At 36.2% G+C, this 72,089-nt stretch overlaps 1 non-coding gene and 1 pseudogene across 1 annotated transcript; both read right to left on the reverse strand.

Moving 5' to 3' along the window:
* Window positions 1-34,158: 34,158 nt before the first annotated feature.
* Window positions 34,159-42,403, reverse strand: LOC140176890 (peptidyl-prolyl cis-trans isomerase CYP57-like; annotated as a pseudogene).
* A 13,149-nt stretch (window positions 42,404-55,552) lies between these two features.
* Window positions 55,553-55,656, reverse strand: LOC112767718 (small nucleolar RNA R71). The gene has a single exon (XR_003185165.1). It is a non-coding gene; the product is annotated as a small nucleolar RNA R71 (small nucleolar RNA).
* Between the last annotated feature and the right edge of the window lie 16,433 nt (window positions 55,657-72,089).

Here is a 72,089-nt window from a genome sequence, read left to right on the forward strand (position 1 = left end):
TAATAAATGACGTGCAGAAGCTTGTTATGCCTCTGTCCCAACACTGCACCAATGGCATGGTCACTGGCATCACACATTAGTTCGAATGGCAATGTCCAGTCTGGTGCAGAGATGACTGGTGCTGTGACCAGCTTGGCTTTCAGGGTCTCAAATGCCTGCAGACACTGTGTGTCAAACACAAATAGTGTGTCAGCAGCTAGCAGGTTGCTCAGAGGTTTTGCAATTTTCGAAAAATCCTTTATAAACCTCCTGTAGAATCCTGCATGCCCCAGAAAGCTTCTGATTGCCTTAACATTGGCAGGTGGTGGTAATTTTTCAATTACCTCTACCTTTGCCTTATCCACCTCTATTCCCCTGCTTGAAATTTTGTGTCCAAGGACAATTCCTTCAGTCACCATAAAGTGACATTTCTCCCAGTTTAAAACCAGGTTAGTCTCTTGGCACCTTTTCAAGACAAGTGCTAGGTGGTCAAGACAGGAGCTGAATGAGTCTCCATATACTGAGAAGTCATCCATGAAGACTTCCAGGAATTTCTCCACCATATCAGAGACGATGGATAGCATGCATCTCTGAAAGGTTGCAGGAGCATTACACAGACCAAAAGGCATCCTCCTGTAGGCAAACACGCCAGAAGGGCAAGTAAATGCTGTTTTCTCTTGGTCTTGAGGATCTACTGCAATTTGGTTGTAACCTGAATAGCCATCCAAAAAGCAGTAATAATCATGACCAGCTAGTCTTTCTAGCATTTGGTCTACGAATGGTAAAGGAAAATGATCCTTTCTGGTGGCTGTGTTGAGCCTTCTGTAGTCAATACACATACACCACCCTGTGACTGTTCTTATAGGAACCAGTTCATTTTTTTCATTATGAACTACTGTCATGCCTCCCTTTTTGGGGACAACTTGGACAGGGCTCACCCAGGGGCTATCAGAAATAGGATAAATAATCCCAGCCTCTAGTAATTTAGTGACCTCTTTCTGCACCACCTCCTTCATGGCTGGATTTAGCCTCCTTTGTGGTTGGACCACTGGTTTGGCATTATCCTCCAACAGGATCTTGTGCATGCATCTAGCTGGGCTAATGCCCTTAAGATCACTTATGGACCACCCAAGAGTTGTCTTGTGTGTCCTTAGCACTTGAATCAGTGCTTCCTCTTCCTGTGGATTTAAAGCAGAGCTTATAATCACTTGAAAAGTGTCACCTTCTCCCAGAAATGCATACTTCAGGGATGGTGGTAGTGGTTTAAGTTCAGGTTTGGGAGGCTTATCCTCCTCCTGAGGAATTTTCAAAAATTCCTTTGTTTCCTCTGGTTCTCCCTGATCAGGCTGAACATCCTTGAAGATGTCCTCTAGCTCTGATTCTAGACTTTCAGTCATATTGACCTCTTCCACCAAAGAGTCAATAATGTCAGCGCCCATGCAGTCATTTGGTGTGTCTGGATGCTGCATAGCTTTTACAGCATTCAACTTGAACTCATCCTCATTGACTCTCAGGGTTACTTCTCCTTTTTGTACATCAATGAGAGTTCGTCCAGTTGCTAGGAAAGGTCTTCCTAGAATGAGAGTTGCATTCTTGTGCTCCTCCATTTCCAGCACCACAAAGTCAGTTGGGAAGGCGAATGGCCCAACCTTGACAATCATGTCCTCTATTATGCCTGATGGATATTTAATGGAGCCATCAGCAAGTTGGAGGCATATCCGGATTGGTTTGACTTCTTCAGTCAACCCAAGCTTTCTGATAGTGGATGCAGGTATTAGATTGATGCTTGCTCCAAGGTCACACAGGGCTGTCTTAGTGCAAGCACCTTCTAATGTGCATGGTATCATAAAGCTTCCTGGATCTTGAAACTTTTCTGGTAAGCTTTTTAGAATGACTGCACTGCATTCTTCAGTGAGAAATACTTTTTCAGTTTCTCTCCAATCCTTCTTATGGCTTAAGATCTCTTTCATGAACTTAGCATAAGAAGGTATTTTCTCAAGTGCCTCTACAAACGGAATCTTTATTTCAAGAGTCCTTAGATAGTCTGCAAAGCGGGCAAATTGCTTATCCTGTTCCGCTTGGCGGAGTTTCTGAGGATAAGGCATCTTGGCTTTATATTCTTCAACCTTAGTTGCTGCAGATTTATTCCTTACAGAAGTGGTTGAAGAAGCCTTTTTAGAGGGATTACTGTCAGCACTCTCAGGTGTCTGATCCTCCCTTGGCGTCTGAACGCCAGGATTGGGTGAAGATTGGGCGTTTAACGCCAACTTCTCTCCCTTTTCTGGCGTTTGAACGCCAGAACTGGGCAGGGAATGGGCGTTTAACGCCAGCTTTCCCCCCTTTTCTGGCGTTTGAACGCCAAAAGTACTCCTCTCTGGGCTCTTACTGTCCTCAGAGGGATTTTGGACAGTGGTTTGGTTATCCTTTGTCAATTGTTCCTTATTTGGCTTTTTGCTACTTTGAGCAGTGTTATTCAATGTCTTCCCACTCCTCAGTTGAACCGCTTGACATTCTTCTGTTATCTGTTTAGATATCTGCTATTTTGCCTGATTCAATTGCAGTTCTATGTTCTTGTTAGCAATTTTAGTTTCTTGGAGCATCTCTTTAAATTCTGCTAACTATTTTGTCATCAGTTGTAATTGCTGATTAAGCTCAACCATCTGTTCTTGAGGATTAGGATCAGTGGCTACTGCCATAACTTTTTCTTTTGTAGAGAACTCATTGCTAGAGTACAAATATTGATTTCTAGCAACAGTATCTATAAGCTCTTGAGCCTCTTCAATCGTCTTCCTCATATGTATAGATCCACCAGCTGAGTGGTCTAAAGACATCTAAGCTTTTTCTGTAAGCCCATAGAAGAAGATGTCTAAATGTACCCACTCTGAAAATATTTCAGAGGGGCATTTTCTTAGCATACCTCTATACCTCTCCCAGACATCATAAAGGGATTCATTATCCTCTTGTTTAAAGCCTTGGATGTCCAGCCTTAGCTGTGTCATCCTCTTTGGAGGGTAAAATTGATTCAGGAATTTGTCTGATAACTGTTTCCATGTCTTTATGCTTGCTGTAGGTTGGTTATTCAACCACCTCTTAGCTTGATCTTTTACAGCAAATGGAAACAGTAATAGTCTGTAGACATCCTGATCCACCTCTTTATCACGTACTGTGTCAGCAATTTGTAAGAATTGTACCAGAAACTCAGTAGGTTCTTCCTGTGGAAGACCGGAATACTGGCAATTTTGCTGCACCATGATAATGAGTTGAGGATTTAGCTCAAAGCTGCTTGCTTTAATAGGAGGTATACAGATGCTACTCCCATATGCAGCTGTAATGGGGTTAGCATATGACCCCAGAGTCCTTTTGGACTGCTCAATTCCACTTAGGTCCATGATGGAGAAAGGGAATATGATATGAATTTACAAGTAAAGTAAAATAAATTTTTTTTGACCGAAAAAATTAAAATAAAACAAAAGGAAAACAAAATAAATTTTTGAAAACTAGAATACGATCAAGGCAAATTGAAAACTAAATCAATTAGTCAATTAAGAAGATTTTGGAATTAGCAATTGAAAAGATATGATTGAAAATTATTTTGAAGAAGATTTGATTTTTTTGAAATGAGGAAAGAGAAAAACAACAAAATGACACCAAACTTAAAATTTTTAGAAAATCAGACACAAATTTTCAAAAACTTAAAGGAAAACAAAAAGAAGACACCAAACTTAGAATTTTTAAAGATCAAAAAGGGACTAGGGACATGCAAATTCGAAAAATCAAAAGAAAACAAAAACATGCAATTAACACCAAACTTAAAATATGAAACTAAACTCAAATAAAAGACTCTAAACCAACTAAAATAAAACAGTCCTAATCTAAGCAACAAGATAAGCCGTCAGTTGTCCAAACTCGAACAATCCCCGGCAACGGCGCCAAAAACTTGGTGCACGAAATTGCAATCACACTTTTGCAATCCCGCACAACTAACCAGCAAGTGCACTGGGTCGTCCAAGTAATACCTTACGTGAGTAAGGGTCGATCCCACGGAGATTGTCGGCTTGAAGCAAGCTATGGTTATTTTGTAACTCTTAGTCAGGATATCAATAATTGTCAGGGTTGATTGTAAAAAGCTAAAGAACATGAAATAAATACTTGTTTTGCAATAATGGGAAACAGGTTGAGGTTTTGGAGATGCTCTATCTTCTGAACCTCTGCTTTCCTACTGTCTTCTTCTTCAAGCACGCGAGGCTCCTTCCATGGCAAGCTGTATGTAGGGTTTCACTGTTGTCAATGGCTACCTCCCATCCTCTCAGTGAAAATGTTCAACGCGCTCTGTCACACCAGGCTAATCATCTGTCGGTTCTCAATCGAGTTGGAATAGAATCCGGTGATTCTTTTGCGTCTATCACTAACGCCCAGCCTTCAGGAGTTTGAAGCTCGTCACAGTCATTCAATCATTGAATCCTACTCAGAATACCACAGACAAGGTTTAGACCTTCCGGATTCTCTTGAATGCCGCCATCCATTCTAGCTTATACCACGAAGATTCTGATTAAGGAATCCAAGAGATATCTACTCAATCTAAGGTAGAACGGAGGTGGTTGTCAGGCACACGTTCATAGTTGAGAATGATGATGAGTGTCACGGATCATCACATTCATCAGGTTTAGGAACAAGTGATATCTTAGAATGGAAGCAAGCATGATTGAATGAAAAACAGTAGTAATTGCATTAATCCATCAAGACACAGCAGAGCTCCTCACACCCAACCATGGGGTTTACAGACTCATGCCGTAGAAGGTACACAAAGAAACGTGTAAAGTGTCATGAGGTACAGATACAATGTCAAAAGATCCTATTAATAGTGAACTAGTAACCTAGGGTATACAGAAATGAGTAAATGACGTAAAAATCCACTTTTGGGTCCACTTAGTGTGTGCTTGGGCTGAGCATTGAAGCTTTCATGTGTAGAGACTTTTTCTGGAGTTAAACGCTAGTTTTTATGCCAGTTTGGGTGTTTAACTCCAACTTTTATGCCAGTTCCAGCGTTAAACGCTGGGAATTCTGAAGCTGATTTGCAACGCCGGTTTGGGCCATCAAATCTCGGGCAAAGTATGGACTATTATACATTGCTGGAAAGCCCAGGATCTCTACTTTCCAACGCCATTGAGAGCGCGCCAATTGGGCTTCTGTAGCTCCAGAAAATCCACTTCGAGTGCAGGGAGGTCAGAATCCAACAGCATCTGCAGTCCTTTTCAGCCTCTGAATCAGATTTTTGCTCAGGACCCTCAATTTCAGCCAGAAAATACCTGAAATCACAGAAAAACAAACAAACTCATAGTAAAGTCCAGAAAAGTAAATTTTAACTAAAAACTAATAAAAATATAATAAAAACTAATTAAAACACACTAAAAACATACTGAAAACAATGCCAAAAAGCGTATAAATTATCCGTTCATCACTCACCACCTCAGTTTTATGACTTAAGAATAAGACTCTGTGTCCTAAGGTGTTACAACTAAGGTGATACGGTTGACGATAGGGCGGTTCTATAGATAATTGCTGACGTGATGAGACAACAAGCTTGAAACAGTGATAGAGGCAGTGGTGAACCTGGTGATGAAAGAAACCAAAGGATTAGAACTCGTGCAGCTGGAGTAAAGGTCAATAATGCTTAGAGAGATAAAGAGATTCAAAGAGTGTTCTGGCAGAATAGACGAGTGATTAAGTCTTTAATGGTTTAGAATCAGAGTGGCGTTGCGAAAGCGGAGTGAATTTGGTGACTCTAGAATTGTAGACACGATAGAAACAAGACTGAGGATATGGAATGATTTTGAGGGCTGTCATAAGGTCAGAGATGGAAAGTGTGAGTGTGTGGTTTAGGTTATTATAGGATTGACTCCGATTAAGGGATTGAAGAATTGATTATTATTTGAGATAGTTGAGAAGGATTGGAGATTAACTTGAATTAGATAGAACTCTTGAAGGGTAAGGAAGTTTGCAATCATCGAGAAAGAGTTAGACGAAACTAAGAATGAAACAAACAGGTTTAGCTTAGGCTTGAATTGGGAATAGGGTATTAAATTAATGTTGGTGAAGGGCAAAATGAATGGTAAGGAGTCGGTTGAATCTGAGGGAGAATTGAGAGCAAATTTTCGAAGACGAAAATTTCTGTTAGGGAGATAGAATGTAAACCCCGAGTAATTAGTGAATAATTAGTTAAAAATTAATTATTAATCAAATAAATTAGAAAATAGAATTTTATGATTTAGTGAGGTAGAACTAATTAAAATAAGAATTTTGACACTAATTTTAAAAAATTTGGTCCAAGATTAGGCCGAACGGGCCAAACTGGGTAAACCGGGCCTGTATTGGGCTCAAGGCCCAACCCAACAGCCTTTTAATGAAGTGGCTTCAGCCACTTCTCCATAAAGAGAAAGGGGATCAACGTTGAGAGAAGAGAGGGAGCAAGGCTTTGGGAAACAGTATTCACTTCAACGTTCTTTCGTCCATAACTTTCAATTCGGAGCTCCGATTGACAAGCCATCAGCGGCCACGCGTTCATCTTAGAATCCTCTACAAAACCTACCCAAAAATTTTCTAAGGAACTCAATTTCCAGTTTTAGATTCTCTCCTTCCCAATTTCAAAATTCAATGTGTATCCATGTTGAATCTTGCTTAATTTCGGTGTTTAGGTTCGAATTAGCATGTGGGTTTTGTTGGGTTTGACTCACTTGAGCTATGGGCAAGGTAAGAACCTTAACCCTCTTGTGAAATTGTGAAATTTTAAGTTTAGGGATTAATTATAGTGATATATGTGGTTTAGATTGAATGTTGTTGGTGAAAAATCAAGTTAGAAGTCAAACTTGTGAAATTGAAGCCTTAGATCAATTTTGGAAGCTAGGATTCATTTGGTGAGGAGTGGTGGTTTACAGTTTGTGGTGCGAGAATGCTTGAGGTGTTCCGGGTTTATCAGGAAATTGGCCAAGGTATGGTTTAGGTTTCTCATATTTAATATATAATGTTCTGTGAAAACTTAGGCTAGACGACCTTAGGATAGGAATGAATGCTTGAGTATGTAAATTAATTAGTGCTTTAATGATATATCTTGCACAAGGTTGAGTTTGGTATGTTGTTGATACTGGTGTTGGAGTTTCAAATGATGAACTAATGATGCTAGATAAAGTAGGAGAATGAATGTGAGCTTGTGGTGGTTTGATTGATGAATCTTGTTGATTAAGTAATGAATGTTTCGTATGAGATTATGTATATGTAGAGGTATAATTAATTGAGGTAGGATGTAGAGGTTTTGGCATTCTAAATGGCATGTTGCCGTGTTGAATATGTGTAAAGGTATAGTTTCCAATGAAAATTGAGGTTTGAAGTCTTTTGTGTAATATCAATTTTCGGGTCAAAATTCGGAGAGCTATAACTTGGCTTCAAGACCCCTAAATGGTTTCAAAATTATTTCATATGAAAATTGGGTCCGTGAAGTTTACGACGTTCAAAGAATAGATAAAAAATGTTTTAATATGAAAAAGTTATGCGCATCAGAAGTTTGGAGTGCAAAGTTGAGAATTGTGCAACATTTAGCATTGTTGCTGTTCTGCATAACATGCGTACGCGACCACTGCACGCGACGCAAGAAACCTATTCGGGTTGGGTATCTCGCGTATGTGAGCAGGGTGCTTGCGTACGCAAGCATATGAAAATGTACGCCCACGCATACGCGTGGCCTACGCATACGCGTGACATCTCAATAATACACACTCACGCGTACGCGTGGCCGACGCATACGCGTGGTCCCAATTTTAGCAAACATAAATTTTGTGTTTTAAAGCAAAATTTTGAACCTCTATTTTTCCTCTTTTAGCCTTTAAACCTCAGTTGTATGTTAAATGGCGAGTAAAAGGTAGGAAGAAGTAGTAACTTGGAGATGAAGAAAGTTCGAGAGGTGGTGAATTATGAATAAGAAGTGTGTAAATGTGATGGTGGCCCCAGGTAGTAGGCAGTGGTGATGTCTACTTGCTCTAGGTATGAGCTAGGAAAGAAGAGTATGAAGAAATGAATTTAATTATGGAGTAATAAATGAATGAATGTTTGTGACACTCGGGGTAGTAGCACGAATGGTGGTCTGACCCGCTTGCTCCAAGTTAATGTTTGAGATTTGATAAGAATGATGAAAGTGGTGTATGAGACAATTAAGAGAGTAATGTAAAATTGAGAACGATGTATGAGAGAATTAATGAAGTTAATTAATTGAGAATAATAAAACATATGATTAATGAGTAAGTGACTATGATTTATTGAGGAAGTGTGGTAATTTTGCGAGTATGTCGGAGATGTATATGTAAGTTAGAGATTGAGTATTATTGAGCTTGGGATGTTGTCTCTCTCCTGTCAGCTTAGGATTCGTCCCCTGGATAATATTGAGCTTGGGGCGTTGTCTTCTCCATGTTAGCTTGGGATCCTGCCCATGGTTATTATTGAGCTTGGCGTGTTGTCTCCCCCATGTCAGCTTGGAATTCTTTCCATGGTTAATTTCCACGGTTAGCTACTAGAACTTGTCGGGCTGGCTACGTAACTAACAGTTGATATCAACAGCCATAGGACATGCATACATCATGTGTATATTGTATGATTTGCTTGCTTGTGAACTATATGGGATTGCCTACGTGATTATAATCTGCTATTTGTTATAATTGCTATCTGTATTACTTATGAACTACTTGTGTTTGCCTTGTTTCGCTTGTTTGTCTGTGCAACTCATAGGAGACGGAAGAACGGAGGAAAGGTGGGAAAGATTAGTGTGCAGATTAAGTTTGGTTAGGTTGAGAACCTTTAGACGACCACCTATTTATGGCTTCTGTTTTTCATTTCTTAAGCTTTATATCTAAGCGTCGGCATTCTAAGATTTCCTCTGGCATTCCCAGGACCTTATATCTTATATGCGTGTCATCTTTACCATGCTGAGAACCTCCGATTCTCATCCCATACTGTGTTGTTGTTTTCAGATGCAAGTCGAGAGGCACCTTGCTAGGCGTTTGGATGTCTGCGGCGAAGTGGAATAATTTGGAGCCCTGCTTTCGATATTTTGATATATATGTATTAGGCTCTCCTCATGTGTATATTACTACTTTGCTACTGTACCCCCTAGAGGTTTTTTGGAGAACTAGGGCTTTTAAACATGTTATTTTGGGCTTAAGGTTGTTATTATGTATGTAAATATTCTTCGGCCAGCCTTAGCTTCACCGGCTGAGTTAGGAGCTTGTTATTATGTGCCTTTTGGTTCTCTATTCCTAGTTTCTGTTATCCTATGCTTGTTAACTTTGGATTTCTTCACACGCAAGTAACCACGTTTTCTGAGCGTTGCGTTTTTTCTATTTTGCGGTTTTGCTTTATCCATTTCTTCAAGGCTCCTAGTATACTACATTCCTTCAACTATTATACATATTTATATTTTATTTTAGAGGTCGTAGTGTCTCGCCACCTCTATTTTATATTCTAGGTATAAAACTCTGTGTGGTAAGGTGTTACATGAGAGGTCTCATGTTTGTTAATTCCAGCTCTGAGTGTTCACAAGTGTATTATAACGGGGTAAGAAGAAAGGAACATCCTTTTTTTCTTCACCAAAAATTTTCATGAGAAGTTGACCAATAAAGAGATTCTTTCACATTAGGAGAATATCAGAGAAAAGACAAATATGCATCCTACTTTGTAATAACTTTAGGCAAATGCTATGATAAAGAAGTTTTTGCATGCATAAAATAAAGAGAAGTATTTATTCTTATTTTAAAAATAAATAAAAATAAAATAATATATTTCATTTGATAGCTAGCCGTCCAATAATCTATCATAACAAATCTTCATCTCTTCAACATTTTTCTCCTCCACGGTAACATTCATTATAACATTATTTATTTAAATAGAAAAATTCACTACAAGAAAAACATCTATTCAGCCACATTTTTTAGGCTACATTTGAAAAGCGTAACCTATTCATAGAATAGGCTATGAATAGGCTACGCTTTTCTCTGTGTTACCTTTTTATAAGAAAATAAAAAACACGGTTGTGGCATCTATATGGTCTTCTTGTGTCTGTGAAAGCTGAGATTTACATCGTAACTATTGAAAGTGAACCTGTTATTAGTTATGGAGGTGTAATTGATGGTTTTGAAGCTACTGTTGTTGAATCTGCTGAGAAGATTAATACCAATAGGTAGGTACTTGCAATTACATTTATCTATGAATTTTTCATCTTTTCTTTTTTTTTTTTTAAATAACATGTAAATATGTTTTGAGGAGGCTAATTAATATGATGAATTTTTCTTTGGTGAAATTAACCTTTCAAATCTAAATTATATGGAGAGTTTAGATAATTATTTTTTATATGTAACTTGTGAACAATTTATTTGCTGCTGATGATCTCTCTTATCTTTAAGAAAAGTAATACAATAATCAACTTGCACTCTGTTATGAAGCAAGATCAATTATGTTTTTAATGAATTTGTTTTCAATGCTATTTTCTCCTTTAGTATGTGATGAACCAACTATATTATAAACTTTTTCCAGTGAATTGGTTACTTCATATGCTCGCCATCTTGAGAAAAAACATAATATGCTTCTAGGGATGTGATGAGTAGATATTTTATATGCTTTTTGACATCATTTTCATATAGTTTTTAGCATGTTTTATTTAAGTTTTATTATGTTTTCATAGGTTTTAGTGTAACATTCACAATTTTGGATTCTACTATGAGTTTGTGCATTTTTATGCAATTTCAGGTATTTTCTGGCTAAAATTACCTAAAATTGAGGAGCTGGAGCAAAAGTCTGATTCAGAGACAGAGAAAGCACAGTAGATGCTGTCAGAATCTAACCTCCTTGCACTCGAAGGAGATTTTCTGGAGCTACACAAGTCCAAATGGAGCATTCTCAATGGAAATCTAACATCTAGAGCTTTCCAGAAATATATAATAGTTCATACTTTGCTTCAGAATTGAAGGCCCAAAATTGGTGTTTAATGCCATCCATCTACCCTAGTCCAAGCGTCCAATGCCCAAAGAGGAGTGGCCAGCGTCCAACGCTTATAAAGGTGTCACATTCTAGCACGTGGGAGACACTAAAGCTCAGCCCAAACACTCACCAAGTGGGCCCCAGAAGTGGATTTTCGCACTACAAGCCTAAGCCTACATTATCTTTATTTACTTTAATGTATTCTAAATAAACAACCAATTTTTCTATCCACCTGACTAAGATCTACAAGATAATCATAGCTTGCTTCTAATCACAATCCTCGTGGAATCGACCCTGACTCACTCAGGTATTACTTGAACGACCTAGTGTACTTGCTAGTTCAGTTGTGCAAAGTGTAATTCCACACACCAGGATGTTGTTTGAACCTGGGACGTACAAAAAACTCTATAGCTATCGACATCTGATAAATGGGTTTGCTATTCATATTTTCCCAGAACAGGTGAAGTCTTGTCTTATCTTTTTACTCATGTAAGTCAAAAGTAAGATATTTTAAATTTGCTTCCTCACTCTAATTTCCTTGTGTTATCCCTGGATAATGTAGGCAGAAACTCTAAGACATGCACTTGGAGTGAAATTTGTTAAGAGGGATTGGAAAATGAAGAATCCCACAACACATACGCCGCAGTGTCTTAGGCTTCCAAATGGAGTATGGCTAACAGGAGGTGGCTTTGACTAGGCCAGAGAAGGCATTGTGATTAGATTTGTGGATTTAGGAATCTATCTTCACCATCCAAGCTTTGCAACTACATGAGCCAGTTCCAAAGTACAGAGGAAAATGTGAAATTGATCCAAATGCTAAAAGAAACTTTTATTAGAAGATATTTATGTAGGATATAATATTTTAGTTTTTTGGAGAGTATTAGTAGAAAATTTTAAGTGATCTCATGCTTATTTTGATATGGCTATGCTTAATTTAGTGTGAGATGTATGAATATTCAAAATTAACTTCATTCTGATACTTTTGGTTCTTTGTAAATATATTTTACAGACAATTTTATTATTTAAAAAAAATTTTAGTATAATTATGTATTTATTTTTATTATATAATATTTAAATTATTTAATTAAAAATACAGAATTATATATGTAATCATTTTACTAAATATTATGTTGTATAAAAAATTATTAGAATATTATATATATAAACAAAAATTTAAAAAATAAGGGACAAAAGGCTACACTTATATAGAGTAGCTATAGGTATACTATTTGTTACGTTTATAAAGTAATGCAGTAGCCTTGAAAAGTGTAGCCTATTCTTTTGAATTCTGGTAACTATTAATGCTGAAAAACGTAGATTTTTTGTCATGGACAGCATCACTTAAAAAACGCACTCTATTTTCAAAGGTCAAAAGCGTAGTCTTTGATACAGAAAAGCGTAGCCTTTGAGAATAGACAATACTAATACAGGCATCCCATAGAAAAGCATCTCCAAAATCTAAAAAGCGTAGCCTTTATCTAAGGCATCATTTTTTTTTCATTTTTGGCTACACTTTTTAAGTATAGCTGAATGGGTATTTTTCCTGTAGTGATCTAATCTTCCATCCGATCTTCAATAAATTTAAAATATTTAAATAAAAATTATTAAATTCAAATATGTTCAAATATATATATATATATTTTATTAATTCTAGCCTTAGTTGGTTTGTAAATGTCACCTTAGTCAAATCATATGAGAGTAGTTAACATAGATTCATACATGCTTTTCCACGAATAAATTGTGACTCAAGTCGCCTATTGCTATTGATGATCATCATCAGAAGTTAGTTCATCTATCCATGTTGGTTGTCTTAATATCCACTAGTTCATAAATTGAAGATAGTATAATCATTAGAAAAAGAAAACATGAAGGGATATAACTATTTTATTTATTTATTTTGTAATTTGTTAATAATACATCTAGAGACGAATCTAAAAATTTAAATATAGAGGGGTCGAATTTTAAATAATTTTTTAATTATTTTTTTATATTTTCATTACATACAAATAATTTAGACATAATATATAATTATTGAATTAATTTTATTTATTATAAAAATAATCTTATAGTTTGTAATTTTATTTTTGACATGACAATTAGATAGAAGAGACAATGATATTAATTAATACATTATAAAATTATAAAATATCAATCATTTATAGTGTGTTGAGTATATAATATTAAATACCAATCATTTATAGTATGTTTAGTTAAAAAGTGATTATGTATCTTGTTAATTAATTCTTTAAAAAATTTTAAAAAATTTAAAAATAAATTATAAATTATTAGTTATTTGAAAGGTACAATACCTTTATAAAATATAAGATATAAATATCAAAATAAAATGATAGTTGAAACGAAATGAGTTAAGATAAAAAAAAGTAAATTTTTTTTTTAGAAAGATAAATTTATAAAGAAAATGAGTATTAAAAAAAACATATAAAATACACCATATAATTACCAAATCATAACTATATGAGTCATTATTAATATTAAAAGAACAAACAAATTTTTTTGAATATAGATATAAAGATGAGTATATAAAAATTAATTAAAAAAATATAAAGATTTAAGTGTATAATATTAATTTAATTAAATAAAAATATTAATAGACTAAATAATTGAAACATAAATCTATCACATAATAAAAAATAATTAATCAATTATATATTCTAATTTTACAATCAAAATGTACCACATGTCACTTTTTCATTGCAATTGGAATTAAATTTTTCCCTCAGAAATTAAGAAATTATTCTCTCCTCTTTATTAAGTTTACAATCAAAATGTGCCATATGTCACTCTCTCATTGTAATTGAAACTAAATCTTTTCCTCCAAAAATAAAGAATTCTTCCCTCCTTCCTATTAATTTTACAACCAAAATGTGCCACATGTTACTCCTCATTAAAATTGAAATCAAATCTTTCCCTCCAAAATGAAAGAGTTCTCCCCTTCTCCCTCTTCCTTTCTCTATCTCTTTCATTCCTTCAACCACTCTATCTATTTTATATATTATTATCAATATCAATGACTAATTACTAATTTAACAATCAAAATGTACAATAGAACATTCTTTAATTGCATTAAAATTAAAGTTGAAATTGAAATATACCTATATTATGTATCATATATTACTATCTAATTTAATAATCAAATGTGTCACATGACACTCTCTTATTAAAATTGAAGGAAAATATTTTTCTCCAAAATTAATAAACTCCCTTCCTAAATTCTCTCATCAACCTCTCTCTAATTTTCTATTTCTTTCTACCAATTTCACTCTATATATAATTTATATTTTATATTAGTAATTTGACAACTCAAAATATGTCATCCAATATTTTTTTATTACAATTAAAATAAATTTTTCTTCCAAAATTAACAAACTCTCAATCTCACTCTCATTCTTCATCTTTATCTTTCGCTCTCTTTTCTCCCATTCTCTATTTTTTCTATCTTTTTGTTCTACAGAAAATAAAATTAGCAAAATAATATAATTCAAATAAAAAATATTATTATTATTATATACATAATTTTTTTTAGTTTTTATTTAATTTTAAATTTTTACCGCTTATCTTTCTAGTCTATATTTTCATTTTTCTTCTTTCAAATATTTATTACATATAATTTGGAGAGAATATTAACGTTATAATTAAAAGTTAGCATCAAGATTCAATTGTTTAAAAAAATTAATTTTGAGTTAATTTTATAACTATCAGTATAACTTTTTTATGTTAATATCTAATTATATTTAATTTTTTTTATAACTATCAGTATAACGTTATAATTCAGCCTTTATTCAATTTTTTTAAAAATTTATTATTATTTAATTAATTTAATTTTTTTTACGTATTAGTTATTTAAAAAATCAAAAAAATTATTTATTATTTATTTTCTTTCTTTTTAAAAATTGAATAAAAAACTATATTTAAAAAATATGTAGTTGCACTCATAGAAATTAGAATAAATACGGAATGAGGATATCCAACTAATTCTATAGTAGTTAGTTAAAGCAATGAAAATAAGAGAGAAATGAGAGGACGAAAGGAGAAACCTCACCGTTCGGGACGAACACAGGATTCAATAGCTAGGCATGCCCAACAAGGGAAGAAGCGGTCCAGGGCCTACATATACACGGGTCGAAATTGTTGTTCGGACAAAACTAATCTAATGGCAGCTCATAAGGTGACAAATTATAGTGTTTTTTAACACGCTCCATCCAAGTTCGAAATTAAATACGATATAGAATAAATTATGGTGTACGCCAGTGTAGGTGAATTTGTAATGTTATAAAGTCTAAAGTTAAAGACTCCTTAATCCATTAGATCAAAAAACTAATTATTTTTTTATTTAATACAAAGGAATTAAATATCTAAAAAAGTAATGAATTTTTCATATTAAATAAAATAAAAAATTTCAATTGATGATTTTCTAAAACCACAAAAATAAATTATCAATCTCGAGTCGTTAAGATTATGTTTAGAATGGAGATTGAGACTAAGATTGTGTTTGTTCATAGGCACATGATATTGAAATAGGGATATAGAGACAGAAAATTATATTTAACAAATGAGACATGAACAAAGACACTGTGTTAAGAGACACTAAATTAGTATATTTTATGTTAATCCTGACAAAAAAAAAACACAGAGGCACTAATGAAAGATATACAACTTATTTTTTACCTTTTTCTTTTATTATTATCAATTTTTTATAATTATATTTTTTATGATTATATTTTTCTTCCCAAATTTTTGAATGAAAAAATGAGAATAATTGACTTTCATACTTTATTCTAATTTATAACCAAACAAAATATAAGAATACTAATTTTTGTATCTCTATTCTTTGTATTTTGTTCACAGTGTTTTGTCTTAGAGTTCTCAAAACTAAACGCATCATAAGAGAAAGAGATCGGAAGACAAAAATTGAGAGAGTGGGACTAAATTAAGTCTTTGTATTATGTTTGGTGCAAATTGTACATTACTGAGCTATGTCTTAATATTTTGTTTATTTCAAAATAAATATGGAGATAAAATAAAAATATTTACTAAAATATCCTTATTTATTAAAAAAATGTTGCTAAAGTTTCAGTCTCTGTCTCTAAAAATTTTAGTCTTTTGTATCCTAATTTTTTAGAGGTACTGAAAAGACTGAATTTTGTCACGAGACTAAAATTTTAGTTCCAATCTCTGGCCACCAAACACAATATTGAATTTCAATCCTCCATTATCAGTAACAGTTTCTGAAAACAAACACCACCTAATAGAGAGGAGAAGGATTTTAAACACCCCAAAAAAGTAATTACAATCTTCCATACACTTTTATGTTTTACTTCAAAATTCAAATATTTACAAACTTGAGCGTAAAGTCTCTTTATAAAGATCCCACGTCATATCTATAATTTAATTTTGATACATCCATAATATTAAATTTTTGAATGACCATTCATGTGATCAACATAAAAAATAACTATTTTTATTGATGTGACATTTTGTAAAAAAATGTATTCCTCTCCTCTCCCTTCCTTTTCTTTTTCTTCTTTTCCTTTTGATTTCTTCTCCTCCTCCTCCTTATTATCATCATCATTATCTTTTTTAAAGAACTTATGTCACGATTAGAAATTTCTGTATAAAAATTAAGAAACTTCTCGTGTCACGGTTAAAATTTTTTGATATTATTTTTCTGATAAATTATGTACAATTCAAAACTTTCTATCCTCCTCCCCCTCTTCATCATCGTCGTCGTCGCCGTCATCATCGCCTTCTTCTTCTTCTTCTTCTTCTTCTTCTTACCAAGAACCTATATTATAGCTAAAAGATTTTTTTGTCAAAATTAAAACACTTTTTACTGTGTCACGGTTAAAAGTTTTGATGTTATTTTTTTGATAATTATGTATAATTCAAAAATAAAAACAAAAACTAATGCACAATACAAACAAAAAAAAGAAAACAAAAACTATTGTAAAAGGAAGACGACAAAAAAATCAAACAAAAAAATAAAAACTACTGCAAGAAGAAAGAGGAGGAAAATAAATATTAAAAAATAATATAGTACAATAATAATAATAAAAAAAGCATAACGATGAAAAAAGACAAATCACATAAACAAATTATTAGGGTTTTAATTTTATATGAATATCCTAAATGCAAAAATTAAAGCTGGCGTGAAAGTCCTAAAACTATGTAAATCAAATTAATACAATTTAATTTACTTTCATTTCATATAAATTGAAGCAATATAATCGATTTACCTTGATTTCATGTAGATCGAAGCAATACAATTTGATTTTCCTTTAATTTGTATAAGTCGAATCTATATGATTCGATTTAGTAAGGATGTCCGTTACATGAGGAACTGGTAGCTCATGGTTCAATTTACTACCAAAGGCATGCATTTGATTAAATCGAATTAATTTAATTCGATTTACTAAGAAGCGTGTGCTATATAAATAGGATTAGAACGTGGAGTGTTCAATAGAGGTAAATTCACAATGATTAGTGAAAATAGTTTTTTAGTTCTAGTGCACTACAAATGCACGGTTAAGAAAAAAATGCGAGCGCGAATAAAATTTACCGATAAGGATCCATTAAGTGTCTTAATCAGACTTTTTACGAGCCTTGTTGATTTTTAGAATATCGTACTACAGACATTGGGACTGCACGGTATGAAACGAGTAGAGAAGTTATATTATATAATTTCAATTTCTGTTGTTCGTGATGGGGTGACGTATGACTTGATTGTGATAGACAGTGATGAGGATTTGCAAGTTTTATTTTACTGTCGTCACCAATTTTCCAAGGTGAGAATCTATAAACTATTGGCCAAGTTTGTGGATGTGGTCTCTAGTTCAGGAGGATCGAACCAGAATCATCAATCAATACTAATGACAGCAGCCTCTAGTTCGAACCCCTATTGTTGCGTCTTCATCTCTGCCTGTAGTAGCATCTGCGGGAGATTTGGTGGTATCTTCGTCTTTTGCAACTGATCTACATCGTGATGAGATTGCAGAAATAGACGCTAACAGGAATACTCCTGTTATGATCCTAATTTCTGGGGAGGTTATAGAACCAAATATGGTGAAAGATGTACTAGCGGATAATGATGACGTGGATCCCGCCATGATTGTTAATGATAGTGATGAATATATAGGAAGGAGTATTCCTGTTGGGATGGTGGAGCATCGAGCTCACAAACTCAACAGTACCCGCCGCACTTTTCAACTCTAGACCTAGATGCCATGAGACAGCAGGGTTCTCAGATGTAGAATCCGGTTTTGGGCTAGAGATTCACAAGACAACGCAAGTCTAGCTGAGTTCCAAGTTGGTCAGCAATTTCAGAATAAAGAGGAACTTGTTTTATGTGTAAAGATGATGAGCGGATAATTTATACGCTTTTTGGCATTGTTTTTAGGTAGTTTTTAATAAGTTCAAGCTACTTTTAGGGATGTTTTCATTAGTTTTTATGTTAAAATTCACATTTCTGGACTTTACTATGAGTTTGTGTGTTTTTCTGTGATTTCAGGTAATTTCTGGTTGAAATTGAGGGATTTGAGCAAAACTCAGAAAAAGGCTGACAAAAGGACTGCTGATGATGTTGGAATCTGACCTCCCTGCACTCGAAATGGATTTTCTGGAGCTACAGAACTCCAATTGGCACGCTCTCAACGGCGTTTGAAAGTAGACATCCAGAGCTTTCCAGAAATATATAATAGTCCATACTTTATTCGGAAATTGATGATGTAACTTGGCGTTGAACGCCAAGTACATGCTGCTGTCTGGAGTTAAACGCCAGAAACACGTCATGATCCGGAGTTGAACGCCCAAAACACGTTATAACTTGGAGTTCAACTCCAAGAAAAGCCTCAGCTCGTGGATAGATCAAGCTCAGCCCAAGCATACACCAAGTGGGCCCCGGAAGTGGATTTATGCATCAATTACTTACTCATGTAAACCCTAGTAGCTAGTTTAGTATAAATAAGACTTTTTACTAGTGTATTAGTCATCTTTTGATAGTTTAGTCTTTTGACCATTCGGTCTTCTGATCACGTTTTAGGGGGCTGGCTATTCGGCCATGCCTGAACCTTTTACTTATGTATTTTCAACGGTGGAGTTTCTGCACACCATAGATTAAGGGTGTTGAGCTCTGCTGTACCTCAAGTTTCAATACAATTATTATTACTTTTATTCAATTCTCTTCTATTCTTATTCCAAGATATACGTTACACTTAACTTTGATGAATGTGATGATCCATGACACTCATCATCATTCTCACCTATGAACGCGCGTGACTGACAACCACTTCCGTTCTACTCTAGGCCGGGCGCATATCTCTTAGATTCTCCAACAGAATCTTCGTGGTATAAGCTAGATAGATGGCGGCATTCATGAGGATCCGGAAAGTCTAAACCTTGTCTATGCTATTCCGAGTAGGATTCTGGGATTGAATGACTGTGACGAGCTTCAAACTCCTGAAGGCTGGCGTGATGACAAACGCAAAAGAATCAAGGGATTCTATTCCAACCTGATTGAGAACCGACAGATGATTAGCCGTGCTGTGACAGAGCATAGGAACGTTTTCACTGAGAGGATGGGATGTAGCCATTGACAACGGTGATGCCCTACATACAGCTTGCCATGGAAAGGAGTAGGAAGGAGTGGATGAATGTAATAAGAAAATAGAGATACGAGAGGAGCACAGCATCTTCACACACTTATCTGAAATTCCCACTATTGCTTTACATAAGTATTTCTATCCCTTTTTATTTTCTATTTATTAATTAATTTTCGAATTCACCATAAACCATTTTAATCTGCCTAACTGAGATTTACAAGGTGACCATAGCTTGCTTCATACCAACAATCTCTGTGGGATCGACCCTTACTCACGTAAGGTATTACTTGGATGACCCAGTACACTTGCTGGTAAAGTTGAACGGAGTTATGATCACACCAGGGATTATTAAGATCCCAATTTATCACACCATGATCTCTTTGGGGTATTTTTGATTTCACACGAATACAAAGAGACCAACTTTGAGGATCACAATTTCGTCCACCAAGTTTTTGGCACCGTTGCCGGGGATTGTTCGAGTATGGACAACTGACGGTTCATCTTGTTGCTCAGATTAGGTAATTTTCTTTTCAAAAATCTTTTTCAAAATTTTTCTTTTCTTTTTCATTTTTCTAACCATGTTTTTCAAAAAAATTAAAATAAAAATACAAAAAAATTAGAAAATCATAAAAATAAAAAATATTTCATGTTTCTTGTTTGAGTCTTGTGTTAATTTTTAAGTTTGGTGTCAATTGCATGCTTTTAAAATTTTTCTTACATTTTTCGAAATTCCATGCATTCATAGTGTTCTTCATGATCTTCAAGTTGTTCTTGGTAAGTCTTCTTGTTTGATCTTGATGTTTTCTTGTTTTGTGTTGTTTGTTGTTTTTCATATGCATTTTTCGTTTGTTAGAGTCCATGCATTAAAGATTTCTAAGTTTGGTGTCTTGCATGTTTTCTTTGCATAAAATTTTTTTCAAAATTATGTTCTTGATGTTCATCATGATCTTCAAAGTGTTCTTGGTGTTCATCTTGACATTCGTAGCATTCTTGCATGCATTCATTGTTTTAATCTAAAAATTTCATGCATTGAGTATTTTTGTTGTTTCTCTCTCATAATTAAAAATTCAAAAATCAAAAAAATATCTTTTCCTTATTTCCCTCCAAATTTTCGAAATTTTGGGTTGACTTGGTCAAAAATTTTTAAAAAAAATTAGTTGTTTCTTACAAGTCAAGTCAAAATTTCAATTTTAAAAATCTTATCTTTTCAAATTTTTTTTCAAAAATCATATCTTTTTTCATTTTTTTTCTATTTTTCGAAAATTTCAAAAATCTTTTTCAAAATATTTTCAAAATCTTTTTCTTATCTTTACATCTAATTTTCGAAAATTAGCTAACAATTAATGTGATTGGTTCAAAAATTTGAAGTTTGTTATCTTCTTGTTAAGAAAGGTTCAATCTTTAAGTTCTAGAATCTTATCCTGTAGTTTCTTGTTAGTTAAGTCATTTTAAAAATTAAATCTTTTTCAACAAATCTTTTATCTTTTATCTTATCTTTTTCAAAAATTTTATCTTTTTCAAAATTTGATTTCAAAATATCTTATCTAACTTCTTATCTTCCTATCTTTTCAAATTTGATTTTAATATATTTTTCAATCAACTAACTAACTTTTTGTTTGTTTCCTATCTTTTTCAAAACCAACTAACTACTCTTCCCTCTCTAATTTTCAAAAATACTTCTCTCTTTTTCAAAAATTCTTTTTGTTTTAAATTTTAATTTTAATCTTATCTTATCTCTACTTTTCAAAAATTACTAACACCTTTTTAAAATTATTTTCGAAATTCTTCCTCTCTTTTCTTACTCTATTTAATTATTTATTTACTAACACCTCTCTTCACCTCTCTTCATCTAAAGATCCGAACCCAATCTATCCCTTGAGTTTGGATTCTTCTTCACTCTTCTCCCCTTTCTTCTTCTACTAACATAAAGGAATCTCTATACTGTGACATAGAGGATTCCTTTTTCTTTTCTTGTTTTCTTCTCTTTCATATGAGCAGGAGCAAGGATAAAGGCACTCTTGTTGAAATTGATCCAGAACCTAAAAGGACTCTGAAGAGAAAATTAAGATAAGCTAAGTTACAACAATCTAAAGGTAACCTTTCAGAAATATTAGAACAAAAGAAGGAGATGGCAGCTGAAAATAATAATAATGCAAGGAGAATGCTTGGTGACTTCACAAAGCCAACGTCCAAGTTTGATGGAAGAAGCATCTCCATTCCTGCCATTGGAGCCAATAATTTTGAGCTGAAACCTCAGCTAGTTGCCTTAATGCAACAAAACTGCAAGTTTTATGGACTTCCATCTGAAGATCCTTATCAGTTTTTAACTGAGTTCTTGCAGATCTGTGAGACTGTAAAGACGAATGGAGTTGATCCTGAAGTCTACAGACTCATGCTTTTCCCTTTTGCTGTAAGAGACAGAGCTAGAATATGGTTGGATTCACAACCCAAGGATAGCCTGGACTCCTGGGATAAGCTGGTCACTGCCTTCTTGGATAAATTCTTTCCTCCTCAAAAGTTGAGCAAGCTAATAGTGGATGTTCAAACCTTCAAACAAAAAGATGGTGAATCCCTCTATGAAACTTGGGAAAGATACAAACAGCTGACCAAAAGATGTCCATCTGACATGTTTTCAGAATGGACCATATTAGATATATTCTATTATGGTCTATCTGAATTTTCGAAAATGTCATTGGACCATTCTGCATGTGGATCTATTCACCTAAAGAAAACGCCTGAAGAGGCTCAAGAACTCTTTGACATGGTTGCAAACAACCAATTCATGTACACTTCTGAGAGGAATTACGTGAATAATGGGACACCTCAGAAGAAAGGAGTTCTTGAAATTGATGCTCTGAATGCCATATTGGCTCAGAACAAAGTGTTGACCCAGCAAGTCAACATGATCTCTCAAAGTCTGAATGGATGGCAAAATGCATCCAACAGTACTAAAGAGGCAGCTTCTGAAGAAGCTTATGATCCTGAGAACCCTGCCATGGCAGAGGTTAATTACATGGGTGAACCTTATCGAAACACCTATAACTCATCATGGAGAAATCATCCAAATTTCTCATGGAAGGATCAACAAAAGCCTCAACAAGGCTTTAACAATGGTGGACGCAATAGGCTGAGCAATAGCAAGCCATATCCATTATCTTCTCAGCAACAGACAGAGAATTCTGAACAAAACACTTCTAATTTAGCCAATCTAGTCTCTGATCTGTCAAAGGCCACTTTCAGTTTCATGAATGAAACAAGATCCTCCATCAGAAATCTGGAGGCACAAGTGGGCCAGCTGAGTAAGAAAGTCAATGAAACTCCTCCCAGTATTCTCCCAAGCAACACAGAAGAGAATCCAAAAGGAGAGTGCAAGGCCATTGATGTAATCAATATGGCCGAATGCACAAGGGAGGAGGAGGACGAAAATCCTAGTGAGGAAGACCTCCTGGGACGTCTCTCAAGCAAGAAGGAGTTTTCTATTAAGGATCCAAAGGAATTTGAGGCTCATACAGAGACCATAGAGATTCCATTAAATCTCCTTCTGCCATTCATGAGCTCTGAAGACTATTCTTCCTCTGAAGAGGATGAAGATGTGACTGGAGAGCAAGTTGCTCAATACTTAGGAGCTATCATGAAGCTGAATGCCAAGCTGTTTGGTAATGAAACTTGGGAAAGTGAACCTCCCTTACTCATTAATGAACTAGATACATGGATTCAGCAAACTCTACCTTAAAAGAAACAAGATCCTGGCAAGTTCTTAATACCTTGTACCATAGGCACCATGACCTTTGAAAAGGCTCTGTGTGATCTGGGGTCAGGGATAAATCTTATGCCACTCTCTGTAATGGAGAAGCTAGGGATCATTGAGGTACAACCTGCCTTGTTCTCATTACAATTGGCAGACAAGTCATTGAGACAAGCTTATGGAATAGTAGAGGACGTGTTAGTAAAGGTTGAAGGCCTTTACATCCCTGCTGATTTCATAATCTTAGACACTAGGAAGGAAGAGGATGAATGCATCATCCTTGGAAGACCTTTCCTAGCCACAGCAGAAGCTGTGATAGATGTCAACAGAGGTGAATTAGTCCTTCAATTGAATGGGGACTACCTTGTGTTTAAGGCACATGGCCATCCCTCTGTGACAAAAGAGAGTAAGCATGAAGAGCTTCTCTCAGTTCAGAGTCAAGAAGAACCCCCACAGTCAAACTCTAAGTTTGGTGTTGGGAGGCCACAACCAAACTCTAAGTTTGGTGTTAAGATCCCATATCCAAACTCTAAGTTTGGTGTTAGGACTATACAACATTGACCTGATCACCTTGTGGCTCCATGAGAGCCACTGTCAAGCTATTGACATTAAAGAAGCGCTTGTTGGGAGGCAACCCAATTTTATCTAATTTTTATTTTATATTATTTTATTTTTATTTTGTGTTTTATTAGGTACATGATCATGAGGAGTCACGAAAAAATCATAAAAATTAAAAACAGAATCAAAAACAGCAGAAGAAAAAAATCACACCCTGGAGGAAGCACAGGCTGGCGTTCAACGCTAGTAAGATGCATCTGGCCGGCGTTCAACGCCAGAACAGAGCATCATTCTGGCACTGAATGCCAGAAACAAGCAACATTCTGGCGCTGAACGCCAGGAATGTGCCTAGAGAAGAAAAGCTGGCGCTGAACGCCAGTAACAAGCATGAAACTGGCGTTCAACGCCAGAAACATGCTTTACATGGGCGTTGAACGCCCAGAATGTGCACCACACGGCGTTTAAACGCCAGAATGGTGTGCAAAGGCAATTTACACACCTATTTGGTGCAAGGATGGAATTCCTTGACACCTCAGAATCTGTGGACCCCACAGGATCACCTCAGGATCTGTGGACCCCACAGAATCCCCACCTACTATATTCCCACCTTACCTCATAATCCTATTTTGGTGATGAGTATTCCCCATGTCACACTTCCCAACACTCTTCACCAATCACCTCAATCCCTCTTCCCAATCACCCCCTTCACCACTCACATCCATCCACTCTTCCCCATAAACCCCACCTACCTTCAAAAATTCAAAACCATTTTCCCACCCACTCCCACCCTAAATGGCCGAATACACACTACCCCCTCTCCCAATATATACCCTTCCATTCTACTTCATTTTCACACAACACAACCCCTCTCTTCTTCACCTTGGCCGAACCTACCTCTCTCCCTCTCTACCGTATTCTCTTCTTCTTCTTCTTCTTCTCTTCTTTCTTCTATTGCTCGAGGATGAGCAATATTTTAAGTTTGGTGTGGTCAAAGCACAATCTTTTTTGTTTTCTACTACCATCAATGGCACATAAGGCCGGAGAATCCTCTAGAAAAGGAAAAGGGAAGACAAAAGCTTCTACCTCCGAGTCATGGGAGATGGAAAGATTCATCTCCAAGAGCCATCAAGACCACTTCTATGATGTTGTGGCAAAGAAGAAGGTGATCCCTGAGGTCCCTTTTAAGCTCAAGAAAAATGAGTATCCGGAAATCCGACATGAGATCCGAAGAAGAGGTTGGGAAGTCCTAACCAACCCCATGCAACAAGTCGGAATCTTAATGGTTCAAGAGTTCTATGCCAATGCATGGATCACTAGGAACCATGATCAAAGTATGAACCCAAACCCAAAGAATTATCTCACAATGGTTCGGGGGAAATACTTAGATTTTAGTCCGGAAAATGTGAGGTTGGCGTTTCACTTGCCCATGATGCAAGGAGATGAACGCCCCTACACTAGAAGGGTCAACTTTAATCAAAGGTTGGACCAAGTCCTAACGGACATATGTGTGGAAGGAGCTCAATGGAGAAGAGACTCCAAAGGCAAGCCAGTTCAACTAAGAAGACTGGACCTCAAGCCTGTGGCTAGAGGATGGTTGGAGTTCATTCAACGCTCCATCATTCCCACTAGTAACCGATCTGAAGTTACTGTGGATCGGTCCATCATGATTCATAGCATCATGAGGGGAGAGGAAGTAGAAGTTCATGAGGTCATCTCCAATGAAATCTACAAGATAGCCGACAAGTCCTCCACCATGGCACGGCTAGCTTTTCCTCACCTTATTTGCCATCTATGTTACTCAGCTGGAGTTATCATAGAAGGAGACATCCCCATTGAAGAGGATAAGCCCATCACCAAGAAGAGGATGGAGCAAGCAAGAGAGACCCTTCACGGTTCTCAAGAGATGCATGAGGAAGCTCATCATCAAGAAATCCCTGAGATGCCTCAAGGGATGCACTTTCCTCCCAACAACTATTGGGAGCAACTCAACACTTCCTTAGAAGATTTGAGCCACAATGTGGAACAATTAAGGGTGGAACATCATGAGCACTCCATCATTCTCCATGAAATAAAAGAAGATCAAAGAGCAATGAGGGAGGAGCAACAAAGGCAAGGAAGGGACATAGAAGAGCTTAAGGACATTGTTGGACCTTCAAGAAGAAGACGCCACTAAAGGTGGATTCATTCCTTGTTCTTTATTTCTTTCTGTTTTCGGTTTTGAATGTTGTGTTTATCTATGTTTTGTGTCTCTACTTCATGATCATTAGTATGTAGTAACTATGTCTTAAAGCTATGATTAAAATCCATTAATCCTTCACCTCTCTTAAATGAAAAATGTTTTAATTCAAAAGAACAAGAAGTACATGAATTTTGAATTTATCATTGAATTTAATTTAATTATATTGATGTGGTGACAATACTTTTTGTTTTCTGAATGAATGCTTGAACAGTGCATATTTTTTATCTTGTTGTTTATGAATGTTAAAATTATTGGCTCTTGAAAGAATGATGAACAAAGAGAAATGTTATTGATAATCTGAAAAATCATGAAATTGATTCTTGAAGCAAGAAAAAACAGTGAAAAAAAAAGAAAAAAGAAAAGCTTGCGAAAAAAAATGGCGAAAAAAATAGAAAGAAAAAGAAAAAGCAAGCAGAAGAAGCCAATAGCCCTTAAAACCAAAAGGCAAGGGTAAAAAGGATCCAAGGCTTTGAGCATCAATGGATAGGAGGGCCCAAGGAAATAAAATCCAGGCCTAAGCGGCTAAATCAAGCTGTCCCTAACCATGTGCTTGTGTCATGAAGGTCCAAGTGAAAAGCTTGAGATTGAGTGGTTAAAGTCGTGATCCAAAGCAAGAGTGTGCTTAAGAGCTCTGGATACCTCTAACTGGGGACTCTAGCAAAGCTGAGTCACAATCTGAAAAGGTTCACCCAGTTATGTGTCTGTGGCATTTGTGTATCTGGTGGTAATACTGGAAAACAAAATGCTTAGGGCCACGGCCAAGACTCATAAGTAGCTGTGTTCAAGAATCAACATGCTTAACTAGGAAAGTCAATAACACTATCCGAAATTCTAATTTCCTAGAGAAGCCAATCATTCTAAACTTCAAAGGAAAAAGTGAGATGCCAAAACTGTTCAGAAGCAAAAAGCTACAAGTCCCGCTCATCTAATTAGAATTAATATTCATTGATATTTTGAAATTTATAGTATATTCTCTTCTTTTTATCCTAATTGATTTTCAGTTGCTTGGGGACAAGTAACAATTTAAGTTTGGTGTTGTGATGAGCGGATAATTTATACGCTTTTTGGCATTGTTTTTAGGTAGTTTTTAGTAAGTTCAAGCTACTTTTAGGGATGTTTTCATTAGTTTTTAGGTTAAAATTCACATTTCTGGACTTTACTATGAGTTTGTGTGTTTTTTTGTGATTTCAGGTAATTTCTGGCTGAAATTGAGGGATTTGAGCAAAACTCAGAAAAAGGCTGACAAAAGGACTGCTGATGATGTTGGAATCTGACCTCCCTGCACTCGAAATGGATTTTCTGGAGCTACAGAATTCCAATTGGTGCGCTCATAATGGCGTTGGAAAGTAGACATCCAAAGCTTTCCAGCAATATATAATAGTCCATACTTTATTCGGAAATTGACGATGTAACTTGGCGTTGAACACCAAGTACATGCTGCTGTCTGGAGTTAAACGCCAGAAACACGTCATGATCCGGAGTTGAACGCCCAAAACACGTTATAACTTGGAGCTCAACTCCAAGAAAAGCCTCAGCTCGTGGATAGATCAAGCTCAGCCCAAGCATACACCAAGTGTGCCCCGGAAGTGGATTTATGCATCAATTACTTACTCATGTAAACCCTAGTAGCTAGTTTAGTATAAATAAGACTTTTTACTAGTGTATTAGTCATCTTTTGACAGTTTAGTCTTTTGACCATTCGGTCTTCTGATCACGTTTTAGGGGGCTGGCCATTCGGCCATGCCTGAACCTTTTACTTATGTATTTTCAACAGTGGAGTTTCTGCACACCATAGATTAAGGGTGTGGAGCTCTGCTGTACCTCAAGTTTCAATACAATTATTTTTACTTTCTATTCAATTCTCTTCTATTCTTATTCCAAGATATACGTTACACTTAACTTTGATGAATGTGATGATCCGTGACACTCATCATCATTCTCACCTATGAACGCGCGTGACTGACAACCACTTCCATTCTACTCTAGGCCGGGCGCATATCTCTTAGATTCCCAACAGAATCTTCGTGGTATAAGCTAGATAGATGGTGGCATTCATGAGGATCCGGAAAGTCTAAACCTTGTCTATGGTATTCCGAGTAGGATTCTGGGATTGAATGACTGTGACGAGCTTCAAACTCCTGAAGGCTGGGCGTGATGACAAACGCAAAAGAATCAAGGGATTCTATTCCAACCTGATTGAGAACCGACAGATGATTAGCCGTGCTGTGACAGAGCATAGGAACGTTTTCACTGAGAGGATGGGATGTAGCCATTGACAACGGTGATGCCCTACATACAGCTTGCCATGGAAAGGAGTAGGAAGGAGTGAATGAATGTAATAAGAAAATAGAGATACGAGAGGAGCATAGCATCTTCACACACTTATCTGAAATTCCCACTATTGCTTTACATAAGTATTTCTATCCCTTTTTATTTTCTATTTATTAATTAATTTTCGAATTCACCATAAACCACTTTAATCTGCCTAACTGAGATTTACAAGGTGACCATAGCTTGCTTCATACCAACAATCTCTATGGGATCGACCCTTACTCACGTAAGGTATTACTTGGATGACCCAGTACACTTGCTGGTAAAGTTGAACGGAGTTATGATCACACCAGGGATTATTAAGATCCCAATTTATCACACCATGATCTCTTTGGGGTATTTTTGATTTCACATGAATACAAAGAGACCAACTTTGAGGATCACAATTTCGTCCACCAAAAGACTTATAGCATTCGTTGTGGGGTTGAGTACAAAGTGCTGGAGTTAGACCATGCCAAGTATTACGAAAAGTGTAAGGAGTTTGGAAATAGTTGCAGATGGTTGAATTGGATCACTCTTCATTGGCAGAAGGATATTTGGGAGGTCAAACGGTATAATGGACCTCATACATGTCTGGCCTCGTCGGCACAAGCACTGGTATAACCATGAGAAAGCAGCGGATTTCAAGTTGTATTTGCCCATATCCTCTAATCTCGCTACATACAGTAGCCACTGAATATGCACATATATCGGACTTGTCATCGAAGAGCTGCGTCATAACAGCATCATGATATAAGCTCTCGCGAACCTCCTGAGTGTCTCCTTGTTTATGCCCTGAGGAAGGTCGTTGAATGTCTCCTTCATTCAAGTGCATTTAACAGCGAACTTGTTGATGCAGTCTGCCGAAGGCAACACACCCAATAACTCCTCAAACTAATCCCATGCAGGTCGGCCGCGCTCAATGTATCGATCGAAGTCTGTCAGACATCCACTTACGTACTATTCATCAATCGAAACGTCTAACTGGTATGCAACATCTTGTAATGTAATCGTGCACTCCCCGAATGGCATGTGGAAGGTAAGTGTCTTGGTACGCCATTTCTCGGCAAATGCACTGACCAGTGGCTCATCCAACCTAAACCAGTGGTCGTTGAGTCTCGTGAGATGGGCTAATCCAGCTATCTAAAGGTACGGTATGATCCTGTCATCTAAGGGCATATCATGCTGCTGATGGGTTTTTTTGTGGAAAATGAATTTCCAAACACACAACTCACCGGCAAGTATACCGGGTCGCATCAAGTAGTAATAACTCACTTAGAGTGAGGTCGATCCCACAGGGATTGATGGATCAAGCAATTTTAGTGGGTGATTAGTTTAGTCAAGCTAACATTGGTGAATTGGGTGAAAAGTGACCAACAAAATGTAAATTGCAGGAAATTTAAATTGCAGAAAGGAAATGACAAGAAACGTAAAGAGCAAGGAATGTAAATTGGCAAAATCTTAAATGACAAGAAAAGTAAATTACAGTGAATGTAAAGGGGAGTGGGTGCTGGAAATTAAAGAAAGCAGTAGATCAAGCAACTGGAAATTTAAATTGCAGGAAGAATAAAAGGATTTTGGGAGCTGGGATTCAAGAAATCAAACAAGAAATTGTAAATGGCAATCAAACAGAGAAGTAAAAGATGCAGTAACTTGCAACCGATCTCAAACAGAGAAAGTAGAATTGCTTGAAGAAGCAAACAGAAATTAAATTCAACTCAATTGCAAAATCTAAAAGAACAAGCAAAGATCTCAGGGAATCAAAGAGACTAGAAAACAAGTCTAGATCTCAAGCCCTTCCTTGACTCAATAGCAAACAGATTGAAGAAGAAATAAAGATGAAATCAGTAAACAGAGTGTTGATTCAAATCCTTAATTCACTGAAATTTTGTAGAAGAAGAACAAGAGAATTCTCAAAGTGAGAATGAAACAGAATTCCTTCAATTCTCAACCCAAGATTCAAAACAAAGAGAAAAACTAAAGAGAGAGAGTTCTCTATTCCTAATGCTCCCTAGTGGAGCCAGCCCCCTATGCTCTCTATTAGAGCCAACCTCCTTAGTGAAATGAAACCAATGCCTTTATATAGGCTTTTACAAAATGAAAATGAAAAATCAAAACAATATTTATAAAATAAAATTCCTAATCTAGCTTCTCTGTGTGCCTTTGAGTTATGTGGGCTTTGCTTGCTTTGGAGTGGAATTGGGTTAAAGATGGATCTGAATGGGTTGCTCTTGGTCTTGAGAAGAAATCTGCTTGCAATTTGGACTTTGGAACATTCACGTTTGAGTCAACGTTTGAGGCAAACGTTGACTCAAACGTCTTCGTGAAGGCATTATGCAGAACGGCCATTTTGCTGTCACTCACGTTTGGATTCACGTTTGAGGTCAAACGTGAGCTCAAACGTGATCTCCTCCAAAGCATTCTTTGGCCAACGTTTGACCTCACGTTTGAGGCAAATGTTGGCGCAAACGCTAGCTCCCTCCAAGGTGTTCTTCTGCCAACGTTTGACCTCACGTTTAAGACAAACGTTGGTGCAAACGTGAGCTCAGGCGTTGGGGGCTAATCTTCAATCTTGGCTAAACGTTGCTCCTTGCTTGATTCCATTCATTTTCAAATAATGATGCCAATGCATGCATGGTTCATGATGATGTAATTAAATTAAATGCATGCTTTACTTTAACCTCTTGGCATTGATTAAATAATGCATTCATTTCCAATTAGCACTAATGATTAAATGCTTTATGCATGCATGGCCGTGGCATTCATTTAATGAATTAAGCCAATGATACTAGTATGACTAAGCCAATGATACATGCACGGCTTTCATGGCATTACCAATACCACATGCTTTCATTTACTGAACATATAAGCCAATGAATATATAATGCCAATTTTATATTGCTTAGTAATGCGTAAAGCTTGATTGGCAAAATGCATGCATGCTTTAATGAATGCATAAGGCATTACTAAATGCCACGATTTCATGGTCATGGGCCACGCTTTTAAAAGCGTGGCCTAAGGCTCCAAAGCGTGTTCCACTTTAAAGTGTGTCCTAAAATTCCTCTTTTCTTCTTTTAAGCTTATTTTGTGCTATTTTACTTCTTTTTCAACTTATTTCCTACAAAATTTATAAAATCAAAAGATCAAAGAAATATACCATTTAAGCACAAAAGAATGCAATATTTAAGCACTAATTATCAATTACTTGTATGAAAAAACATAGAAAAACATGACATGATGACATGTCATCAGCTGCCTCCTCATGCTGGTGATACATCGGTGGGGTTGCACGATGATAAAAAAAATTCTCTAAAAACCATAACAATTAAAAAATAATTCACTAAATGACCATTAAGTAATGCAAACCCTTTTTGATAAAATACGCTAAACCCTAAAAAATAATCTTACAATACTCAAATCCCCAACGAATTCAAGAAAATCATATCCAAGCTAAATAAAAAATCACCTAAAGTGGAGAATTCTAATAAAAATAAACTTTAAGGTAAAAGATATTGCAATCCTGAACATAAATAACCTAACATTTAATAATTAAATTAAATTAAATTAAACTAAATTGAATTAAATTCTAATAGAACATAGTTAATCTCATATTTAAGATGTAAATTTAAAATTAAATTAAATTAAATTAAATTAAATTAAACTGTAACTAAACTTCTAGTGCCTCGTTAATCTAACATTTAAGAAATAAAATTAATTTAAATAAATTAAATTAAATTAAATTCTTGCTAAACTTCTACTCCCTAGTTAATCTAACATTTAAAACCTAAATTAAACTAATTTAAACTCCAACGAAACTTCTAACCAAGTTAAATTTCTAATAGTTAAAACTTACAAATTCTATCAGAATCTTTAATCACTTCTCTAACTAACAGTTATTTATTACTCCTCCAACTTGCATTTGTAGTTTCAAAATTCTAACAAACTACTAAATCACCACTCTAACTACCATTTGTAGTTTAAAAATTCTAATAACGCATATAATATGAAATTCTAAGCGAGTTAATATCACAAACAATTTTTTATTTCTTAAAGAAAATAAATTTCATTCACTAACCTCTTTATGGATGGAACAAACAATAGGATTTGGTGAAATGTAATTCAAAATAAGTGAATTCGAATTCTATATATAGGTATATATATATACCAAACAGTTATTTACTACTAATAAATGTTACTACTAAATCGGATTTGATCAATTTGATTTAGTAGGGGCCTAAATCGAATTCAATCAATTCGAATTATTAGGGGTATAAACTGTGGGCCTAAATCGAAGCACCCAATTTTGATTTACTATGGATAGCTCAATTCAAATTTTAATCCATAGTAAATCGAAGCTACTAAATTTGATTTACATATAAATTTAGTAATTAAAATTTTATTGATTCGATTTAATACTAGAATGGCTAAATCGAGTTTAGTAAATTCGATTTATATATAAATGTCAATCAAGACATGCACAAGGTTTTTATTTATTTGTGGCAGTTTTTTCTCTAATTTGTGGAGGTTTATAATCCCCACCAAATGGTTTGTAAGGGTTTCTGAAACCTCCAAAATTTGAGGTGCCACGAGGTTTTTTATTGGAGTTTTTAAAAACCTCCACGATCTATTAAGTGTGGATTTTGTGTATGTTTAGTGGGGGGTTTTATATTGGACTTTTGTGACGATTTTAAATTACTTTTGTGACAGTTTAAAACCTCCACAAATTAATTTTTTAATTTAACAAAAATTAACTATTTTGTGAGATTTTCAAACTTCCACAAATCTTGTAATTATTTATTTATTTTTATTTCAAATAATTCATTAATCTCATCTCATTTATATACTCTCAAATTAGAAATTTATTTTTTACTATTAAAATTCAAAAACTAAATCTTTTATAATATAATTCCTCAATATAAGACATAAATCTATATATATAAAAAATTATCAATGTCAATAGTTCCAAACATAATTGCATATAGTATTGTTTTACATAACTATTACTGTTTTTCTTTAAAAAGTAAAATAAAACAACTTCAATATTTCAATATCATCTAATTACATAAAAGTCTATAGTAATCACTAAAATAATACACTTCTTACTATATCAAATACGAATTCTTAAATATCATGAATATTAAGTTATCCTTCTAGTGTAGTGACATCAATTAGAGAGTCAATTACCAATTGCTCTACAAGTAGTTATGATACTAAACTAAACCAAATGTATTGTTATCAATGGTGGCATTAACCATGGAATGAGTGCTGAATCCAGAGCTAGCTAATAACAACAATGGCAATAACTATGAGTTGAGACTTCATTTATTCCAACAAATACACTACAAGGAGAGTCCAACAATGTTTTAGCACAATGTGTAAAGGAGTTTTTAAATCTTTCGAGGCTCTTCCTTCTTGGTTTTTAGTGCATCTCTTAAAGTTAACTGCAAATTCCTTGTTGCTTTACTCTGCAACATAAAAATAACCAATATTATATTTGTGGTTATTTGATATAGCATTTACACCATTAGGTTCTTGTAAAAATATGAACTTTCAGGTGAGATTATTCGTATAACGATGTAATGCAGATTTTAGTTCCATAAAGTATATATAAATAAAACAATATTTAGTAACTTATTAGTATGTGGAATTTATCAAGAAAGACTTCTACTTGAGAAGAAAAACGAAAACAAAAGCAAAGGTCATATTACCATTTCAGTATTGGGAGTTTCTTCCTTCAACAGACGAGGATCAATCAAGACATCATGACTGCTTTTAATCTTTTGCTTCACCAATGCCAATTCCTTTTCTTCTTCTTCAACCTCTGATGAGTGGATATTTTATATGCTTGTTGGCATTATTTTCTTAATGTTTTTAGTAGATTTCATTACGTTATTATGTTTTAGTAGGTTTTAGTGCAAAATTCATATTTTGGATGCTACTTTGAACTTTTGTATTTTTCTTATGATTTTAGGTAATTTTTGGGTGAATTTGGCAAGTTTTGGCAAAGTTTGATTTAGAGGCAAAGAAAGGAGTGTAGATGCTGTCAGATCCTAACCTTCATGCATTCAAATGAGCATTTCTGGAGCTACAGAGGTCCAATTGACACGCTCTTAATGGCGTTGGAAAGCTAACTTCTAAGGTTTTCCAGCAATATATAATGATCTATACTTTAATTTGGATTGGATTGCCCAAAACGGGCTTTGAACGCCCAAGTTACCCCCTTTCTAGCGTTCAATGCCTCACAAGGACCAAGGCCAGTGTTGAACACCCAAATCTGGCGTTCAACGCCACCAAAGGAGCAAGGAAGCTCGAAGACACCCCCCTAATAGCTGTTCAATGCCCATTCCTCAAGTTGGATGCCAAGTTCAGCCCAAAACACTTACCAATGTGGGTCCAGAAGTGGGTTTTCACACTTTTAGCCTAATCTATCCTATCTTTGTACTTTTTCATTATTCAATTAGTATATATAAGAGAAGATCACCCATGTTTAGGACCTTCTACCACCATTTTTGAATTAGACACTATTTTCTGTAAAGCATGAGTAATTACCTCCTAGGTTAAGGTTAGAAGCTCTACTGATTCTTATGGATTAATAATATTACTGTTTCTACTTCAATATATGTTTGATTCTTCTTCTATGATGCATTTTCCTTTTTCATCTTTATGAATTTGGGGTGGAACAGAAGTATGACCCCTTATTCTAGATGAGTTCTTTGCGAGTCCTAGCTAGATAGCGTTGAGCTACAACTTGAGAATACATCACAGGTTCCAACAAGTTATCTGAGCTAATGGGAATATGTGACATAAAATCCTGTTAGTCATGGGTAATTGAGGTTTCTGTAGCGCTAAGGCTAGAATCATAGAGCTTCATTTTCTAATACGGAAGATCTGACCTTATCTGTGGCGTTTTGAGTAGGATCATCAGAGGCTGAATTACTAGAGCTTCACCCTCGTTCAAATTGAATGACCACTGGTCCTGGCATTTGATTTGAATCAGAAGAGATTAATGACCACTGGCTCTGACTTTAATCACTTACAGCCTTGCCATGGAATGAATCATTCACTATTGAAGTAGACAGTAAGAAAAGTTAATCCAGAATGATATAGCACCTCCAAAGCCTTAACTGATTTTTCACTATTGTTTCTCTGCTATTTCTTTATTGCTTTCTTTAAGTGTTTATGCGCATTCAACAACAACCAATCTCTTTCTATTCGCCTGACTAAGATCTACAGGATAACCACTACTTACTCAATCCAACAATCCTCGTGGGATCGACCCTCACTCACTTGAGGTATTACTTGGACGATCCGGTACACTTGCTGGTTAAGTTGTGTAGAGTTCTAAATTTTGCGCACTAACCTCGTCCCTAAATGAAAGCAAGTTAAATTTTCTTCATTATGAAATTATTAAAATCAAGCAACAATTGACTCAAATACTTGCCAACACAAACCAATGCATTGGGTTCTACAAAGTCGGCTCTCTTAGGTACGAGACAGGACTTACTTCACACACTTTGTCTTTAAACCTTTATTTTCTGTATCAGGTGTAGCTTTAGTCTGAAGATTTCTTTGCATAATATATTCAAATGAGTTCCATAATACCTACCAAGAAAAAACCGTAGAGGTGAAATTCTTACTTCCGCAGTCATAAATTTCAAGATTTTTGGATATGTTAGTCAAAATATAAACATACCTTAACTGATAATATCTTTGGAGGTGGATCTAAAGGCCGGTCATTTTTATCAATTTCAACTTCACCTAGCCTTAAAAGATTATACATTGTATCTACTGTTACCTGCGATAAAATAACAGTGAGTTCACCAATCATAGATCCCTAAAAGATTACAAAATTCTTGTAGGAAAAAAAAGAGGTTCTAATGCAACAACATTTCAGTACCTTTCCAAAAATAATATGCTTCTGATAAAGCCAGTCACAACGGTCAAGGGTTATGAAAAACTTACTCTTATTTGAATTAGGTGGCCTAACATTGGCCAATGCAACCAATCCTCTGTGCTGATGACAAGTCATCATATACCCATTTTTCAAGCTAATTTCACTTGTTTTATTAGTCTTTATGCACTTTCTTGCATCCTAAGTAAGTGATTTGGAGTGAAAATGCATAACTTCTTTAAATCAAACAATCACCATGAAATTAATGTTAACTCATAAGGTTTAAGCTAATTTTAATTGAATTTTAATTGATTTATAAGCCTTGTGAATTTAGTGATACTTGGAGTGGTTGTTTTGGTTTAATGTAGGTGAAGAAAAGAATAAAAGAGAAAAGCGTGGCCTAAGAAAGCGTGACCAAAGGAGAAGAAAATGTGGTCAAAGGAAGGAGAAGTGTGCCGCATGTAAAGAGGGGAGGCAAGCATTGCCCTCCACAAGGGCACACTGCCCTCTAGGAGGGCAACATAAGGGAACAAAGCATGAAAGGCAACTCTGCCCTGCCCACTACAAGGGCAGAGCACAAATCTGTGCCTTGGAATCAAGAAGAACAAACCCTTGCCCTGCCCTCCACAAGGGCAGTATCGGACTCACCAAGGGAAGAAAATCAAAGGAAAATGTCTACAATGCTTGCCACAAGAGTTGAACACGGGACCATGAGGAAGCAAGGAATTAAGCTTCACTTTGGTACCAAGAAAGCCAAGGAAAATGGGTAGCGTGTGTAGCATCCAAGTTTCGAACTCGGGACGTCAAAGTGGAAACACTGCCTTGCCCTCCGCGAGGGCAGGGCAGCATTTTGTTGTGGCACAATTCTGGCGCACCAAGGCACCATTCTGGCGCACCGCAACATCATCTGGCAGCACCAGCAGCGCACCACAGCACAATTCTGGCGCACCAAATTTTTCTGCCCTGCCCTCCGCGAGGGCAGGGCAGCATCCTGCGCACCAAGCCTGCACCACGCCGCACCACGCACGCACCAAGCACCAAATCCTGCCCTGCCCTCCACAAGGACAGGGCAGCCTCCTGGAAGCTATTATTTTTGGGCCAAAAATTGAATTAAAAATCCAATTTAATTCATTTCTTCACCAAATCAAAAGCCCATCCAAATCCCAAAATCCAAGAATAGAAAGTGTATAAATAGGAGCTAGTTTGATGTAATTAGGACCTTTTACTTGACTTTTGAATTTTGCACTTTCTTTGATCTTTGAATTTTATTTTTGCACTTTGGAACTTCTCTGGGTGTCTTTACTGAGATTTCAGAGAATTGGGGAGGAGAATTGATCTCTCTTCTTCCTCGTTCTTGCTTAGGCCTTTTTAATTTCCTTGTTTTGAGTTTTGGGTGTGAAGAATTGAGGAAATTCTGTCTCAATCTCCATTCAAAATCTCTTTAAACATCTTTCTGCACTATTGAGTTTAATTTCAATTTCCTTTACTGCTTCCTCTTTATTTTCTTGTCAATTGCTTTGAGAACTTGGATCTAGGAAGGTAATTGAGATCTAGGCTCTGCTACCTAGTCTCTGGAGTCCTGAGATCCCAATTTACTTTTGGTTCTTCTGTGAACCCTGCTGCACTTTAATTTCAATTTCTGTCTGAATTCTAATTGCTTCTAATTCAGTTTCTGTTTTATTAATTGTGGCAATCCAATTTCTCTTTGTTTAGATTCTGCAATCCCAGTCCTCGAATCCCTTTTACATTCAAGCAATTTACATTCCTTGCCATTTAAGTTACTACAATTTACATTTCTTGCACTTTAAGTTTCAGTCATTTACTTTCTTGTTCTTTAAGATTCAGCAAGTTTATTTTCCTGTTCTTTAATTTACTACAATTCTCCCTTCTCCCTTTATATTCCAAGCAATTTAGCTTCTGTTAAATACAACCCACTCAACCAAAACTTGATTCGCTTGACTAAATCAACCACTAAACTAAAATTGCTCAATCCTTCAATCCCTGTGGGATCGACCTCACTCATGTGAGTTATTATTACTTGATGCGACCCGGTACACTTGCCGGTGAGTTTTGTGTTGGATCGTTTTCCACACATCAAGTGCTTGAATTTCAGACGCAAATGAAACTCATAGGCAAAAACACCCCATAAATACTCTCGCCTCCTAAACAATAAATTATTTGCAAACAAACAAAAAAAAAGACATCATTTCACAATTATGCTAATACAGATCAAATTTTAGAAATAAAACATGTGGTTTTTTGAAAAAATATAATTATTTAACAGCCAAAATCTTAAGGAGAAAATGTCTTGACATTGTGTTTAAACAACTTTCACTACTTCAACTTATCTAACTACCCTCAAAATCTTAGTCAATATAGTACAAAGGATGACAAGGAAACATTACTCTTTTTTTCCCCAAAATAGTCTAATGGCTATATTGAATTATTGATTCAAAAACAACAGGCCAAATGACTTAATGTAACACCCTACCATACAGAGTCTTATGCTTAAGTCATAATTCAGAGATAGCAAGGTATTACGACCTCTAAAATAAAAATTTAGTATGTATAGTAGTATGAATAATTGATTATAACTAGGAGCCTTTGTAGAAAAAGGGGTAAACAAAAATCGCAACTCAAAAGCGCAACACTCCGATCGATAACGTAACGAACAAGGATAAACCAACGCGAGATTATATATATACAAAGGAGTGTCAAAAACAGGAATATCAAGACTCAAAATCCGGCTGCGAAGATAACCGGTCCGAGCATAGCAATATATACATATGATAAAAATAAGGAAAACCCCAAAGGAAACCCAAAGGGACACAAATACATAAAACCTATTCTCCAAAATCTCCCATAAGAGGAGTCATCACAGTTTGTATTATTTAACGGAGATAAAAGTATCTAAGCAAAACATATAAACCAAAACATGGCCCCGAGAACAAAGGATCTTCGCAAATCAAGAAGTCTCCAGCATGCATCAGCGGGACACCTCACGTCCTGCATCTGAAAACCACAAAATCCGCATGGGTGAGAACCAGAGGTCCCCAGCATGGTAACAGCTTCCACATATATAATACATAATAATAGAGGAAAGCCAAAGGCAATCCTAGAACTTCCTCCAGATAATATCAAAGCTTATAAACAAGCTAAACCATATAAGGGTATCTGACTAAAGATTCTTCAGTATAACAAATACTTCCCTTTCCAATTCCTTCAAACCTCCCAACCACCAGCAGGAGTATAATGTAGCAAACACAATTATATCAAACAAGAAATATACAAATAGGAGCAATTAAGGCAGTTAGACAATTAGCAAATAGTATGCAGTCAAGTAGGCAATCTCAAACAATTCACATAGTATGCATATGATGAATGCCTGTCCCTAGTGGCTGATGATATCATCTGTCGGTTATAGAGCCAACCCGACAAGTCCTGGTAGCTAACCATTGGACTGTCCCTCTGTCGCGCATCCCCAACTCGAGTTATACTCATCATAAACTTGATCATAATCATGATCCATATCCATCACCTTCACTGGTGAATATTTACGGGGGCGAGCTCATCCGGGTCTTTCACAGTGCCCGGCCACACTTACGACATAGGGTCAACAGAGTATCAAGTCTCAACCAGGAGCACGTGGTGGCTAGCCACTGCTACTACCCAGGGAAACTCGTATCTCAGATAGTGGAAGTGCAAATCACAATTATCAATAATTCAGCGTAAACATGCATGAATTCTCATCCATGGATCAACATCCATATCAGCCATCCGGCATCACGGTTCAGTCCAGAACCAACCAATATTCATATCATACACAGCCATTCCGGCTCATGGTTAAATCCATAACCAGCCACCCGGCTCATGGTTAAATCCATAACCAGCCGCTTCATTAACAATTACAGCCTTTCGGCCCATGGCATAACAAGCACTTCCACCACCATCCTCCGCATCTCACATAATCACCTTTGATCCTCATTGATCATTCATTTTTTCCCTTGCTTCACTCGCAAGTTACCTCATTCACTAGCCCCTTTTTAATAGCTAGGCATGTCATAATGATTTAAGACATAAATGGTGAGATCGGAGGCTTAGAAGTATGAAATTTGGCTTTTAAAACTCAAAAATCAACTTTGGGATGAAAACAGGTCCACGCGTACGCGCACTCCACGCGCACGCGTGGATGGCCTCAAGAACTTCATCGATGCGCAAGCGTCATGCACGCTAACGCGTGGATTAAACATTTGCCAACCGACGCGCACGTGTCAACCACGCGTACGCGTGGGTGTTTTCGTGCCCCAGGCACAATACTAGCACAGTTCTGGCATAACTCTCTGGAAAATGGCTGGGCATTGGGTGCAGCACCATCGGCGCGCCCGTGCACATCACGCGCACGCGTGGATGGCATTTTCGGGAAAAACGGCGCGCACGCGCCAAGTGCGCCCACGCGCAAGGGGTCATTCTGCTAAAAATTTTCTAAGTTAAAAGCTGCAGAATTCACCAATTTAAACCCCAATCTTCCAACGGACATAACTTTCTCATTTTAAATCGTTTTCACCCGTTCTTCAAACGGCATGGACATCCCGGATCCAATTTCATTTCTAAATAGATTTGGCATAAAACAGAGATCCGTAGTCCAAGTTATGTCCCACCAAAGTATGCCCAAAAACCATGTTTTTCATAAAAACCACAAAGTGCCATTTGCAAACAAGCCATTTCCAACTCTTTTCAAAATCAATCAAAACATGCCATTTTCATCCATTTTCTTTGAAATCAATCAAAATATATCAATTTCAACATGAAGCCTCCTCAACTCACACATTGAGATTTTACCACAATATACAAAATCACTATCTCATCATTCTAACCCACTTCACCCAAGTGGCTCAAACTCAAATATATTGACATATCATATACTCTTACTCATGCTAATTTTCAACAACACCAATTCCAATAAATCATCATTGTACACAATCAATATCATACTCACCATCAACATGGTTCAACCCACAATTCAACCATAACCAATCATCAAGCATATATCACAACATGCATATTTCTCATACATCATACCATCAATGCATCATTAATCATCATCACATATATGACCACATCATATATCTCAATCATTCAACAACATCAATCATTTAATGCCTATCTTAGGGCCTCTAGCCTAAGTATTTCCTACCACATTACATATTAGATACGGGAAACCGAAACCATACCTTAGCTGATTTTCCAAGCTCAACCGGAGCACTTCCAAATCACTTATCCACAAGCTCTCAAGGCCTCAACACCTCCAAGAACAGATTTTTCACCACCAAACCGTCTCCAAGCTTTTCAAAATCACCAATCAAGCTCCAATATTCACATATACACAACCTAAGCCACAATCATCATACCCATACACAACATCTCAATACCCAACATCATAAAACAACAAAATTACACTAGGGTTGAGAATCTTACCACACCCAAGGTCCAAGGAGACAAGATTAACCTTCTCCTTCAAGAGAGTTGGGTCCTATAACATCAAAGAACCCAAAATCTCAACATTTCACCCATGAACTCGAAAATAAGGGCTTGGATTTCGAACAGAAACACGTGGCTTACCTCAAGATTGATTGTATGAGTTTTGTAGAGCTCTCCGTGGTGAACGCGTGGCCACAAATGGAGCAGCAATCGGAGCTCTAGATCAAAAGTTATGGTGGTTTGAAGATCAAGTGAGAGATAGAAGGTGGAGAGAGTGTTCTTCCCCCTTTTCCTCTCTTTTTCAGCGTGTGTCTGTGGCTAATGAGGAGAGAGAGTGCTGAAAACTAGGGTTTTGGCTTAGTTATGTTGGGCCAAGGGCCCACTTTGGGTCCGGTTGGCCCGGTTTGGCCCGTTCGGTCCAATCTTGGTCCGATTTCTATAAAATTGGTAACGAAATTCTCGTCTCAATCTCCTCTATCATATTTAGCCACAAAAATCACATTTTGGGCTTTCTAGAATAAATTCTCATTTATGGGTTAATTAGCCGTTAATTAACCGGGTTTTACACTTAACATTGCTTTCCACTATTGGATGAATTTGCATTTTCTATCCCAAATCATCAAACATTGCTTTCATTATGCAGTTAGTTATACAAGCTATAAAATTAATATATAATATAAGAGTTTCACTTCAAACCAAAAAAAGAAAAGAAAAAAAATCGCGGATAAAAAAAGAAAGAAAAAATAGAACAATTTAATAGCACATCTTGTGATTTTTGTGCTAAAATTGCAACTCACATTCTATTCTTGAGAATCAGAAGCAGCTTCTTTCAAACATGACCTCATAATCTTTGTAAGCTTTGCATAAGCATTGAGGCAAAGATGCATTCCCTGCATGCAAGAAACTAGAATGTCAGTGATAGTTCGTTCCTTGCATTTCACAATTATGTTAATATAAGACTTTTTAGTTCGTTCCTTGCTTTTCACAATTATGTTAATATAAGAGTTTCTCTCACTAGAGCCTAACAAAACAGCAATGCATCAATTATTAGAACAGGAAACATTGGCATTTTCTAAGTATTGTTCTTGAGAACAATAACATAAATAGGCACACCTCATTAATCTTTGGGGTAGATCATTCCCCAGTAAATGTAAGTTGAGCTCATAAGGAGAAGGCATGCATGTAATCATCAGGCTTCCATCTTAGGAGTTTTCCTCCTCAAAAATAGGATCACTGACAAGATTTTTACTGAGACAGGATTGCAATCATTAAAAAATAAAGAAACGTGTAATTTTTTGGGATAATCAAAATTAAGTAGAAGATTGCAGAAGATCACGTTTGATAGTAATTCAAAATTTCAAGACAAAATTTATAATAGACACAGCTTAAGCACCAATGAAGCAGGTATAAACACATTCAGAAGACTACAAATGTGAGAAAGATTCATACCGCAGAAACTGATGCAACGAGGTCATACATCATTATTCCAACATCAGCCAGGGCAAGGCTAGCACATGATATGACAACTGGGAGATCACCTGCATATATAAAATAATATTGATGATAATCAACAAACAAAACATATTTTTTTCCAATCATCTCAATTAATCTCTGACGCCTTCAAATTTTAAAATACATACAAATCAAAGATTTATGCTTATGAAAGCTGCATCCCAAGAGAAGAAGAACTGGTGTACAATAACAGATTAAGCCAGTAAATAACTAAATACTAACGGTTTATGCATCCACGAGTTAAATGGTACTTGTATAAAACACAAGACATGGTAACCATATGCACACATCAGTCTTAATTGAAGAAAACTTGGACTATATTAATCACTACGGAAGATAGTATAGTAGGCATATTCCATCAATTCCATATCTACTTGAGTAATTAAGGCCTTACACAGAAGAACTTCTAATTGAAAAAGTGGTTCAACTTAAGAAATGACATTTTTCCCACACAAGTGACAAGGTGTCTCCACACTCAAAAGTGTGGGGCTAAACTAATCCTTCTAAGGCATCTGACATATTTTGGACTCTGGTAGTGAAATTTAAACCTTGGTTCTGAAAGAACAATTATTGTAACTTCATTTTTATATTGCTTTTAGGTAACTTCATTTTTATATTAATGTGATCATAGACGTAGCTAATTTGAGATTTTACAAACCCCTCATGCAACATTGCTATTTCTAAATAAAATCAATTTATTAGCATTTTAAATATATACATTAGTATCAAAATAAAAGAGTGTCACGAAACCAAAATTTAAAATGAGAAAATCAATTTATCAGGATTTCAATTAAGAGAATAAACAATTATCAAACACTTGGAGTGCTTGAGAATTTGAAATAATGTTATCCATTAAGAGATAATAAAACTAATCGAATATTATATCACATAGCAAAGCATTCAAAATCTGCAAATGAAAAAAACGAGAAAAAAGAGAAGGAGAACCAGAAACTGAGAATGAATGGAAAGAAGAGCGCATAGAAGGGATAGAATGCCGATGGAGAATACGAGCAACATTGGGGGAAGAGAGTTGACCAAAGAGGCTGTTTCTCTCGATCTCAAATGCTTGGGTGTTGCGATGAGATCTGAAAACGCGTTGATGAAGGAGGCGCATTGGCTCGATCTCAGTAGCTTTATGGTAGAAGCAGAAAGGAGATGAACTCTAGCGGCGGCGGAGGTAGCTATAGCGGAGGAGGTGGCGACGGAGATGCATGACAGTGGAGGTGTCTATCATGAACTTAGGGCTTCGGTGAGCTCTCACTTTTCGGTTTTCTCTCTTCGAGAATTTTATTGAATTTTAAAGGAGTCACTACAAGAAAAATACCCATTCAGCCACACTTTTTTTAAGCTACATTTGAAAAGCATAGCCTATTCATTTTTTCTGTGTTGCCTTTTTATAAGAGAAAAGGATACACAATTACAGCATCATTTAAAAAGTGTAGCCTTAAGTGTTATGGAAATCACTTATAAAGTGTAGCCGTAGGTTGATATCTATAGGTTCACTTTTCGTATCAAAGAGGACACATTTAGAGGATAGCCTATTTGTTAAGTTTTGGGTGCATTTTAAAAGTGATGCCTAATGTATCTAGAACAAAAAATTTGACACTTAGTGAATTTTTTTCCCTCTTAACTTTTCCCCACAAGTACGCACACTCAGCTCACATTTTTTCTCTCTTAACTTAGTGAAATTGTTACCCACTCCCTCCAAAGCTCGTCATCATCACCCTTTCAGAGAAGAAAACCATCACCATCGCGAAAACCCTCACCAAATCGCGAATGAAACGTAACACTCATCATCACCCTTGTTAGCTTTTACCATCTTCTTCGCGCCACTCATCACCCCAAATCAGAGAAAGGGTCCGCCATCACCACATCACTCACGGCGTCACCACTCACCTCCAAGAAGACTCTACACTGACTCATCTTCACCACTCACCACGCCGTCACTCATCTTCACCGCACCATCGCATCTCTTCACTGTGCGCTCACATCAGGAAGACAATGCGCTCAACTAAAAGCCTCTCTTTATTCGCTCACCATAGTCGAGAAGGTATGCATCCACCTTCATTTCGTTTTTTGAAATTTGAGGATATAGGGTTCCAATTTTAGGGTTTCAATTTGGGGGTTTGGTATAATAATCTGTGAACTCATGAATTGATTTTGTGATTTTGTGTTGCGGCGTAGGAGAACTCATTCTTCTAGGTTCATTCACCACAAGCCCTAGGTTCGTTCGTCTATTGTCTTTTCTTGCGATTTTATGTATCAAGCAGCGGAGGAGATAACTTAAATCAAAACTTCAAGCAGCAACGAGACTATTGGTATGCCTTTTCCCCCACTCTTCATTTGTAACTGGTTCATCTCCACTCACCGCGATGGAGAACTGATATGGTAGTGACGATGAATCGAGACAATGGTGTGTATGAATTTCTGGTTTTACGGATTTTTTTTTAGGGTTTATTGTTCTGATTTTTGGAGTTCTACAATCTTTTGTAATTTTTGCTTCTTACTATGTTAGAGTTTTCTTTTTTGTTTTGCATTTTGCTTTATGATTTTGCATCTTGCTTTGTTAGGGTTTGTTGATTTTGCATTTTGATTTTGAATTTTGGGCATAAAACAAATGAAATCATCATGTGTTGTCTTATTTTCTTGAAAAGTTGGGTAGGAGATGTGAGATAGTGTTGTGGTTAGGCTTGGTTAAAATTATATATTGTATATTTGAACCAGAAAGTTAATGTGTTTTGTTGAGGTTAATACTTCCATTCCTTACTAGTACTTTATCTGGAACTAGAGATAGTACTTTAGTTCTTTTTTAGGATATTTTTTGCAAAACTTTAGCATGGAATTGAAACAGAGTTTCGGACTAATTTAACATACAATCGATGGGCAAAATTTTGTCTTAGCTTAGCTGTTTCAGCAACAAATTTCTGTAGTCTTGGCTAAGAAATTTTTAATTGGTGATTGCTATGCATGCTACTTTTATTGTTTCAAATCTAAATTATAATACAGAGTGAAATAGGGTTTTTTGAAAATTTTAATTATGCGAATTTTGTTGGGGGGATCTTCGACAAACTTCAATTTATTTGGTTCGTAGATTATATAATTGAATTCTGAATTTGACTTGAATCCATATCTACAATTACTGTTTCATGATCCTCACTGCTGGTTGTAAATGGTGCACAAAGGATGTACATAAAGCTTGCTGCAAAAGCTGTATATGAATTTGCTTTAGGCCATGAAATCCGAGGGTTGTGTTCAATTTTTATCTCACCTCCCCACCACACGAAAATTAACTAGGTGCAAAATCATTTTCCTTTAAAGAGCCTTTATGAGAATAGATTATTAGAAAATTGTGCATTGCTCTTATGACTCTTATTTCTCTTTACTCTGATCTAATCATGATGGCTGGATGCATTGTTTTGTTCCTTTTTTGGAACTGCTCATTTGCATAGTTATTAGTTCTTTTTTTTTCCATGGCCTTATGCTTATTGATAAACCCCATTTGTACGGTTTATCTTGTATTGATTTTAGGAGATTTTAACACCTTTTACCCACATTTATTCAATAAAATAGTATAGTTTTGTGATTGTCTCCTTATTTGTGCTTAGATGTGAAAACATGCTTTTAGACCTTTAATTTGATGGTTTTTATTCACCTTTGATTCCACTAGATGTCTTGATATGTTTGTTAGTGATTTCAGATTGAAAAGGCTAGGAATGGATCAAAGGAGTGAAGAGGAAAGCATGCAAAGTGGAGAAATCATGAAAAGTCAAAGAAGTTGAACTCGCCCATGGACGCGTGCACGCACCTGGCGCTTGCGCGCACCTTGCGAATCACCCCATGGATGCGTACGCAGGCTGTGCACGTATGCGTCGGTGTTGGTTTATGATTTTTTAATGAAAACGCACCCAACGAACTCTCAAGGGTTGTGGGGCCCAATCTCAACTAACTTTGGCGCCAGAAATGCTATTTAAAGCCAAGGATTGAAGAGCAAAAGGGGGATTTCATTCATTTTTACACATTAGGATTAGTTAGAAGTAGTTTCTAGAGAGAGAAGCTCTCTCTTCCCTTTAGAATTAGGATTAGGATTAGGTTTAGTTTTTAGATCTAGGTTTTAATTCATGCATTCTTCTACTTCTATTCTTCAATTCCTTGTAGTTACATTCATTCTTCTTCCATTCTTTTGTTGTAATTTCCTTTATGTTGTTCTTGTATTTTGTTGTAGATCTAGTATTGTTCCTTCTACTCTCTTTCAATTCAATAAAGGTAATTCATAATAAATGTGTTTCTTTTAATTGTTGTTGTTAATTCCTTTCAATAATTATTGTTAGATTCTATTCTTGTTGTCCATTTGCTTTGCCTTTCTTTTGTGCCTTCCAAGTGTTTGATGAAATGCTTGGTTGGATTTTAGTGTAGGTTTTGTTCCTCTTGGCCTAGGTAGAGTAATTAGTGACTCTTGAGTTATCTAATTCCCTTGTTGATTGATAATTAGAAGTTGCTAATTGATTTGAATGCCTCTAAAGCTAGTCTTTCCTTTAGGAGTTGATTAGGACTTGAGGAATCAAATTGATTCATCCACTTGACTTTCCTCCATGATTAGAGGTTAACCAAGTGGGAGCAATGGACAATTTGTTGTCACAATTGAGGAGGATAACTAGGATAGGACTTCTAGTTCTCATATCTTGCCAAGAGCTTTGTTAGTTGTTAGTTTATTTTCTTTGCCATTTATATTTCTTGTCTAAAGTCTTAAAAACCCCAAATATAACTCACAACCAATAACAAGAAACTTTATTGTAATTCCTAGGGAGAACGACCCAAGGTTCCAATACTTCGGTTTATAAATTTTAGGGGTTTGTTTTAGTGACAAACAATCTTTTGTATGAAAGGATTATTGCTTGGTTTAGAAACTATACTTTCAACGAGATTTCATTAGTGAATTTCTAAGCCATCAAAAATCTAATCATCAAAATGGCGCCGTTGCCGTGGAATTGCAATGGTGTTGTGTTATTGGTCATTGTATATATATGAATATTGCGAAGATGTTTGCTTTTTGCTTCTTTGTTAGTTTTTAGTTTGTTCTCTTTATTTGTTACTATTTCTCTGTTTTTGCCCTCTCTTGCTATCATGAATTCTCACTTTGGCTATGAGTGTAGTTACAACTATGTTGTAGGTGATAAGAACTATAATGAGAATGTGTATCAAGGATGGGATAACCAAAGGTGGAAGGAGCCATATGCATATGATCAATCCTCTTGGCAACAACCTCCACCAATGCACTATGAAGAAGAGCCATTCTATGATGCATATCAATCCAATGGCTATGGTGAATCACCTTGTGACTTTCAAGAACCACCACCATATGCCTATGAACCATATCCTCAACATAACTCTCAACCATACTCACAAGCCCTTTTTTACCAACTACCTTCATATGACCCTAATCCATATCCATCCTACCAACAACCATATGAGCCATATGAACCACATATAGAGCCACCACCATTCCAACATCAATATTTTCAAGAGCCACCTCCTCCACATTATTACCAAGGTAAACCACCTCCAATATATGAAAATTTTCAACCACAAGATGAATACTACTTTCCAACACAACCTCCCATGGAAGAATACTCATATCCATTAATCCAAGATCCACATGATCCTAATCATATTATCCAAGAGGAACAAGAGTCAAGGGATCGTCTCAAGGAAGCATTGGATCAATTTCAAGCAACCATGAAGTGTGTTGTGCAACAAGTGGAAAGAGTGGAAAACATTGAACCACCACAACTCTACCAAGAAGAATCACCTTCTTACTATGAACCCTTTCCCCAAAATGAGGAACCCTTCCACCCACCCCAATCTCTAATGGATGAAACCCTTGATGTTCTTGTTCAAGGGCAAGAAGAGATGAAAAGGGATGTGCAAAATTTCATGGCCGCCTTGGATGCGGTAACAAATCAATTAGCCTCCCAATGCTTGAACACTCAAGGAACTCCTATGGCTACATGTGGAGAATCAAATGAAGAACATAGCATGAAGGAGAGATTGGAAACTCCGGTGGGAAATGAGGGAAGTTGCTTTGTATTGGAACAATTGAAGGAAGCTTTAATTGTTGAAGACAAGGAAGAAGTGGTAGAAGACTTAGAAGATGCGGAGCTTCCATGGGAACATAGAGTTGAAGAAAACCCCTCCAAGATGATTGAAATTGATTCTAGGGAGGAAAGTGCACACCTTCCAAGGCATATTCCATATAAAGACTTAGATGGGATAGAGCAAGAATTGAGTCCCCGCGGTGATGAAGATCAAGCATCAAGTCTTAGTGGTGAAGAATCCTTTGAGCATAAAGAACCTTCTCCGGTTGGATTTGAAAGCATTGAGAAGGTAAATTTCTCTCACCCTCCCATTTATGAATTGAGTAAGGGAAAAGGTTTAGATAAAATTGTTGAACAAAGAATTGAGATTAAGAGATCTTGTGAAGAGGTGGAAATCCCTAGAAATAAAAGAACGAGGGTTGGTTATGCTTTGTCAAGATCTTTGGAAGCATCCTTGCCTAGGTTGCCATCTACACCTTTATTTGAGTGGGTGAAATTCATTTCTATTAGCTTTATTATCCCACTTGAATATGGTTTGCTTGAAACGGATGGCCAACTTAGGGAACTTTGTGGGATGAAGCGTAAGCAGAAAAGGTTTTGTGGTGGGCGTTGCAAATCAAGGCTCATTATGGTTGATGCATCAAACATGAGATATAAAGGGTGGAGTAGTGCTCAAATAGATGGGTCTAGGAGGATTGTTGGCCAATATATAGAGAATTCACCTTACTCACCACCCGGTTGGACCAATAATGATGATCAACTTCAAGACGAGTGTGAAAATAAAGTGTGGGATCCAGGATTAGAAAAAGAGGATCAACTTTGGGAGCCCCAAGCTTGTGAAGAACTCCATCAACACTTGGCTCAATCCATGAGAAATCTTGGGACACAATGGAGAACCAAGCATTGGTGGGAGTTCCAAGATGAATTCAAGCACAAGCCACCTTGAGAGGAGCTCCCCATAAGTCCAACTTAAGAACAATAAACAAAAGTGCTAGGTGGGAGACACCCCACCATGGTAACATCTTTTCATTTTCTCTTTTGTAAATAGTGTAGAATTTAGTTGATTTCACATTTTGTTTAGTTAGTTGAGTATAGTTAGTATGTTAAATAAGGTTTTAAGGTGTTTTGGTAGCTGTTTGGAGGTTTGGAATGCTTGGATTGGTGCAAAAACATAGCAAAAATTTTTGAAAAACAGAGCACCATCCACGCGTATGCGCATTGCACGTGTACGCGTGCATCAAGCATTTTCACCTACCCACGCGGCCGCACACATGACGCATACGCGTGGATTGAGAAGTTCCACCTTCCCTACATTGACCCGAGAGTTAGGCCTGCACTGTGCGGAAAATGGGTCTGAAACACAAACCAACTCGCGCGTACGCACACCTGCTGCGTACGCGCCACTCTCGGAATAATCCACCGACGCGGACGCACCTTGTGCGTGCGTACGTGTGGATGCCCTTCCTTCAATCCACTTCTTTTCCTCTCTTCTTTCCATTTTTTTCCTTCTCCTTTCTTCCTCCCCTCTTCTACACCTCATCCAACACCTCCAAACACCATTGATAACCATTTATTTTAGTTAGTTAACTAATAGTTAGTTAGCTTGTTTAGTAAGTTTTAGTTAGTTTTCATTTCATTTTCTCTTTTTCATTGTAAGTGTTGGATTGATATTCTTGTTTACATTAATTGCTGCGGAGTATTAAAAATAACGTTTTCTTAACATCACTATGTTTATAATCTTTGTTGGACTCTATTGTTGAGGTTATATTTTGCTACTTGGTTTTGAGTTTTTTATGCTTACCTTTGCGAATACCAAGTGATGAGAATTGCCTTCGAGCTTGTAAATCTTCTTGAATTACATGATTTGGCCACCATGTGGTTTGAGCCTTATTCTGTGATTAGGAAACCTCTTGATGGATGTTGTGTATTTACCTTAATGCATTGTATTTCATGATCATATGCATCCATATGTGTTTGACTTGAATGCTTTCATGCTTCTTTAATGCTTGTTTTACCTTACAAGTTCACTTAAAGCATCTCAAGCACACTAGGATAAGTAGAGTGCAAGCTTCTTTTGTGACATAACTTTTATGCTAATGAGTGTTCTAAACCGCGCAATTTAGAATTCACACACCTTATTGTCATAAATGTCACCTTAATTCACTCACTCCATTCTAGTGACTTACCTCATTCCAACAATGTATGTGATGAGCGGATAATTTATACGCTTTTTTGCATTGTTTTTAGGTAGTTTTTAGTAAGTTCAAGCTACTTTTAGGGATGTTTTCATTAGTTTTTATGTTAAATTCACATTTCTGGACTTTACTATGAGTTTGTGTGTTTTTCTATGATTTCAGGTAATTTCTGGCTGAAATTGAGGGACTTGAGCAAAATTCTGAAAAAGGCTGACAAAAGGACTGCTGATTCTGTTGGAATCTGACCTCCCTGCACTCAAAATAGATTTTCTGGAGTTACCCAACTCCAAATGGCGCAATCTCAACGGAATTGGAAAGTAGACATCCAAAGCTTTCCAGCAATATATAATAGTCCATACTTTATTCGGGAATTGACGACGTAAAATGGCGCTCAACGCCAAGTACATGCTGCTGTCTGGAGTTAAATGCCAGAAACACGTCACGACCCGGAGTTGAACGCCCAAAACACGTTACAACTTGGCGTTCAACTCCAAGAAAAGCCTCAGCTCGTGGATAGATCAAGCTCAGCCCAAGCATACACCAAGTGGGCCCCGGAAGTGGATTTATGCATCAATTACTTACTCATGTAAACCCTAGTAGCTAGTCTAGTATAAATAGGATAAGTTACTATTGTATTAGACATCTTTTGACCACGTTTACATCTTTTGACCATTCGGTCTTTTGATCACCTTTATGGGGGCTGGCCATTCGGCCATGCCTGAACCTTTCACTTATGTATTTTCAACGGTGGAGTTTCTACACACCATAGATTAAGGGTGTGGAGCTCTGCTGTACCTCAAGTTTTAATGCAATTACTACTATTTCCTATTCAATTCTCTTTATTCCTATTCTAAGATATCCGTTGCTCTTCAAGTTGATGAATGTGATGATCCATGACACTCATCATCATTCTCACCTATGAACGCGCGTGATTGACAACCACTTCCGTTCTACCTTAGGCCGGGCGCATATCTCTTAGATTCCCCAACAGAATCTTCGTGGTATAAGCTAGATAGATGGCGGCATTCATGGGAATCCGGAAAGTCTAACCTTGTCTGTGGTATTTCGAGTAGGATTCTGGGAATCTGGAAAGTCTAACCTTGTCTGTGGTATTCCGAGTAAGATTCCGGTATTGAATGACTGTGACGAGCTTCAAACTCCTGAAGGCTGGGCGTTAGTGACAGACGCAAAAGAATCAATGGATTCTATTCCAATCTGATTGAGAACCGACAGATGATTAGCCGTGCTGTGACAGAGCATTTGGACCATTTTCACTGAGAGGATGAGATGTAGCCATTGTCAAGGGTGATGCCTCCAGACGATTAGCCATGCAGTGACAGCGCATAGGACCATTTTCCCGAGAGGATGAAAAGTAGCCATTGACGACGGTGATGCCCTACATACAGCTTGCCATGGAAAGGAGTAAGAAGAATTGGATGAAAGCAATAAGAAAACAGAGATTTGAGAGGATTCTAGCATCTCCACATGCCTATCTGAAATCCCCACCATTAATTTACATAAGTATTTCTATCCTATTTTATTTTCTTTTTATTATTAATTTTTGAAATCCATAAACATTTAATCTGCCTAACTGAGATTTACAAGGTGACCATAGCTTGCTTCATACCAACAATCTCTGTGGGATCGACCCTTACTCACGTAAGGTATTACTTGGATGACCCAGTACACTTGCTGGTTAAGTTGAACGGAGTTGTGAGCTTCTCTAACAGTGCCTGTAACTCTTTTGGTCCAACAACAACACTGAGCTGTTGGTGCCATTACCAGGGATTATTAAGATCCCAATTCATCATACCATGATCTCTTTGGGGTATTTTTGATTTCATACAAATACAAAGAGACCAATTTTGAGGATCACAATTTCGTCCACTAAGTTTTTGGCGCCGTTGCCGGGGATTGTTCGAGTATAAACAACTGACGGTTCATCTTGTTGCTCAGATTAGGTAATTTTCTTTTCAAAAACTTTTTCAAAATTTTTCTTTTCTTTTTGGTTTTTTTTTTCAAACTTTATTTTCGAAAAATATAATAAAAATACAAAAAAATCATAAAATCATAAAAATAAAAAATATTTTGTGTTTCTTGTTTGAGTCTTGAGTCAATTTTTAAGTTTGGTGTCAGTTGCATGCTTTAAAATTTTTTTCTTGCATTTTTCGAAAATTCCATGCATTCATAGTGTTCTTCATGATCTTCAAGTTGTTCTTGATAAGTCCTCCTGTTTGATCTTGATGTTTTCTTGTTTTGTGTTGTTTGTTATTTTTCATGTGCATTTTTCGTTTGTTAGAGTCCATGCATTAAAGATTTCTAAGTTTGGTGTCTTGCATGTTTTCTTTGCATAAAAAATTTTTCAAAATTATGTTCTTGATATTCATCATGATCTTCAAGGTGTTCTTGGTGTTCATCTTGACATTCAAAATGTTCTTGCATGCATTAAGTGTTTTGATCCAAAATTTTCATGTTTTGGGTCATATTTGTGTTCTTCTCTCTCTCATAATTAAAAATTCAAAAAAAATCAAAAATATATCTTTTCCTTTTTTCTCTCCAAATTTTCGAAATTTTGGGTTGACTTGGTCAAAAATTTTTAAAATTAGTTGTTTCTTACAAGTCAAGTCAAAATTTCAATTTTAAAAATATTATCTTTTTAAATTCTTTTTCAAACTATTTTCAAAATCCTTTTCCTCATTTTTATATCATATTTTCGAAAATATGCTAACAATTAATGTGATTGGTTAAAAAATTTGAAGTTTGTTACTTTCTTGTTAAGAAAGGTTCAATCATTAAATCATAGAATCTTATCTTGTAGTTTCTTGTTAGTTAAGTCATTTTAAAAATTAAATCTTTTTCAAAATGCCTTTTTCTTAAAAATCTTATCTTTTTATCTTATCTTTTTCAAAAATTTTATCTTTTTCAAAATTTGATTTTAAAATATCTTATCTAACTTCTTATCTTCTTATCTTTTCAAATTTGATTTTAATATCTTTTTCAACTAACTCTTTGACTTTGTGTTTGTTTCTTATCTTTTTCAAAACCACCTAACTACTTTTACCTCTCTAATTTTTGAAAATATCTCATCTCTTTTTCAAAAATTCTTTTGTTTTAAATTTTAATTTTAATCTTATCTTATCTCTAATTTTCGAAAATTACTAACACTTTTTTTTTTAAAAAATTATTTTCGAAATTTTCTATCTCTTCTCTCTTATTCTATTTAATTATTTACTAATACTTCTCTTCACCTCTCTTCATCTAAAAATCCGAACATAATCTATCCCTTGTGTTTGGATTCTTCACTCTTTCTTCTTCTACTAACATAAAGGAATCTCTATACTGTGACATAGAGGATTCTTCTTTCTTTTCTTGTTTTCTTCTCTTTCATATGAGCAGGAACAAGGAAAAAGGCACTCTTGTTGAAATTGATCCTGAACCTGAAAGAACTCTGAAGAGGAAATTAAGAGAAGCTAAATTACAACAATCCAAAAGCAACCTTTCAGAAATTTTCGAACAAGAGAAGGAGATGGCAACCGAACCTACTAATGATAATGCAAGAAGGATGCTTGGTGATTTTACTAAGCCCACGTCCAAATTTGATGGAAGAAGCATCTCCATTCCTGCCATTGGAGCCAATAATTTTGAGCTTAAGCCTCAACTAGTTGCCTTAATGCAACAAAACTGCAAGTTCTATGGACTTCCATCTGAAGATCCTTATCAGTTTTTAACTGAGTTCTTGCAGATTTGTGAGACTGTAAAGACGAATGGAGTAGATCCTGAAGTCTACAGACTCATGCTTTTCCCTTTTGCTGTAAGAGACAGAGCTAGAATATGGTTGGATTCACAACCTAAGGATATCCTGGACTCCTAGGATAAGCTAGTCACGGCCTTCTTGGATAAATTCTTTCCTCCTCAAAAGCTGAGCAAGCTTAGAGTGGATGTTCAGACCTTCAAACAAAAAGATGGTGAATCCCTCTATGAAGCTTGGGAAAGATACAAGCAGTTGACCAAAAGGTGTCCATCTGACATGTTTTCAGAATGGACCATATTAGATATATTCTATTATGGTCTATCTGAATTTTCAAAAATGTCATTGGACCATTCTACAGGTGGATCCATTCACCTAAAGAAAACGCCTGCAGAAGCTCAAGAACTAATTGACATGGTTGCAAATAACCAATTCATGTACACTTCTGAGAGGAATTCCGTGAATAATGGGACGCCTCAGAGGAAGGGAGTTCTTGAAATTGATGCTCTGAATGCCATATTGGCTCAAAACAAAGTGTTGACTCAGCAAGTCAACATGATCTCTCAAAGTCTGAATGGATGGCAAAATGCATCCAACAGTACTAAAGAGGCAGCTTCTGAAGAAGCTTATGATCCTGAGAACCCTGCAATAGCAGAGGTAAATTACATGGGTGAACCTTATGAAAACACCTATAATTCATCATGGAGAAATCATCCAAATTTCTCATGGAAGGATCAACAAAAGCCTCAACAAGGCTTTAACAATGGTGGACGCAATAGGCTGAGCAATAGCAAGCTTTTTCCATCATCTTCTCAGCAACAAACAGAGAATTCTGAACAAAACACTTCTAATTTAGCCAATTTAGTCTCTGATCTGTCAAAGGCCACTTTCAGTTTCATGAGTGAAATAAGATCCTCCATCAGAAATCTGGAGGCACAAGTGGGCCAGCTGAGTAAGAAAGTCATTGAAACTCCTCCCAGTATTCTCCCAAGCAATACAGAAGAGAATCCAAAAGGAGAGTGCAAGGCCATTGATTTAATCAATATGGCCGAATGCACAAGGGAGGAGGAGGACGAAAATCCTAGTGAGGAGGAACTCCTGGGACGTCTCTCAAGCAAGAGGGAGTTTTTTATTAAGGATCCAAAGGAATCTGAGGCTCAAATAGAGACCATAGAGATTCCATTAAATCTCCTTCTGCCATTCATGAGCTCTGAAGACTATTCTTCCTCTGAAGAGGATGAAGATGTGACTGGAGAGCAAGTTGCTCAATATTTAGGAGCTATCATGAAGCTGAATGCCAAGTTGTTTGGTAATGAGACTTGGGAAAGTGAACCTCCTTTACTCATTAGTGAACTAGATACCTGGATTCAGCAAATTTTACCTCAAAAGAAACAAGATCCTGGCAAATTCTTAATACCTTGTACCATAGGCACATTGACCTTTGAAAAAGCTCTATGTGATCTGGGGTCAGGGATAAATCTTTTGCCACTCTCTGTAATGGAGAAGCTGGGGATCATTGAGGTACAACCTGCCTTGTTCTCATTACAATTGGCAGACAAGTCATTGAGACAAGCTTATGGAATAGTAGAGGACGTGTTAGTAAAGGTTGAAGGCCTTTACATCCCTGCTGATTTCATAATCTTAGACACTAGGAAGGAAGAGGATGAGTGTATCATCCTTGGAAGACCTTTCCTAGCCACAGCAGGAGCTGTGATAGATGTCAACAGAGGTGAATTATTCCTTCAATTGAATGGGGACTACCTTGTGTTTAAGGCACATGGCCATCCCTCTGTGATAAAGGAGAGTAAGCATGAAGAGCTTCTCTCAGTTCAGAGTCAAGAAGAGCCCCTACAGTTAAACTCTAAGTTTGGTGTCGGGAGGCCACAACCAAACACTAAGTTTGGTGTTAAGACCCCATATCCAAACTCTAAGTTTGGTGTTGGGACTATACAACATTGACCTGATCACCTTGTGGCTCCATGAGAGCCCACTGTCAAGCTAATGACATTAAAAGAGCGCTTGTTGGGAGGCAATCCAATTTTATTTATCTAATTTTTATTTTATTTTATTTTATTGTTATTTTGTGTTTTATTAGGTACATGATCATGTGGAGTCACGAAAAAAAATATAAACATTAAAAACAGAATCAAAAACAGCAGAAGAAAAATCACACCCTAGAGGAAGGACAGACTGGCGTTCAACACTAGTAAGGAGCATCTGGCTGGCGTTCAACGCCAGAACAGAGCATGAATCTGGCGCTGAACGCCAGAAATAAGCAACATTCTGGCGTTTGAATGCCAGGAATGTGCCTTGAGAAAAGCTGGCGCTGAACGCCAGTAACAAGCATGGAACTGGCGTTCAACGCCAGAAACATGCTACATACGGGCGTTGAACGCCCAGAACATGCTTTACATGGGCGTTGAACGCCCAGAACGTGCATCACCTCGGCGTTTAAATGCCAGAATGGTATGCAAAGGCATTTTTGCTTGCTTATTTGGTGCAGGGATATAATTCCTTGGCACCTCAGGATCTGTGGACCCCACAGGATCACCTCAGGATCTGTGGACCCCACAGGATCCCCACCTAACATATTCCCACCTTACCTCCTAATCTTATTTCACTCTTCCCCATGTCACACTTCCCATCAACTTCAATCTCTCTTCCCAATTACCACCTTCACCACTCACATCCATCCACTCTTCCCCAAAAACCCCACCTACCTTCAAAATTCAAAAACACTTTCCCACCCAAACCCACCCTAAATGGCCGGACCTACCCTCTCCCATTTTCCTATATAAACCCCTCCATTCCACTTCCTTTTCACACAAGACAACCCCCTCTTCTATCCCTTGGCCGAAACCCACACTCCACCTTCTCCTCAATATTTTCTTCTTCTTCTTCTTCTCTTCTTTCTTCTCTTGCTCGAGGGCGAGCAATATTTTAAGTTTGGTGTGGTAAAAGCATAAGCTTTTTTTTGTTTTTCCATTACCATCAATGGCACCTAAGGCCGGAGAATCCTCTAGAAAAGGAAAAGGGAAGACAAAAGCTTCCACCTCCGAGTCATGGGAGATGGAAAGATTCATCTCCAAAAGCCATCAAGACCACTTCTATGATGTTATGGCAAAGAAGAAGGTGATCCCTGAGGTCCCTTTCAAGTTCAAGAAAAATGAGTATCCGGAGATCCGACATGAGTTCCGAAGAAGAGGTTGGGAAGTCTTAACCAACCCCATGCAACAAGTCAGAATCTTAATGGTTCAAGAGTTCTATGCCAATGCATGGATCACTAGGAACCATGATCAAAGTATGAACCCAAATCCAAAGAATTATCTCACAATGGTTCGGGGGAAATACTTAGATTTTAGTCCGGAAAATGTGAGGTTGGCGTTTCACTTGCCCATGATGCAAGGAGATGAACGCCCCTACACTAGAAGGGTCAACTTTAATCAAAGGTTGGACCAAGTCCTAATGGACATATGTGTGGAAGGAGCTCAATGGAAAAGAGACTCCAAAGGCAAGCCAGTTCAACTAAGAAGACTGGACCTCAAGCCTGTGGCTAGAGGATGGTTGGAGTTCATTCAACGCTCCATCATTCCCACTAGCAACCGATCTAAATTTACTGTGGATCGGGCCATCATGATTCATAGCATCATGATTGGAGAGGAAGTAGAAGTTCATGAAGTCATCTCCAATGAATTCTACAAAATAGCCGAAAAGCCCTCTACCATGGCAAGGCTAGCTTTTCCTCACCTTATTTGCCATCTATGTTACTCAGCTGGAGTTATCATAGAAGGAGACATCCCCATTGAAGAGGATAAGCCCATCACCAAGAAGAGGATGGAGCAAGCAAGAGAGATCCTCCACGGATCTCAAGAGATGCATGAGGAAGCTCATCATCAAGAAATCCCTGAGATGCCTCAAGGGATGCACTTTTCTCCCAACAACTATTGGGAACAACTCAACACTTCCTTAGAAGATTTGAGCCATAATGTGGACCAATTAAGGGTGGAACATCATGAGCACTCCATCATTCTCCATGAAATAAGAGAAGATCAAAGAGCAATGAGGGAGGAGCAACAAAGGCAGGGAAGGGACATAGAAGAGCTTAAGGACATTGTTGGTCCTTCAAGAAGAAGACGCCACTAAGGTGGATTCATTCCTTGTTCTTATTTCTTTCTGCTTTTTAGTTTTTATGTTGTGTTTATCTATGTTTTGTGTCTCTACTTCATGATCATTAGTAGTTAGTAACTATGCCTTAAAGTTATGAATAATTCCATTAATCCTTCACCTTTCTTAAAAGAAAAATGTTTTAATTCAAAGGAACAAGAAGTACATGAATTTCGAATTTATCCTTGAATTTAGTTTAATTATATTGATGTGGTGACAATACTTTTTGTTTTCTGAATGAATGCTTAAACAGTGCATATTTTTTGATCTTGTTGTTTATGAATGTTAAAACTGTTGGCTCTTGAAAGAATGATGAACAAAGAGAAATGTTATTGGTGATCTGAAAAATCATGAAATTGATTCTTGAAGCAAGAAAAAGCAGAAAAGTAAAAAGCTTGCGAAAAAAAATAATTGGCGAAAAAAATAGAAAGAAAAAAGCAAGCAGAAAAAGCCAATAGCCCTTAAAACCAAAAGGCAAGGGTAAAAAGGATCCAAGGCTTTGAGCATCAATGGATAGGAGGGCCTAAGGAAATGAAATCCAGGCCTAAGCAGCTAAATCAAGCTGTCCCTAACCATGTGCTTGTGGCATGCAGGTCCAAGTGAAAAGCTTGAGACTGAGTGGTTAAAGTCGTGATCCAAAGCAAAAGAGTGTGATTAAGAGCTCTGGACACCTCTAACTGGGGACTCTAGCAAAGCTGAGTCACAATTTGAAAAGGTTCACCCAGTCATGTGTCTGTGGCATTTATGTATCCGGTGGTAATACTGGAAAACAAAGTGCTTAGGGCCACGGCCAAGACTCATAAAAGTAGATGTGTTCAAGAATCAACATGCTTAACTAGGAGAATTAATAACACTATCCGAAATTCTAAGTTCCTAGAGAAGCCAATCATTCTAAACTTCAAGGGAAAAAGTGAGATGCCAAAACTGTTCAGAAGCAAAAAGCTACAAGTCCCGCTTTTTGGCATTGTTTTTATGTAGTTTTTAGTTAGTTCAAGCTACTTTTAGGGATGTTTTCATTAGTTTTTATGTTAAATTCACATTTCTGGACTTTACTATGAGTTTGTGTATTTTTCTATGATTTCAGGTAATTTCTGGTTGAAATTGAGGGACTTGAGCAAAATTCTAAAAAAGGCTGACAAAAGAACTGCTGATGTTGTTGGAATCTGACCTTCCTGCACTCAAAATGAATTTTCTGGAGCTACAGAACTCCAAATGGTGCTCTCTCAACGGCGTTGAAAAGTAGACATCCAGAGCTTTCCAGCAATATATAATAGTCCATACTTTATTCGGGAATTGACGACGTAAAATGGCGCTCAACGCCAAGTACATGCTGCTGTCTGGAGTTAAATGCCAGAAACACGTCACGACCCGGAGTTGAACGCCCAAAACACGTTACAACTTGGCGTTCAACTCCAAGAAAAGCCTCAGCTCGTGGATAGATCAAGCTCCTGAAGATTTCGGTATTGAATGACTGTGACGAGTTTCAAACTCCTGAAGGCTGGGCGTTAGTGACAGACGCAAAAGAATCAATGGATTCTATTCCAACCTGATTGAGAACCGACAGATGATTAGCCGTGTTGTGACAGAGCATTTGGACCATTTTCACTGAGAGGATGGGATGTAGCCATTGTCAAGGGTGATGCCTCCAGACGATTAGCCATGCAGTGACAGCGCATAGGACCATTTTCCCGAGAGGATGAAAAGTAGCCATTGATGACGGTGATGCCCTACATACAGCTTGCCATGGAAAGGAGTAAGAAGAATTGGATGAAAGCAATAGGAAAACAGAGATTCGAGAGGATTCTAGCATCTCCACATGCCTATCTGAAATCCCCACCATTAATTTACATAAGTATTTCTATCCTATTTTATTTTCTTTTTATTATTAATTTTTGAAATCCATAAACATTTAATCTGCCTAACTGAGATTTACAAGGTGACCATAGCTTGCTTCATAACAACAATCTCTGTGGGATCGACCCTTACTCACGTAAGGTATTACTTGGATGACCCAGTACACTTGCTGGTTAAGTTGAACGGAGTTGTGAGCTTCTCTAACAGTGCCTGTAACTCTTTTGGTCCAACAACAACACTGAGCTGTTGGTGCCATTACCAGGGATTATTAAGATCCCAATTCATCATACCATGATCTCTTTGGGGTATTTTTGATTTCATACAAATACAAAGAGACCAATTTTGAGGATCACAATTTCGTCCACCAGTATGCTTCCTTGCTTTTGTATTGTCTCATCTTTTGGTGTTTTATTTTTATTTTTCATGAATGATGCACCACAAGCAATAACGGAAGCAAGACTAAGAACACGCAGCACCGGTTGACCTACCAGCTGAAGGTAGCAATCCGGAGAGTCGCCCCACCCCCTTGCTCATCTTTGGATGCACCGAGGACAGTGCAAACTTTTAAGTGTAGGGAGGTCGTCCGACCGATCGGCGATTTTGGGTGACGAATTTCTAACTCCAACACTTTTTCATTTCATTTTAGGTTTTTAGGATTCCTGTTGCATATATATACACAATAAGCTTAGTCAAAATAATGAAATTTTTCAAGATTTCTATCTATAGGGCACCTCAATTAATTTGAGTGAAAAATTTTCATAAAACTTGCTTGAATCACATATATATATTGCGGAACATGAATTTTCGAGCTAAAAACACAAGCAAGTGAGATTTGAGCCTAATGGTGTGGTTACATCTTATAACCACTTATTTTCCTTCTTGTGTGCATTATTCTCCTCTTATGAATGTAATCTTTGATTTGTTCGATTCTTTATGTCCATTATTTTGTGTATTCATGTATTTATATGAGTGAGGCCATCATTTTATTTAGCTCACTTACCCAAATGGCCTTACCTTTTATCTTCCTTTGTTAGCCAAATTTGAGCCTACGATTAACTCACTTGTTCTTTAATTTAGCACATTACAAGCCTTAAAGAGAAAAACAATAAATGTCCTTATTTGGATCTTTGATTGGCTTAGGCTAGTGTGTGTGAGTATCATTCAAGTGTGGGAAATCTTGGGACATTGGGGGAATAAAAGGATATTTTTGTATTGTTATTGAAAAATATTGGAAATTGGGTACATACTCATGTATTGATCAAATGTAAAACCTTATGCATTGATGTTCTTGTATATAGAAAAAAAAAGAAAAATGAGAAAAAAAAGAAAACAAAAAAAAGAGAAAAAACAATATGGAAAAGAAAAAAAAGAAAGAAGTAAAAAGGGGACAAAGTGCCCCAAAGTAAAGCTCAATAAGATCAATGCACAAGTGTTGTGATAATCAAAAGAAAATGCATGAGTATGTGGAAAAGTGAAGAATGGGTAGTTAGGTTAGCTTTAAAATTGTATAGGATGTCATAAGTTAGGTGGGAAGTCTAAGCCTATCAAAGATTCAAACTTCAAGCTCACTTGACCAAATATGCATCCTACCTTGACCTTAGCCCCATTATAACCTATGAAAATACCTCATGATACGTGTATGTATGCATGAAATATATGTTGATTGTTAGAAGAAAAACAAATCTTGGAAAGCGTGATTAGGAGAGAATTGAGAGAATCAACCCTAAACGCTTGAACGAATAGAGTGCAAACACTACCGGTGAGGGTTCGATGCTCAAGTACATGTTTCCACCTACAATCATCACTCTTCATGCAAGTTTGTAAAAATATTTAATAGCTCAATTCAATTGTGGATTAGACTTGCTAGTCCTTAGCCCTTGTGCATATATGCTTCTTGGGAATTGATTTATTTTGACCAAGCAATTGCATTCATGTAGATAGTTGCATATAGGTAGATTGCATTTAGTTAGTTCCATTGAATAAATGCCATGCCCTTTACTTCATTCTTAGTTTAAGCATGACGACATGCTTGGTTTAAGTGTGGGGAGGTTGATAAACCCCATTTGTACGGTTTATCTTGTATTAATTTTAGGAGATTTTAACACCTTTTACCCACATTTATTCAATAAAATAGCATAGTTTTGTGATTGTCTCCTTATTTGTGCTTAGATGTGAAAACATGCTTTTAGACCTTTAATTTGATGGTTTTTATTCACCTTTGATTCCACTAGATGCCTTGATATGTTTGTTAGTGATTTCAGATTGAAAAGGCTAGGAATGGATTAAAGGAGTGAAGAGGAAAGCATGCAAAGTGGAGAAATCATGAAAAGTCAAAGAAGTTGAACTCGCCCATGGACGCGTGCGCGCACCTGGCGCTTGCGCAGACCTTGCGAATCACCCCATGGGCACGTACGCGGGCTGTGCACGTATGCGTTGGTGTTGGTTTATGATTTTTTAATGAAAATGCACCCAACGAACTCTCAAGGGTTGTGGGGCCCAATCTCAACTAACTTTGGCACTAGAAATGCTATTTAAAGCCCATGATTGAAGAGCAAAAGGGGGATTCCATTCATTTTTACACATTAGGATTAGTTAGAAGTAGTTTCTAGAGAGAGAAGCTCTCTCTTCTCTCTAGAATTAGGATTAGGATTAGGTTTAGTTTTTAGATCTAGGTTTTAATTCATGCATTCTTCTACTTCTATTCTTCAATTCCTAGTAGTTACATTCATTCTTCTTCCATTCTTTTGTTGTAATTTCCTTTATGTTGTTCTTGTATTTTGTTGTAGATCTAGTATTGTTCCTTCTACTCTCTTTCAATTCAATAAAGGTAATTCATAATAAATGTGTTTCTTTTAATTGTTGTTGTTAATTCCTTTCAATAATTGTTGTTAGATTCTATTCTTGTTGTCCATTTGCTTTGCCTTTCTTTTGTGCCTTCCAAGTGTTTGATGAAATGCTTGGTTGGATTTTAGTGTAGGTTTTGTTCCTCTTGGCCTAGGTAGAGTAATTAGTGACTCTTGAGTTATCTAATTCCCTTGTTGATTGATAATTAGAAGTTGCTAATTGATTTGAATGCCTCTAAAGCTAGTCTTTCCTTTAGGAGTTGATTAAGACTTGAGGAATCAAATTGATTCATCCACTTGACTTTCCTCCATGATTAGAGGTTAACCAAGTGGGAGCAATGGACAATTTGTTGTCACAATTGAGGAGGATAACTAGGATAGGACTTCTAGTTCTCATATCTTGCCAAGAGCTTTGTTAGTTGTTAGTTTATTTTCTTTGCCATTTATATTTCTTGTCTAAAGTCTTAAAAACCCCAAATATAACTCACAACCAATAACAAGACACTTTATTGTAATTCCTTGGGAGAACGACCCGAGGTTCCAATACTTCGGTTTATAAATTTTAGGGGTTTGTTTTAGTGACAAACAATCTTTTGTATGAAAGGATTATTTCTTGGTTTAGAAACTATACTTTCAACGAGATTTCATTAGTGAATTTCTAAGCTATCAAAAATCTAATCATTAGTTATACACTCAATATTCCATAACATTAGCTTGTTTATCTAATATCCTTATACCACATTTGTGAATTAGTGGTTTATGTTGTGTGGATGCTTAAATAAGCAATAGTTTTAAACTTGGACTACTATTGAGTAATTCAGATGCATCAGCTATAGTTAAAAGTTTGGTGGATTAAGTTTAGAATTTTAATATGCTTAAACTTTTATGGTTGTAGATCGTGGGAAGGTCAGGTCAGAATTTGGATTGGATACTAAATGAAATTTGATTTCCAGAAATGTCCTTCCATCTTGATTTCATGAAGTTGAATGAATCCATTTTCTAAATTTATAGCTCTGTGCCTTTCTTCTACTCATAAACATTAAAATAATTTTTTTGTATTCTTTTAGGAACAAGTAAAGCTACAAAATTCTTGAGAGCCAATTGAATTTCTCTTTTCAAAGTACCAGAAGAAACAGTAGAGCTACTTGGGAAATCTGACCTGTATTATAGTTTCTATCTTTCAGTTCCATGCCAAAAATTTTTTAATAAATGAGTTAGACTTATTGTCAGTTCAGATTTTCCATTTCGTGTTGTACTACTTTGCAAGTTACTGTTGCACGAAATTAAAATGAACTGGAAAGAAACTTTGAGTTGTCTTATGCCTCATCTGAAAATGATTTTAATTTGTGTATGACTGTGGTAATATTACATGTCAGAAACATATAGGATTTTAATCTTTTTATGTACTTCTTTGAAACTTACTTGGTGGAAAAGCCATATTGCAATATTAACCACTTGACATTGTTGCTCTTTTACGTAGTCTTATGTACAAGAATCTGATAACAACTTTGAATGGACCAGTGTTAAAGAAAACTGCTATGAAATATATGGTGATCATGGAAAAAGGAAAATTTTTGCTGCCTTTTCACTCTCATACTAACTACTTTTTTTGAATTTGATCTTTCCAGGATTTTGGGAACTCCAACTGAGGAGCAATGGACGGGAGTTACTTTGCTTCGTGATTGGCATACCTACCCAAAGTGGGAACCTCAGAACTTGGCGAAGACTGTGCCAACTTTGGGACCTGATGGAGTATACCTTCTCACGGTTAGTGTTCCTCTATAAAAGCATTATTCTAATGAGTTCCTAAGAATAGGATCCTCTAAAGTGAGGACAGATAACTGTAAAGCAAAAATGTTAGGGCTTAAACACAATGAAGTTATTGATGCAAGGGTGCAATATGATTAGTTTCTCACTTTACATTTTAATAGCGGTAGAAACTCGCAGTTCTAATATTAGTTCAAAGGTTGAACTGGTCTGGATTGGACTTGAATAGCATTTATTAAACAGTGCTCTACATAGTAATATATCTAAAGTTTTTAAGTTATTTGAAGTAGCTCACAAGGTGTTGCTTGGGAAGTATTATCTATTGTAGCATTTGAAATAACTAGAATTCATGTTACCTTCAATTTGGCTGTAATAATACGTTTACTTATCTTCTATACAAACTTAGGACTGATTATACTAGATATTTCGTCGTGCAGAAAATGCTCAAGTATAATCCTGCTGAGAGAATCTCTGCCAAGGCAGCACTTGATCATCCTTAGTTTGACAGTTTTGACAAGTCTCAGTTTTAACAGCAGATACTGTCCAATGCTTTTGTGCAGATGTTGTATGTCAATGATAGTGATATAGGGAAGTAAATGAAAGTTAACTCCTGGCGTGGAATTTAAGCATATGTGAGATTGATGTTATTTGGTGTTAAGTAATAGTTTGTCATCATCATCTTGGTGATATGATCAGCTAAGTAGAAACTCTACTGAACCTTTATCACTCTGTATTACTCATGTAGGTTGTGCATGATCACCATTGTCCTTGTGTACTTGAAAAAATGTCTCTGTGAGATGTATGAATTTTTACAATTAATTTCATTCTAATACTTTTGGATCATTATTATAAATATATTTTGGTTAGAGATAATTTTTATTATTTAAAGAAATTATTTAGTATAATTATGTATTTATTTTTATTTTATAATATTCAACTCATTTAAATAAAAATACAGAATTATTATACATGTAATCATATTAACTATGATGTTGTATTAATATATATATAGAAAAAAATGAGACTTAAGGCTACACTTATATACAGTAGCTATAGTATACAAAAAAAAAATGAGACCTAAGGCTACACTTATATACAATAGCTATAGTATACCAAAAACAAAAAAACACGAGGAACCTAAGGCTACACTTAAAAAATATAGCCATGGTATACAATGTGGCTACGCTTTACAAGTGATGCAGTAGCGTTAAAAAGTGTAGCCTATTCTGGCAAAAATAGAAGCTGAAAAGCGTAGCCTTTGGTCTTGGACAGCATCACTTGAAAAATGCACCTTATTCCCAAACGCCAAAAGCGTAGCCCTTGGTGCAGAAAAGCGTAGCCTTTGAGAATAGGCAACGGCCGAATAGGAATCATCCCAAAAAGCGTAGCCGTAACTTAAGACATCATTTTTTTTCACTTTTAGCTACACTTTTCAAATGTACCTGAATGGGTATTTTTCTTATAGTGAGTTTTAATTATGTGGTAATTATAACAATAAAATTTATTGTTAATCTGTGAGAGTTTATCAAAATGTCACATATAAAATATATCGCAAAATTTTTTTAAAATTTCCCTTATAAAATATTCACAAATATATATAAATTTTGTAGTGATGCATGTAATGTTTTTTGTTTTAGGATATTTATATAAAATTAAATTTTATTTAGTTCTTTTAAATAATTTATAAAAAAATTGTAAAAAAAATATGTCATTTACATACATATTGTATAAATAATTTTTATTAAATGTAGATTAACTTAATTAAATTTAATTAATAAAACTATTTGAATAGGTTTGAAAGAACGCAGCGATCATGATATGCATATAGTGCTCTAGCTAGAGATAGCCATAAATTCATGCATTCACATCACCGCATCTGTATATGTTCGTACCACGTAAATATATAATTAGTTATTAATTATTTCAATCCAAAATCAAGTTATGCCCCATGACTGGAGTATGGAGAAATTAAATGATATATCCATACTATGACGATGATGAGGAGGGGTAATTTCTGACTTTTCAAACACTCAAATTTTTCATTAGAACGGTAGAGAAGTCAGTTTGAATTGGATTTTAATAAAAATTAACTAAATAACAATGCATCAAAATCAAAGTATAACTTGATCCGACGAAAATCAACGCTGTTTTAGCGTTGGGGAATGGAATTTTTTATTTAAATTAATAAATTATAATATTTACAAAAATATGTAAAATATAGAATAATTTTTTATATACATTACGTTGCACATTTTGAATATTCAATCCTAAATCAAATAAAACAAATATTTCAGATACTCAGTTATCAGGATACGACGTAGTAAAAATATTACAAATTTTGAGTGCATCGAAATAAATATGAACAAATTTAATAGATAATATCCAAAATATATTTATAATGAAAATAGATACTCTATATTCAGTGACGGAATTTAAAACAAAATTTTCAAAAAGTTAAAAATTTAATATGCTGAGAGTGTATCATCTACAAACAGATGAACAGTCGAAAAGGACTATTCAGACATTAGAAGATATGTTGAGAGTGTGTGTTTTGGATCAACCCAAAAATTGGAACTGCTACATGCCATTGGTGGAGTTTGCGTACAACAACAGCTTTCATGCGAGCATTGAAATAGCTCCGCATGAGGCTTTGTATGGACGGAAGTGCCAGTCTCCACTATGTTGGTATGAATCTGGCGAAACAAGTGTATTGGGTCCAGATGTGGTAGCAGAGACTACGGAAAAGATTAAGAAAATACGAGAAAGGATTTTGATTGCTCAGAGTCGACAAAAGAGTTATGCGGACCAGAAAAGAAAATCGTTAGAGTTTGAAGTGGGGGAACATGTATTTCTGAGAGTTACACCAACAACTGGGATTGGAAGAGCAATCAAAACCAAGAAGTTAAATCTGCGGTATATATATATAGGACCGTTTGAGATCCTAAGGTGATTCGGGCCGGTGGCTTATCAAGTTGTTTTACCACCTCATCTGTCTAACCTGCATGACGTATTTCACGTGTCACAACTCCGTAAGTACACGTCGGATGCGGTCATGTGTTGGAGCCTGAGTCGGTCGAGTTGAGGAAAAACTTGACTTTTCAAGTGACACCGTGAGAATTGACGACACCAGTGCAAAGAAGCTGTGAGCGAAGGAAGTTTCTTTGGTTAAGGTTGCTTGGAAGCGAGCAAGAGTTGAAGAGTATACTTGGAAATTGGAGTTGGAGATGCGAAAGGATTATCCCAAGCTTTTCTCAGGTAATTTAAATTTTGAGGGCGAAATTTCTTACTTGGTGGGGAGAATGTAAGAACCGCAATTAATCGAATAAGTTAATTAAGTGGTTAAATTGCCCAAATTTAATTTTGAAAAGTTGTAGTGAGAATTTGATGTTTTAAACATTATTTTTGGACTCAGTGAGTCTTTTCGAGTAAAAAAATTTGTTTTTTACAAAAAATTGTAAACAATTACAAACCAACAGTTAAACTGGTGGAATTAGTTCAAATCTGCTCAGTGCTGTGTAGGAAAAGATTGAAACCATACAAAATTTTAGAAAAATATTAAAAATAAAAATCGGACGTTAATTTTATTAAAAAAACTATTTGAATAGGTTTGAAAGAACGCAGCGATCATGATATGCATAGTGTTCTAGCTAGGATAGCCATAAATTCACGCATCCTCATCACCGCATCTGTATATATGTTCGTACCACGTAACAATATAATTAGTTATTAATTATTTCAGTCCAAAATCAAGTTATGCCCCATGACTGGAGTATGGAGAAATTAAATGATATATCCATCCTATGATGATGATGAATGAGGAGTGGTAATTTCTGACTTTTCAAACACTCAAATTTTTCATTAGGACTGTAGACAAGTCGGTTTGAATTGGATTTTGAATAAAAATTAACTAAATAACAATGCATCAAAATTAAGTATAACTTGATCCGACGAAAATCAACGCTGTTTTAGGATTTGGAAATGGAATTTTTTATTTAAATTAATAAATTATAAATATTTACAAAAAATATGTAAAATGTTGAATAATTTTTTATATACACTGCATTACACATTTCGAATATTGCATCATAAATCAAATAAAACAGATATTTCAGATACTCGGTTATCAGGATATATGACGCAGTAAAAATATTGCAGATTTTGAGTGCATCCAAATAAATATAAACAACAAATTAATAAATAATATCTAAAATATATTTATAATGGAAATAGATATTTTGTATTCAGTGACAGAATTTGTTTCGAGGGTTATCCTTGAAACTGAAGGTCGATCTCGGATGAGATCTTTTGTGATGGTCCGTGCGGCTGTGTCCGACCTAAGAGAATTAGAGATGCTGCTGATCCTTGATCACCGGAAGGTGGTGGTACCTGGAAGAGACTCTGATGCTTAAGTTAGCACGTGTTTTAGGCAGGTTTTTTGTGTAGAATCAGAGTATGAGTTATACCTAGGTGCTCCAGTGTATTTATAGTAGTGTTTGATGATCTTCCTATCTTCCTCTAAAATAAGTTTGTTATCTTATCTTATCTTTTTGTGGATGAGGTCACCTTATCTTTTTAGGCCATCCGCCTTTAGAGTGGACTGCGTCCTTTTGTTTGGGCCTACTTGGGTCTCTACGGCGATTTGGCTGACCTCTTTAAGAAGAGGTGGGTAACATGCCAACCTTTACGAGAGGTCGGTCGCTTTGACGTCGTCCAGCCATGATAATACAGCTTGACCCAGGGTATGAACAGTGCCCCTGCTTGAGTTCGGACCTTTTCATGAGATCGTGCTTTCAGAGTTTTGATCTCTTTGGGGAAGTCGTGCTGAAGCATCCTGGTTCAATCCGTTCTTCCATTTGCGAGTTTTTTAAATGCGAAGCGTTTTTGTTTTTTAGCTCCTTTATTGTCGCGTTCGTTCCTTGAGTGGGGTTACTTCCTTGGGAACATGCACACGCTTTTAATGCTACTTGATTATGCTTTTACTTCGCCGTTTCTTTTTCCCTCTTTTCTTTGAAATTAAAAAGAATTTGAACTCGACCTTTTCTTCTTCTTTTACTTGCTTCATTTTCTGAAAGAATCACTTTGGCCCCAAGATTTTTTCTTTCCCTGGAGTTTTTTCTCTTGGACCGTTCGTGTATTTCGCTTGCTCAGTGGAAAGAAGCTTCCTTTCTGCTTGCCCCCTGACCCAAGATTGCCTCTTTTTCTCTTTAGTAGCAGCTGTTTCTCACGGCTTCGTGCATTCATCTTTCCACTTTCTTCTTTTCCAGGTTTGTTCTTTCTCGCATTATTTTCCAATTCTGCTTTTACTTCTAATGATGATTGTTGCATGTGTTGTTCTGCGCTTCATGCTTGATTTTTGCTGAGCTTCTTTAGAAGTAATAAGGCGAAGCTTTCTTTTGGTGATCATTGTATGCTTTTGTTTATTGAAAGTTGTAATTTTTACTCATCTTTTGTTGGTATCTGGGCTTCTGTTTTTACTTATCTGTAATTTTTACTTATCTGTTCGAGAGGGTTAAGGTTTACTCCTTTTTTCATGCCCTGTTTTGTTGCCTCCAAAGGATACCCCTGGACTTCTAGCATTTTAATCTCTTATGCTTCGTGCGAATCCTGGGGTGTTCTTTTGCTGCCATAGTTTCTATTTACTGGTTGCTTCCCCACTTTCTGTTTTTGTCCGGGTTGTATGTTAGTGACTTTTTATCTTTCTCTTTTGTAGGGATAGTTGGTCAATGTCTTCGCGTAGAAACATTGTCGAAATGTCCACCCGAGTTCCTGTTGGTATGGCTGATTGGCTAGATTCGATAGTTCTGATGTGTGTGATTGTGGCTGATCCTTGATAATCCCCGATTTCGTGGTTTATTTTGAGGGATTTATTCACCTTTTCCCACATTTATTCAATGAAATAGCATGGTTTCTAATTCTCCTTTGAATTCTGCTTGAATGTAAAAACATGCTTTTTAGGCCTTAAATCGGTAATTTTAATTCATTTTAATTCCATTCAATGCCTTGATGTGTTTGTTAAGTAATTTCAGGTCCATAAGGCAAGTATTGGATGGAAGAAATGAAGAGAAAAGCATGCTAAGAGGAGAATG

This window comes from Arachis hypogaea, chromosome 2, assembly GCF_003086295.3.
Source record: "Arachis hypogaea cultivar Tifrunner chromosome 2, arahy.Tifrunner.gnm2.J5K5, whole genome shotgun sequence".
Classification (NCBI taxonomy): domain Eukaryota; kingdom Viridiplantae; phylum Streptophyta; class Magnoliopsida; order Fabales; family Fabaceae; genus Arachis; species Arachis hypogaea.